At 36.3% G+C, this 71,597-nt stretch overlaps 4 protein-coding genes across 12 annotated transcripts; all 4 read left to right on the top strand.

The window, feature by feature from the left end:
- Positions 1–2,583: 2,583 nt before the first annotated feature.
- On the top strand, positions 2,584–8,221 carry LOC107726635 (osteopetrosis-associated transmembrane protein 1-like). 2 transcript variants are annotated; one of them, XR_001638288.1, is made up of 7 exons: positions 2,584–3,077; positions 3,941–4,055; positions 4,231–4,325; positions 4,416–4,526; positions 5,914–6,079; positions 6,394–6,540; positions 7,747–8,220. XR_001638288.1 is itself a non-coding variant. In XM_016536296.1 (6 exons), the coding sequence occupies exons 1-6, from the start codon at positions 2,697–2,699 to the stop codon at positions 6,447–6,449; spliced, it is 924 nt and encodes a 307-aa protein (XP_016391782.1). In that variant the 5' UTR covers positions 2,584–2,696; the 3' UTR covers positions 6,450–8,221. The 2 variants fall into 2 exon arrangements, 1 of the variants encoding a protein (XP_016391782.1); XM_016536296.1 differs by having other exon boundaries at positions 6,394–8,221.
- Positions 8,222–11,120: 2,899 nt separating this feature from the next.
- Positions 11,121–13,038, top strand: LOC107726613 (uncharacterized). The gene is made up of 4 exons (XM_016536254.1): positions 11,121–11,233; positions 11,566–11,604; positions 11,692–11,788; positions 11,883–13,038. The coding sequence occupies exons 1-4, from the start codon at positions 11,130–11,132 to the stop codon at positions 12,822–12,824; spliced, it is 1,182 nt and encodes a 393-aa protein (XP_016391740.1). The 5' UTR covers positions 11,121–11,129; the 3' UTR covers positions 12,825–13,038.
- Positions 13,039–13,642: 604 nt separating this feature from the next.
- LOC107726621 (translocation protein SEC63 homolog) lies at positions 13,643–26,355 on the top strand. 2 transcript variants are annotated; one of them, XM_016536268.1, is made up of 20 exons: positions 13,643–13,892; positions 15,288–15,387; positions 16,179–16,293; positions 16,397–16,509; positions 16,819–16,880; positions 16,991–17,049; positions 17,180–17,230; positions 17,531–17,639; positions 17,715–17,809; positions 17,919–18,051; positions 18,311–18,403; positions 20,835–20,980; positions 21,106–21,253; positions 21,346–21,428; positions 21,740–21,796; positions 21,929–22,096; positions 22,977–23,138; positions 23,224–23,424; positions 25,114–25,218; positions 25,750–26,355. In XM_016536268.1, exons 1-20 carry the CDS (start codon positions 13,769–13,771, stop codon positions 25,885–25,887), a joined length of 2,262 nt encoding a protein of 753 aa, XP_016391754.1. In that variant the 5' UTR covers positions 13,643–13,768; the 3' UTR covers positions 25,888–26,355. The 2 variants fall into 2 exon arrangements, with proteins under 2 accessions (XP_016391754.1, XP_016391753.1); XM_016536267.1 differs by having other exon boundaries at positions 21,737–21,796.
- Positions 26,356–29,968: 3,613 nt separating this feature from the next.
- LOC107726622 (sex comb on midleg-like protein 4) lies at positions 29,969–64,062 on the top strand. Of its 7 annotated transcripts, XM_016536272.1 has the most exons (10): positions 29,969–30,307; positions 35,895–36,132; positions 47,614–47,840; positions 49,571–49,697; positions 53,227–53,427; positions 54,466–54,666; positions 55,601–55,804; positions 58,826–58,971; positions 63,734–63,799; positions 63,929–64,062. In XM_016536272.1, exons 2-9 carry the CDS (start codon positions 35,931–35,933, stop codon positions 63,764–63,766), a joined length of 1,341 nt encoding a protein of 446 aa, XP_016391758.1. In that variant the 5' UTR covers positions 29,969–30,307; positions 35,895–35,930; the 3' UTR covers positions 63,767–63,799; positions 63,929–64,062. The 7 variants fall into 7 exon arrangements, with proteins under 7 accessions (XP_016391758.1, XP_016391757.1, XP_016391756.1 ...); XM_016536271.1 differs by having other exon boundaries at positions 63,734–64,062; XM_016536270.1 differs by lacking the exons at positions 63,734–63,799; positions 63,929–64,062 and adding an exon at positions 59,931–61,363.
- Positions 64,063–71,597: the final 7,535 nt, after the last annotated feature.

Genomic DNA, 71,597 nt, shown 5'->3' with positions numbered 1-71,597 from the left:
GGCTGCAGGGCTCTCTAAGCTATTTAGGGGCATCCGTTCATTGAACATTGAGAGCGCGTTTCTCCTGTCCAAGGGCTTTTCTCCTGTCCAGCTCTTCTCGGTTCACATACCTCTCAGAGGGCAGAATAGCCCAAGCCTTGATCCTCGTCAGTTGTCATCCCCAGTTCGGTTCACTTTGGCCGCTGCTAGTGGGGAAGTCAGGCCTAATCCCTGGAAGGAATCAGGGCAAAAGAAAAGCAACAATAACCAAGTCAACCGTAAAAAATGAAAGCGAAATCTCTATTATCAGCCCCAACATTTCCCAGCGATGCAGTGAAATCAGGCTGGTTTGTCATTCGAGTCAGACACCGGGGGGAGAATCTGGGGTCGCTTTGGGTTGGTAGACTCACACGACGTTTAGAGAGCAATATTTCGGCGAAAGGGGGCCTCGCATTTGCAAAATCCCCCTCACATCCCGCCATAAGCATTAAATGCAGTCTGACTTTATGTTGTATAGGCAGCGCAAAACAAGAAAAGAGGCACAGTTCTCACATAAAAGAACGCGGTTTTGGGGGATTAGGGACGTCCCAAAGGATGGAGAATAACTTCTGCATAACTTTACAGCTCCTCTCTCTCCAGGTTTAGACTACGGCTTAAAGCGCGCAGTCTTTAGTTAACCCTTAACTGGTCCCTATAGTCCGAGTCATGAATTACCAAGTCAAAGTTAAGGCACTGAAGCGCGAACAGTCAAGCTACACTGCAGAAAAAAAAACGAGACCGAATCGCATTTATTTTTTAATCTTAAAATTTTAATATGTAGTATTTGTATTTTATCAAGACAGGCCTATCAAAAATTCATTAACTGTCAATTAAGTTATTCACCAAGACAAACGATCAAAGAATCCACATTCAGTTGTGCAGCTGTTATTGGTGTTTAATCCAAAAGTTTTTATTTGAATGGCAGAATTTTGTTTTAAGATTTTAAACGCCTTAATTGGAAGAACAAAATAATTAATCTCGGGATAATGTCATCACGATCACATGCCTCATTTACCTCAGAAATCATTGTGAGGGTCAGATGACCCATGAAATCAATGTCTCTTGTAGTTCCTTGAAAACCTGCTTTTCGTTTTAAAAAGTCATTAGGATAATCTTGAGCCACGCACATTGATAATTTTCAGAATTTACGCCAAGTTATCCAGGCTCATCCCTTTGCTTAAGAGCTCTCCAGTCGATGAAGATACTTCACTTAGGCAGCCTAATTAGTGATTTTTGTCCTCTTTCAATTGCCTCTGTCTCCGTTGTGCATTCAAATGAAGTCCTTAATGCACATGGTAATTGTAGGCCTACCTGTATAAAAACCTGATTAGTTTCACAATGATCGATAATCTTTATTTCTTCCAGGACATGTGAGGTAACGTAACATATATAATATATATAAAATATTTGGGGGTATTTTCACTGCAAACGTCCTCTTGGTATCACTGTATGATTTTGTAGGTTCAATACCTCGTTCATAAACTCCCTGCTCGCAAACCAATGAATTCAGCTGCCGGGGGGAGGAGTGGAGGGATGACTTGGATCATCCAATTTAAGGCTATCACAATAACAGAGCTGCTACACTGTAGTAGTGGAGAGCTAATGCCACAATCCACGACATAAAACCTGCGAATTTACCCTCAGACATCAGCGCACGCAGTAGAATAGCCCTTAATGCGAGGCATTCTCATTCCCCCATTTCCATCAGGCTCTCATGACTGCAGAATTGCCGCGGACTGCAAGTTATCAAGAGGCACTAATTTCACATTAAAGACCATTGACTGCAGTGGCTTGATTCGAGGGTTTGCGACAATTAACACAATCAGAAACGGAGCCCAGATCGTTTACCTTGACTCCGTAATTATTTTTTGGCCGCGCGCGCTATAGCCTACACATTCACAAAATTGCACGCGGTGTCAAAAACCGAGAAGAGAGAGGATGCAGAGCGTTTTCATAAAGACACTGTCTCCAAACACACACAGAATAATGAAATACAAAAAGAATACAGTTAGAAATATATTCGACTGTTTATTAATCCCGATTTTAAACGGTTTAAATGAAGTGTTTGCGTTTATGTTGTTCACATTGACTAATAGATTCATATTGATAGGGATAAATAAAACAAATAGACTATATTCTGTGTGCATGATCAAAAACTAGAACGAAAATATACTCATTCTGCAACTTTTTAACTCCAATAAAACCGTAACAGCACCATATAGCCTATTTTCCTAACAATTGAGAATGTTATAAACGAGTAGTAAAATGTATATTTCATAAAAACAAATGGGTATCACATATATTTTACGTTAAAAAGATGGCAGAGGCATCATTGACCCTATTCAGCTCTTTCTGTAATTCTGATCAACATGCAGAAATTCAACTCTGAAATAGAAACGTAGCCTAGTTCTGATCAAATTAAACCAAATAGTTTAGTTTAAATAGTACATTGTATAGACACAAAACAACTGGAAATGGATGAAACGTGACTCAATATCCAGTTCTTTCAACTTCACTTTAGACATTACAGGTGCACCTATCAGTTGAAATCCCGTCCATCGCGAGATTACCTAACCCTAGTCATGTGACCGAGACGTAGGGAAAAGAAAGAAAACAGGAAGCTGTGTAGAGTTGCAAAACGCAGAGCGACAGTGTGTCGTATTTGGAGTGTATAAGATATGGAATTGTTAACGAGATTTACATTTGTATCAGCATGCTTATTTGCAGAGTGGGCTGTTACTTTCATTGCCGTTGCTAACTGCTCTATTTCCCCCTCAGAAATGAATGGCGATAGTGCACTAAAGCTGCCATCAGCAGTCATTCCTGTATCACAGAAGAGCACTCTGGGATCTTTCTACTCTCTCAGTCTTTCATCTACATTTCCAGAAGACTTGGAAGTCAACGAGTATTGTACTGAACTGCTTCGCATCTACGGCCAACGCTACGTGACTTTCGCGAACTGCCTCGTGACTTACGCACGACCTGTCAGAGTCTGTCAGAACTGTTACACTGGCTTCAACAGTCTGGAGGACATTTATAAAAACATATCATTTGACAAAGTAGGTGTTCATTCCAAGTCGAAATTTTTAACACCAAAGTGCCTATAAATGTTTTTGCGTGGTTTGAAGGTTGACAGAATTCCACGAGTCACATGCACTCATGTCTCGTGATTGTGTTCACTGTTTCACCAAGCCCGACTCACACTGACTGGAATATTTTAGTATGCTTAAAGAGCTATTTTTAGTTATTTTAAAATAAACCAAGTCTATTGAAATAGTTACACATCAGTATCATATTCTCATTGTACCTTAAAAAAACAAACAAACAAACAAAAAAAAACTAAAGATGTCAATACATACTGTATGCTGTACTGTATGTTTTTTGTCATTGTACAAGTTGTTGTTATAAAATGTGACCCAGGACCACAATACCAGTCATAAAGGTCAATTTTTTTTTAAATTGAGATTTATACATGCTGAAAGCTGAATAAATAAGGTTTTCATTGATGTATGGTTTGGTAGGATAGGACATTATTTGGCTGAGATACAAATATTTGAAAATCTGGAATCTGAGAGTGCAAAAAAAATCGAAATATTGAGAAAATCGCCTTTAAAGTTGTCCAAATGAAGTCCTTAGCATTGCATATTACTAATCACAAATTAAGTTTTGATATATTTAAGGTAGGAAATTTACAAAATATCTTAATGGAACATGATCTTAACTTAATATCTTATTATTTTTGGCTTAAAATAAAAATGTATAATTTTGACCCAATGTATTTTTGGCTATTGCTACAAATATACCCATGTGACTTAAGGCTGGTTTTGTTTTGTGGTCTAGGTCACAAATCAGTTATGGACTGCAGCTGTAGAAGTTAATTGCAAAATACTTTATGACTTGTGATTATGTGTTGTCCTCATAGTCTGCCCCTGGAAATGTCAGTTGCCATGACAGCCTGATGCGTTCTGATAGGTTGATGCTGCTCTATACCCTCTTCATCAAATTAGATGAGATCTGGACATCAGCAGAATGCAAGCGTAAGTAACATAGCCTGAAATTTTGTAGGTTCAATTAAAACTGACATTAGACTGCATGCTTCCCTTAAGCATGTTTCTTTCATTTTCACTCTTAACCACTTGTTGCAGTATGAGGAAATTGTGTTATTTAGTTATGATTATTTTGAGAATAATTCTAATATTCTTTGCTCGTTAGAATGTCTGAATGAAGATCAAGATGCTCTTTCCAATGATACTCTTTACTTCATGGCCACTCTGAATCAGTCACTCTCCTGCTTTGAACAATATCAGGTAAAATCAAATGGCTGATATACTGTAGATGGGTACAAGCTCAGTTAAAAGAGATTACTTGAGTTTGAGAGTATCCTGTTCTCTTAATAGAGGAACCACACTGAACTGTGTAAAGACTGCAAAACCTCATACAAAAGGTTGAACGAGGTCTATGGTAGAATGGAGAAAAACCAAATGCTCTGCATTGATTTGGAAGACGCAGTGAGTATGGACTAATATACACAAACCCTGTTATTTGATTCAAACACAGTCCTAGGTTATTATCAAATTAAGTTTTATGATGTGGAATTATGGGAGAATTGTAAAACAGCACCCTCTATAGTCCTACATCTGTGCAAACTAAAGGCTGGAAAACACAATGACTTTTGTCAAAAAAAAAAAAAATTTGCTTCAATTTGCAGTCTGGACGAGTTGACGATAGTTGCCAAAGTCAGAGCCAGTCTTCAGATTTTGGGCAGTTGGAGTTATTATGAGGGGCACAGCCTTTTTTTTAGCCTTAGACTATGATTTTATCCAGATGGAGAATATCAAACATATTTTACGAACTGTTTAGATTTGAAATTTAGCAATGCATCACTTGCTCACCAGTGGATCCACTTTAGTGAATGGGTGGCGTCAGAGGAGAGTCCAAACAGCTGGTAAAACATCACAATAATCTACAAGAAATCCACATTACTCTGTCCATCAATTAACCTCTTGTGAAGCCAAAAAGTGCATGTCCATAATACATAATAACGCTTCCTTCAGTAAAAAAGTCCATCCTCTGTTGTCCTCTTACATTAAAATTCAGCAACATATTTGTTTAGAACTGTTTTGGACTGTTTTCACTTGTGCTTGATTTGTGCATATTTCTCTCGTGATTCAGATGAGATGACTTTTTCACTGGAGAAAGCAACATTATGGATAGAGGACTCGTATTTAAGCCAATTAGTTATTAACCAAAAGTTTATTAAGTCTTAATGTTAGATTTGTTTCTTACAAAAGTGCAGCTTTTCACAGGAAATTAATTAGTGGGGCCTGGAGTAGTGTGGATTACTTTTGGGTAATTGTAATGCATTTATTAGTTGTTTTGACTCTCATTCTGACGGCACCCATTCACTTCAGAGGATCCATTGGTGACCAAGTGATGGCAAATTTTCATTTTTGGATGATCTATTCTTTTAAAAGTGGTGTAGTGTATTCCAGACTTTACAGACAGTAGGAACACCACGGTTATTGGTTTTATTTCCAGGAAATGTATTAAAATCCATTATAAAGTGTATATCTAAAATACATTTTCCTTTGGATAAAATCATAAAATCATCTCCCAAGCACATTAATGTAATGTAACACACTAATCTAACAAAAGCCATTGTTTTTTTGTTGATACAATGTATTTTAGATTTTTTGTCCACCATAATCTTAAATGTCTTATTTAGCTTCTTGTTAATTGAATTACTTTTGTTATTTCTTCTGTTTTTGCTAGATGTTGGTGTTAAAATAAATGAATAAATACATTTTTGTTGGTACATTGTGAACCAGCCGTAATGGTAGCAGATTATGATTGAACTATCAGAATTGTGGTATCATTACCTTGCTTATTTCTCAGATGAACATGACACAGCACCTGTGGAGTAAAAACTTTAGATGCTTGTTACCTCGTGAGGAGACGGTGCCTGTCATCGCAGTGTCCAGCTTCATGCTCTTCCTCCCCATCATCTTTTACTTAAGCAGCTTCCTGCACTCAGAACAAAAGAAGCGCAAGCTTATACACCGTAAGTAACTTGCCTAGCCTTGCAAATTGTCTCTTTAGAAAGTTTAAGTAAAAGGGCAAAGGTCTTTGATAGTGTTAATTGTGCATGCTTGATCCTTACTGCTTTAGATTTCATGGTCAATCACTTTCAGACAGTATTTAACCAAGCGGTCTCAAAAACTACTAATTTTAGCATCTGTCAAAACATGTAGAAGACAAAGTGTGTTTTTAATGCTCTAAGCAGGCCTCTGACTTCAATGTTAAACTGTGCATTGAATATTCTGTTGCATCTCTTGCCAGTTTAGTTCTAATCTATTCTCTCATCCTGATCCACAGCCAAAAGAGTCAAGTCTAGCAGCAGCCTAATGAATATCCAAGACAAATTCAGCTGAGTGGAGATGAGGCGAGGAGAGGAAGAGAGGGCACTGAATCTTTGGTTCACCTCTCCTGCTATAAACCAACAGGCACTTTCAGCATGAATGGGTAGGGTTCTCATCTTCTCCTGGACTCCAAGCACATCCGGGATCAAAGACTTTATGATGCTCCACAGATGCTTTATTCATTTCCTATTTAAATCTGATTTTTTTTTGCGCGATTTGTGATTTGCACTATTGATTTAAATACGCCAATTGCAAGTTTTACTGGTAATTCTACTGATTTTCTCAGAGGATCAGTGATGATTTCAATAATTACAGTGGATGCTAGTATTATATTATTGTATTTAAGGTATGAAGGAGATGTGATCCCGAAAGAGGGAAATTTATCTTGTACATTAGACTGGTTATTCTGCATTTTTACTGCACTAACAGACCATGTTACATTTTTTGTTCTTTATTTTCCTAGGTGATAACAAACTCACACACACACACAGTACATGGCAATGGTACCACTTCTGGAAGCACTCCATGTGCATTAGAGAAAGATCTTGTAACAAATACTTTATTCAGGGTCAAAGGTGTATGCAGTGAGTAGCGGAGAAAAGTAAAGGATGGAAGAGGCAACATGAAGCCTCTTTAGATGGTCCATGTGCCTGTTTACTTCACTTTTTGTTTTACAATGGATTTGCCATAGTCTTCTCCCATTGTGTGGTTCTATACTAAACTGTCAGATATTTAATGAACACACCAATTATTCTAAAAAAGACATGGAATAGGAAAGCTTAATTAATAGATCTTTCATTTTTTGTACTCAGATGTTGTTGACCATAGCATTAAGTAAAGTGTTATTTTGTATACTCTGAATGCAGTAAGGTTTATTCATAGGATATTTGCATACTTCTATAGTTGCGAAATAGTTTTCAATTCAAATAGCTTCCTCATACCTCTATTTTAATTTTGCTTAACTCCTACAGCCTTCCTTGGTGCGATTGACAGGCTTGTTGTTTTCAGGTTTACGTGGACTTTCCTTGGATTGCAAAGCACCTGTTTCCCCAGTCATTAGCAGCTAATCTAAATGTAGGATAAAGTTACTTGGCCGATTAATCGTAACAACACATCCGTTAAGCTGCATTGGCTTTTTGGTCTTATGGAGCCAAGCCATTGCCTATCACACTGCCTGTTAAGCGCATTTCACTTGATTTATCCAATCATATGATCGTACAGGAAGATATGGGGAAAAATAGCCTTTTCATTTGTGGCTCATGAGTGCAATGTCTAACAAGAATGACCGCTTTCATCCCTGCAATGCCAGATCTGTTGGTGAACGTCATTACTCCTGACCTGACTGCCAAATGTAGCAACCAGGCGAATTTTATGGCCACGTGTTCGAGGAACTGACGCAAAACCTGAAATACCTTTTGAGATGTATGACCCGAGCCTTACTTTACCTGACAAGAACCTTGGAGAGGATGAGGGGGAACTGGTGGGGGATGTGAGATTATCCTTCATCACGTTTTGCCTTGGTAAAATCGGAGCAGTGACTTTGGACCTTGAGCAGTGAGCCCATTATGAAATATCCCTGAGCCTGAAACTCAGCAGGGACTGATCCAACAAACCTTCAAATTAGCTGCTGCATTGTTTAAATGTTGCCATTAGGATTTTGGATGACTTGTCATTATAAATCATTTTTGTGTGTTGATTAATGATTGTGCTCTTTTGGAAAAACTTGCTTACTATCAAAAGTGTGATTTTATTTTCACATTTTGTAAGGCTGTAATTTTATTATGAATAATAAAGAGAACTCATTCTAAAAGTGTTTCATTTTATTGTATATTTATTTATTTTTTTATTGTATTGTTTATTTAGTATATATTGTATACAGCATGATTAGCAGTGTGAGTTCTTACCATGCTTTTTATAATAACCCCTCTGGCTTGTTTCCAAGCACCATAATCTACCCAAAGGAGCTTTAATAGGAATTGACTAAGAAAATCATTCTTTATTTATTTATTTGGAAAATGTAATTTGATTCAATGTCAGTCACTCTGCTTTTTAATTATTAAAATTCTCAATATTGCTTGAATATTGTTTGTAAGGAAAAAATATAACATTGACAGTAGTATGTATATGTCAGCATAAGTTATTTTGTTTCTTATGTGTTCAAATTAGTACAGGTTAGATAAAATATAGCAAAACATGACATTTAATCCATCATATAAGGTCAAGTATTATGTTGGGGGTAAAAAATCTCAAAGGACAAATAAACGTGGTGTTTTAGACAGCAAGAAAAAGTATGCAGTTTGTCAACTAACTGATAGATAAAATTTGTATAATAGCAATATCAAAAGAAATTTACTACGATTTTTGTATAATAGTATCTGGGATATAAATGAGATACTGTGAATTTAGGTTTACTTATCAAATTTGTATTTTTTTCTCATTCATCCCTTCATGTAATTTTTGTTTAATATCTGTAATTTGAGGTTCCTTCATCTACTCTATATAAATCTGCTCTGTCATCAATCACACATACTTTCTGCGTAACTTTGGTAGTTATGCAAACTCAATTAGCTAAAGTTGAATATGGTGCTTTGTTGAAGAAATATAGCTTTATAATTAGAGAATTCTCACTTAAGAGCCAACATGTGTTGCTGAATGAAAGGGCCCATTATGACCTCATAAGGGTCAAAGTCTGAAGATCATGGGATTATGGTATTATGATTATAGCATCACTTCATCACAGTGGTCACTTAGCACTGCTGATGGTAGAGCTCTCCATTCCAGCCTCCATTTGCTGCTGATCATTCTTAAATATTCAACCCCATTACAAAGGTCGTATGAGAGGTCAGCTGGAGGAGACATCGCAGATGCTGATTGGTGTGTCAGGAACCTAAGGTGGATGACTTCTGTGCCCCGTAGCTTCTTTTAATAAGACAACAGGATCACAGTCGGCAAGGCTTACACAGACCCAGGGGGTCTGGCAGAATAAGAGCTTTTGAATAATGGGCCATGGCATAAGGGCAGAAACATCTGACCCTGTTGGGCACCCCTGCCCTCTCATCTTTGGGTACAGTGCATGGGCCATCAGCTGGATAAGACGGCTATAAAGCCTCTTGAAGACAATAATAGAGAAGATTTGAGGGAGGCAATAGGTGGCCACTGTGCTTCGTCTTCATCATGAGCTGCATTCAGGACTATTTCTAAAATTAGTTTGGCATCTGAATAGCTCAATACACGAAAACAGAAAGCACTGGATAAAATAAATCATTTGTTTCACTAAAGGCCTATATATTAATGTCCATGATGTTACACACTCAACTCAAGATGCTAATATTTTTTTTACTCTCAAACGTTTACTAATGGTAATGTTTGTTTACTCTCTATTTCGAATTCATACTGAACAATTGTACAATTGTATATTATCTTAAACCGTCAGGTAGCAAAGAAAATAGTCCACCAAGCACGAGCAACAATATTACAGTAATATTAATAAGTTTCATTTACCTGGACGAACGGTCTATCCAGCGTCGCCATGAAAGAAAATATTTGATCGCTTGACTCCGTGAACGACCAATCAGAATCAAGTATTCCGGAGAGCCGCGTAATAAATTGTTAACATGCAAATATTCTACTTTTAGGTTTCAAATGATTAGACTAGGATCATGAAAATAAATATTTAATATTTATGGAATTTACCTTTATTTTACAATATCTATAACTGAATATCCACTGATAAGATGCTAACTGTAAAAGTAAGTTTTAAAATAGTTTTAAAATAACCATGTCACTCATTGTAAAAAGAACATTTACTTAATATATCTGGGCATGAAACAAAAGTAAATGTCACAGTCTTAATTTCCATGCAACTTGTTATAGTTGATTTTTATACAGATTTATGGCCTTATAGTGCATAATAATGTGTAAATTAAGATGAGGGGTTGTGACCTGCACAATTACACCCTGCATATTTAACTCTGTCTGATTAACGCAGGATGGTAAGAGCATCTCTCAAGTCTGAAGTAAGCAGTCTCATCACTGTAGTTCTTTGTTATTTTGTGCTTGCCATCATTCAGGTCAATGGGATTGAAGAGGAAACGGCAAAGGTTATTGAGGAGGGTTTGAGCATGATCACTTTCTCTCATATTATTCTCTCTCATATCAGCAAACACACTTGATGTTTTCTCTCTTTTGTAAATTATATGGAATTTATTAACAGTTGATCAATTGATAGTATCTACATGGAGATAAATCATACGCTAGGTTCATTGTATTACTCTGGTGCCATCTATCGATGGAATATGATTTTAAGCCACACTTTGAGTGAATAATAACAAGATGTGTTCATGCCATCATTGCTAAAAAAAGAAAGAAAAAAGAAAAGCCCATCATAAACCAGACTATGTTGGTTTGTAGGCTGGTTTTAGTGGTTTTAGCTGGTCACTCTGGGAGACCAGGATTTTGACCAGCTAAACTAGCAGAATCTGCTTGGCCAAAGACCAACTTAAACCAGATAAGACCACCTAACTATCGTAGGCTGATTTAAGATATTTTCTGCCCAAATTTGCCTGGTTTTAAAACAAGTTCCCAAGCAATATCCACTGAAGAAAATCAACCACATTTAGTGGGGAAATCCGTATATTATAAGATGGATTTGCCATAAGAGGGCGACATTGCAACAGTCTGAATCCGAAAAGCATGGCGCTGGAAACATGTATTGCGTTTTTGTTAGCAGACAGCTATGATGTTGAAGATTTCTTATTTTTCAAGAAAAATGCAACTCGCAAACGTCGGAAAGTAAGGTGAAGGAAACTGTATTCTATGTCTCTAATGTTGCTTTATTTGGCAAACAAACAACACGGCGCCTCTTTTTAATGCGCCTTTTATTTACTACAGCTTGCAACTGTTTGACTATTGGAAATATTCCTTCAGTTGTCCAGCCTGTTGAAAATCCATCTTAAACTGGTGATATTTTGAAACGTGGTTGCTGGCTGACTACCTACAATGTGCCAAAGACAGCTCGATTATAAGTTAGATCACAGCTAGCTAGAAACTAGCTAGCTAGTTTTTATTTTCCGCTGTGAAAAGCCAATAATGCAACTAATTATTTTGATATTAATTTATATTTCAATAGAATGATTCTGAAAACTGAACCAAGTGATGATTTGCAAAGGTAAGAGGATCCACACAGTATTTGATATAAGAAAGATGCTGTTTATAATGCACATATGCTTTAACATGATTTTGTTTCACATGTCAGAGAGGATGACAAAAGAGATGTTTTCAATACCGTGCTGCAAAGCTTGACAATAAGTGATTTTAAGAGTCACTTCCAGCTGACGCCATCTCAAACTGAGGTAGGCTATTTTAGTTCATGCTGGTCCTATTTTTTTGTTTCTGCTAATCTCGTTTGTGTTTTGTAAAACAGAATTGTTATTTTTGTGTTTGTAGGAGTTGGTACGGCTGCTGGCACCTTGTAAATGGACTGCCATTAGGCAAGAGGGATGGACAGTGTGGCATGCAGTACTTGCTAGCCTGTGGGCTCTTTCTACCCAAGAGTCTTACCACAGTGTGGCAAACCGTTTCCACATCACAGAGTCACTCATTTGTGATCAGCTGGATGAGTTCTGTACCCTTGTTACCAGTAACTTGGCAAATGAAATTCACTGGCCGCACGGGGAGGAAGCAGAAATGTCTGTGGTGGGGTTCCTTTCTACTGTGGGGTTACCAGATACTCTTTGTGCAGTAGGAACGTGTTTCATTCCTATTGAGAAACCTACAGATGTGTCAGATCCAGAGGTAAATAGAGACGTAGAGGGGTCGTACTCTGTAAAACTCATGGCTTTTTGCAACCACATGGGTCGCTTTACCTATGTGTCTGCAGAACACCCTAGAAATTGGCATAACTCAAGAGTCCTGTCAGCCACGGAGGTTGGCAAGGCATTGCGGGAAAACCCTGTGGCTCTGCTACATGGCAAACACATTATTGGCAATTCCACCTTCCCACTTTCAGAGCACTTTCTGACTCCATTCCCTGATTATGCAACACTAGGACAGAAAAAAGTATGTTATAACCAGAAGGTGCAGTCATCTCTTGCAGTGGCACAAGGCTCCATCCATACTCTGAGATCTTGTTTTCAGAGGCTCAGATGTCTGCAGAAGCATTCCGTTTGCCAAACCAGTTTAGCTGTGAAGACCTGCTGTATTTTATACAACATGTTCCTAGAAACGTATAATGTTCTAGTGGACTGCACTGGGGACGATGTAACCCAAAAACCTTTCCATGAACTACGCTACGGACACTCTGGAAGTCTTGGTGGAATATCTAAAAGACAAGACATTGCAGCCTCACTTGGGCGAACCACTAAAAAAAGAAAATGTATGTACAATTAGTGTTGAAAAGTAATGTTGCATATGATAATGAATACAACATGTTGACAAAATGTTCTACTTTAATTTATAAGGTGACTGTTTTGTTAATCACTGTAGTATGTATATTTTATGTACAATTATGTTGTTATATGTTGGAGTCGCCATAATGCAATGCATATGTTGAATTACAAAATCAAGAAGGACAAGTGTTTGTATAATAAAACAATATCCTCCATAAGGATCTAAAGTTTTCATCTGCTAATGATTTAAAACCAGGGTTTTCAATTAGGGGTCTGTTAACCTGTAAAACAGGATTTTCTACTATGTTTTCTATGCATTATTAATCCATTATGCAGCATGGAATTTATGTTCATTAAAGTTATAAATAACACAAAATGCTATCTAAAAAATCTGGTTACAGCTATATTGGAGTCCTTAAATTGGCTAAGAGTCTGTGTGAGGGGTCCTTAAATCTGTACAGGCTGAAAACCCCTCTTTATTTGGAAAAGAAAGAAAGAAAAACTGCGTCTAAAAGATAAGTACGAGTTGTGTGAAAACACGTACTCCCGTAGAGCGCATGCGTAGAACACGTACACTGCTAGGCGCACAGATTTTTCGTATTTCAAAACTTCGACAGCAAGCGGTGAGGCGTTAATAACGCCATACTAAAAGCCCAAGTCATGTTGAACGTGGAAATCCACTCATTCTTTATACTACTGGCAACTTGCAGTACAATAAAATAACATGCGTTTTCAAAATACCCACCGATTTTTAAACGGTCAGGACTGGCAGCCATTCTTAATAAAATAACACAAAAAGCTTTTATTTTGAAAACAATCGCTACCGTGGCAGAAAGTGTGGATGTTGGCTTCCTTCTCCAGCATATGTGACTAGTCCTACTACAGTTGAGCGACTGATAGGGCGGCAAGGCGGCAGAAAAAATCGGGGTTTAGAACCGCTGCGAAATGGCTGGACAACAGTTTCAGTACGACGACAGTGGCAACACCTTTTTCTATTTCCTCACGTCTTTTGTGGGACTAATAGTCATCCCAGCCACCTATTACCTCTGGCCCCGGGATCAGAATGCGGGTAAGGCCCCATATGCTAATACACTTACCAGCTAAGCAGCTACATGTCGCTTGATGATCAGCACTGATAACCAGATTGCCACCTCTTGTGAGGAATATTTTTTACATTGCAGTAACGCTATTTAATAAAACGAATACTAGTATACATCTAGTAATGGCATGAAGGGCTCGCCTGATTGTGGATACGTAGCATTAGCAGCTGACCCCCACTCAGTTTAACCAACAGTTACACTTAGGGATATTTCCAATATTTGTTAAATGTCAATTATGGATCATAATGCCAATACATATAAAGAATAAATGTAGGCTATATTTGAACATTGCTAGCATCAAACGCATGTTACCTACGTTAAATGTACTGGTCATCCGTTTAATATAAGCTTTTTTCGTATGTTCTCGTTTGTTTACATTGACAAATATATTGCTTTAAGACCAGCTGATCTGATTATATAATGGTCGTCATAGATCATTAATTGTGTCTTTTCTGTCATGGCATGCCACTCCCACTAATTTTTCAGCACGTGTTATGAAATGTTGCAAAGGTATCTGTTTATTTAGCTGCTCATGGTGGTATGTTCACCTTGTGAACTGCACTTTTACATGCTGTTTACATGCACTAGATCGACATGCTATTCAATTTTAAGTCAATCGAAGTTGATCGAATTCACAATAAATGAACCCATATTTGCAGACAATTTCTAGATTCTAGATTCTGCAGGCTACAATATAACAAAATGACAAATTTACTAATTTAATATTGACACAATACAAATGTTGCATTAAAATTAAACACTTAAGGAGAAATACAATATGTAAATAAATTAATATTTGTATATAAAGTGCAAATGTCTGTATTAGACAGTGCAGATTTTTCAGTGTGCGCTTTTTCAGTGTGCGCAATAACACATTCACAAGAAAGGTTAATAGGTTCTTGGTTTTTATATGCCTTTATGGCTCAATATTTTCCTACCAGACTGAAAACACAAAAGTTAAAGTTTTTTTTGTTTTGTTTTTTTGTATGTGTGTGTGTGTATATAAAACCCTTCAAATATTAATAAAGCTGGTTTTATTGCACACAAATCCATGTCTTCTGTTTATTCTGTTTTATAACAATAACATTTTGGCATACTTTGAGGCAGCTTTCGTAATCTAGCTCACAATGTAAGAGGGTCACATTCAGATAAAAATAAAAAGGTTTGCAGTACCTCACTAACTAAAAAGTAACAGTACTACCATGCTTTTTAGACATGTTAATATTATTACTTTGTATAATTTACTATCAAAAACAATTTCTATACAATGTTACAGTACTGTTGGCAGAATTTGTATGTTTGCATGGTGGTTGTGATTGTGGATGTTTTTCTTATTGTTGTCTGTTATGTGAATTAATTCACAGAGCAATTAAGGTTGAAGAGTTTACGACGAGTTCATGGAAGATGTCTGTGGTATCGCCTTCGGCTTATGAAATCACAGCAGAGCATTGTTCCAACACTAAAGTAAGTGATTATGTTTGTGTGTAATTAGTAAAAGGCGGTTTAGGGGAATTAATCTCATTTAGCTCATTGCACCTACTGTTATTTTGACACACTGCACTTGTGTCCTGTCTGTTTGCGGTTTGTGGGCATTTAGTTTTTAACATGAATAAATCGTTGTAATTTCAAAAGGTTTCTGGAGTTGTGTGTACTGTATACAGTGAGCACTGGGGAACAAAATTAATTGGACAACAGCATCGGTTTAAAATGATGTAAATTGCTAAAGTATTATTTCATTTGCTTGCTTTGCATGGTGATTATATTAAAGGATAAAAATAAACATATTTTGTATTAATTATTGTATTAAGTGCTTGGTGTTCTGAAAATAATATTTAATTTCGTTTGAATCACCAAGGGGACAGCAATGCTTTTTGGTTGTCTTGCAACAGATATCATGCTTTTTTAATTTGATTTATGAATTTTCAGAGTCAGACAAGTCAAGATCCATTTGATTGTGTTGGTCTAATTTAATTTTAAATTTGTATTATTTTTTTTTTTCATATTACTGTCGTCGAAATTGATGAAATTATTAATTCTTCCGGATGACACTGACTTCAGACACTCATCAAATCTCTGCTCCAACTATTTAAAGAACAAAGCTTGCATCAGATGTGTGGAGTATTCAGAAATACCCTGTCTTTCATGGCTTAAATCTGCTCTTTTTGCTGTTTAGTCACCATGACATATAGCAGCTGCTGTCTATTCTAATGTAAATTTTGGTTACAGACTAAAAATGTACTTCTCTGTCATCTTAGAAAAGCAGCCCTATTGTTTGGGTGGGCAGTATTTCTTTTCCTGGCCTATAAGGTGTCTAAATTAGATCGAGAGTACCAGGAGTATAACCCCTATGAGGTCCTCCACCTGGAAGCAGTAAGGACGCCTTTCTTCTTCTTCTGAGAATCTTGTTCTTTCTCTTTTTAATCTTTAATCTGCTTCTTCTCAAGATTAATATATCCTTTATGTTTTTGTTTAGGGAGCATCTATTGCTGAGATTAAGAAGCAGTACAGAGTACTGTCTCTGAAACACCATCCTGATAAAGGCGGAGATGAGGCCATGTTCATGAAGCTTGCTAAAGCTTACTCAGCGTAAGACTGTTGCCACCACCCGACTTATTTATTGTTGCCTTTCACATTTAATGTCATGTTATTTATAGCAGTTGCCAACTCATTTTTATGTGTGTGGGTTGGTGTTGGTATTGCAGTGTGTAATCATAGGTGCAGCACAATACAGTTCGTAAAAGCTTTTTATAAAAATGTCATCCACTGTGCCAGAATTAAACACTTAATCTTCTTAAAATACCCATGCAGCACCTTTCTGTTACTTGTCAATATTGCACCACATATATAATCATCCGGGTTTTAAAAATTGTTGTCCACACTCATGCCTTCTCACAGTTTAACTAATGAGGAATCACGGAATAACTGGGAGATATATGGCAACCCTGATGGCCCAAGAGGTGACCGTTTCTTTAACTTGTTAACTTATTTCTAAAGAATTGTTCTGTTAGTATCACTTATGCTGAAAATTCTTCCTTATTTCTCTGTGTTCCATTTTACTCTTGATCAGTGACGAGTTTTGGAATCGCTCTTCCTGCATGGATTGTTGACCAGAAGAATTCCATGCTGGTATGTTCACCTACTCATTTTTAACAGCTGTCAGTTAAGTTTTGACCCCATTTAAGTGTCAACTAATAATTATATAAGTGCCCCAAGAATGCAATAACTTGCAAAACCTGTTGGCTTGTGCCCTTCACAGGTGCTGCTGGTCTATGGGTTGGCTTTTATGGTTATTCTTCCTGTGGTTGTGGTAAGCTTGTCTTCTAATCAATAACTTTGACATTAGATATAATTAAAAACAGTAAGATTTTTTTTCTCTGTTTTTGAATGTAGTCTCTTATGCTGACCCAGATAATTGGGCATTTTATCGTGATTTATCGTGAAACCGGTAATCGTTCCATCCCTAATATATATATATATATACACACACATACAGGCACACACACACATACATATATATATTATAAGTATTTTGGAAACCATAGTATAGAAACCTTTTCAGTTAATTGATATTCTGATAAACCCAATAGTAATATGTGTTTTTGTTTAGGGCACATGGTGGTACCGCTCCATCCGCTACAGTGGTGATCAGATCCTTATCAACACCACACAGCTTTTCATGCACTTTATGTACAAAACGCCTACAATGAACATGAAACGTAAGTTGAAGAAAAATGTTATGACCCTATAGATCCTTTAGATTCTACAGACTAAGTCTCTTCTCTGTTTGACAGGATTGGTGATGGTGTTGACGGCAGCGTTTGAATTTGATCCTCGTAGTAACAAAGAGGCCATTATCAGACCAACAGACAACATAGAAGTTCCCCAGGTAAAATGTTCAAACATATGTATTTTGTGCCAAAGATTTAGAGTGCTTAATGAAGTGGCTAGTGGATAATTATTCAAATTTAATGCTCATGTTGTGTTCCTTTGTGCAGTTGATCCGGGAGCTGGGGAACATTAATGTGAAGAAGAAGGAGCCTCCGTTCTGCTATCCCTATAGCCTGAAGGCGCGAGTCTTATTACTTACGCACCTTGCCAGGATGGATGTTTCTGAGAACATAGAGGAGGGTATGCATTCACAGACACCTCTCAAGTGTCAATATTTAATCCTGTAGGATAATTAAACACCAACTACCTGTCTAATGCAATTCATTTAATTTATGCATTTACAAAGGCATTCAAGAAATACATTGCAAGTATGTGTGATCCCTGGGAGTTAAATCCATGACCTTGGTGTTGCTAATGCCATGCTCTGCCAGTTCAGCTACCCAAACACAATATTCATGTTATTAATGTGAATTAATTGGCTGTTTTATATCTTCTGCAGATCAAAGGTTTGTGGTGAAGAAGTGCCCTGCTTTACTACAGGAAATTATCAATGTTGGCTGTCAACTTACTATGATGGCAACCAGTAGAGGAGGTAATTAATATAATTATATAATTAATGCAAATAATATGTTTTCATTTAAAGGGGTCATATGATGCGATTTCAATTTTTCCTTTCTCTTTGGAGTGTTACAAGCTCTTGGTGCATAAAGATGATCTGTAAAGTTGCAAAGACTAAAGTCTCAAATCCAAAGAGATATTCTTTATAAAAGTTAAGAGTCAGCCACACCTACCTAAAACGGCTCGTTCTAACACACCCCCACATATCTACATCACTATGTGGAAAGATTTGCATAACGTCACCCAAATGTTCACGCAGCAACGCAACGCGTAAAAATACAGTATAAGTCATTATAATCCATAATTATGTCCCCACTGATGCAACGAATGCCTCGTTTATAATGGGTTTTCATGTTTTTGTCTCGTCGCTCCGGCCGGACACGGCATCCACAGTATGGTGAGGGGCGTAACATTTCCGTCTCATGCTTGAGGTATTCGGCCAATCACAACGCACTGGATAGCTGGCCAGTCACAGCACACCTCGCTTTTTCAGACCGATTTGTTTTGTAAAAATCGACGCGTTTCAAAAAGGCGGGGCATAGAGGAGAAACAATAATGTACAGTATGTGGAAAATAATGTGTTTCTTTAACTTTAAACCGCATAAACACATTTTATTACACCAAATACACAAAATAATGTTCTTTTTAGCAGCATCATATGACCCCTTTCATTTAATATACACTATCATTCAAAAGTTTGATCAGTATGATTTTGGGGGAGGGGAGGCGGGGGGGAATAAAATTCATCTTTTATTCAGCAAGGATACATTAAAGTGACCAAAACTGACACTAAAGACTACATTGTTACAAAAAAAAATCTAATAAATGCTATTCTTTTGAACTTACTATTTTTCAAATAATTCTGAGAAAAATGTATAATTCCCCAGAATATTAAGCATCACAACCATTTTCAACTTTGATAACAGGGCTCCAGACTAACATTTGAGAGCAGTGGCACCAGCGCCACTAAGTTCTACAGATGGTGGCGTCAGGAGCAGATTTGGTAGCGCTGGGGGTGGTGTGTGGGAGTATTAAAATATAGATCATTTAATCATAAAATTACTATTGTTTTGCAAGTGCAGTTACTAATAATATTTCATGTTCATTTCTTGTTTATTTTTCTTTTGTTTATTGTTTATACAGATTTGACAGTAAAGCACTAAGCATGAGTTAAGATGCATACAAAATGTACTTTTATTAACAACAGTAAAGCCCCGATCACACCAAGAACGATAACTATAAAGATAACTATAGCGCAAAAAATCGCGCGAATATGAACGTGGTTTTGCGCTGCTCATCAAAATTGTGTAAAATTCTGACAAAATCTGATTTCTTGATGATTTTATATTTTATAATAGTGATTTTATAATTTCAAAATATAGAGAAAAAGTAGAAATGAATGACTAATAAGCCAATAAGTGCTCCTCTGCTGCTCTCTACTGGTTACTACTCTCTACTACATTGTGATTTTATGTATTTTTTAAATTTTACATAAGTGTTTGTTTACCACAAAGTATATTTTGGTCATCCCATTAAAAATAACATTCAAACTGGATCATTTTAGAGCTTTAAAGTGCTGGAAATAGTTGTGTGAAATGCTTGAAAGTCATTGAAAAGTGCTTGAATTTCTCTCAAAAGGTTGTACAAACCCTGACATGAATGATGTAATGCATTCGCCTATTTCCATGGTTACAGTTAGCGTTCCTGACGTATGTCAGAGCTGTTTATAACAGAGAATTCTGTGCAGAATTTGAATGATTCTCACTAGATCTTGCAGCAACTTTATCATTGTGCGGCAAATTCAAACGCTTCTCACTGGATCTCGCAGCACTGTGCATCTGTGCAGTAACAGTGTCGCAAAATCAACTTTGGCTCCCGAGTAAAGCTGTTCTGAGCTCGGACTAGTTTGTTTGCGTCGCGGTGCGAGCTGATAAACGGTCCGCGCTGCGCAGCTGAAACGTAGCACGGTTTAGTTTCGTTTCGTTTGCCGTTTGATGTTTCTCAAATGCAACAGAAATGTCAGCGCTTATGAGTTGGACATCGCGGTGGTCACACCAGTGCGACCGCTCACAAAAATTAGTTGCACCGGCAGAAAAAATAGTCGCAGGCTGGAGCCCTGGATAATAAGAAATATGTCCTAAGCACCAAATCAACATATTCGAATGATTTCTAAAGGATCATGTGACACTGAAGACTGGAGTAATGACTGCTGAAAATTCAGCCTTGTCATCACAGGGGAAAATTACATTTTGTAATGTATTAAAATAGAGTCTTATTGTGTTTTTCATCATGCATTCTTGGTGAGCATAAGCGTCTTCCTTCAAAAACATTAAACTTCTTTTGAAAGGTAGTGTATAATGTGATACATGATTTAAAAAGTTTTTTGCTGATGTATGATTTTGTAGGGCTTCGGGCTCCCAGGCTGACATCTATAGAGAACTGCATGAAGTTGTCTCAGATGGTGGTTCAAGGACTGCAGGAGGCCAAATCTCCTCTGCTGCAGCTGCCCTATTTTGAAGAGGAGCACCTCCGATACTGTATGTCTAAGAAGGTACATCTTTCTCAAAGGCGTTGCAGCACACAGAAGGATCCGTTAAAACAATTGTGTTTGATACCCCAGTTGTTATGCAAAAACTGTTTTCAAATCTTCTAAATATGGCGCATCTCTCTCTTCAGTATAAGGTACGGACGTTGCAGGATCTGGTCAGTCTGAAGGACTCTGACAGGAGAAATATGCTAAGATTCCTTGGGGAGGAGAAGTATGAGGAGGTCCTGGCAGTCCTCTGGAGCTTTCCCTATATCAACATGGAAACCAAACTTCAAGGTGAGATTGTTCAGCAGCGCTTGAACACTCATACATTCAATAAAACACATTACATGTGATTTAAACTCTGTGTATGTTTCATTGCTCCATAGTGTTGGATGATGAAGATAGCAATAACATCACGGCAGGATCCATTGTCACAGTTACGGTCACCTTGACAAGGAAGAGAATGTCTGTAAGTAGTACATTTGCGAGAATATCTCATGAGCCTATCCAGGTGTTTAGTTGAGGGGTGAGGGTATAATGCTATTCAAATACAGCAGTTGATTTATAAGTTATGTATATATTATGCAAAGTAATTATAGTCATGGAATGGCACATCTTGCAGTTGCAGCATGCATCCACAAGAGGTCAATGCTGAGCTTCTTTGTTTTTTAGGTTGAGATTTTCATTACAGCAACAACACTATTACAAAAACAGTCTGTATTATTTGACTTGTTTTTATGCACAACAACATTGTACTAAATTTCTGTTTGTGTTTAGGAGATGTTTGAGAAAGAGGAGGATGCACCACTACCTGCTGAGGAAACTAATGCAGAGGAGGTAGTAATGCTTTCAAGCTACATCATGTTCATCAGACGTAATTTAATAGTGAATTCAGAATGTGTATTTACATCTTGTTATTTGCTCATTACGATGTCTAAAAGTTTATGAATATTATTTTGTACTTTGCAGCAAAGAGATACCAAAACAAACAAAACAAAAGTTTGGCAAAATAAGAATAAAGGAGCTAAAAAAGCTGCCAAGTCCAAAAAGAAGAAACTGACTAAGAAGAAACCAGTCACCCAACAGCAAGCAAAGGGAGACAAGGCCAAACAAGCCAATGGCAATGTGGCAGGAAATGTAAGGATTATTGAACTGTATATGTTCAGTCTTACACTTTTAAAGATACAAAGATTTTTTATTTATTTTTTTAAAGAAATGAATACTTTTATTCAGCAAGGTTGCATTAAATTGATCAAAAGTGATAGTAAAGACATTTACCCCCGGTTTCACAGACAAGGCTTAAGCCTAGTCCAAGACTAAAATGTAAGTCTGAGCTGTTTCAACTGTAAGAAACTTGCACTGACTGATCTGAACATATCAGTGCCTTTGTTTTGTCTCAAGATGCACACCAGTAATGTTTTTTTCTAAGGCATGTTTATAAAAAATTACTTAAATCTCCTAATTGAACTATGGCCTAATCCTGGCTTAGTCTAAGCCCTGTCTGTGAAACTAGGCCTTAAAATGTTATAAAAGATTTCCAATTCAAATAAATCCTGGAAAAAAACTATCACAGTTTCTACAAAAAAATCTGGAGCAGCACAACTCAACTCAGCACAATTTCAACTTTGAATAATAATAATAAAGTTTCTTGAGCATTAAACCAGCATATTAGAATGATTTCTGAAAAATCATGTGACACTGAAGGCTGGAGTAATGGCTGCTGAATATTTGGCTTTGCCAACAATGGAAAAATTATATTTTAAAATAGAAAAAAAAAATAGAAAACCGCTATTTTAAGTTGAAAAGATATTTCACAGTATTACGGTTTTACTCTATTTTTGATCAAATTAATGCATAAGTGCATTAATTGATTAAAAAAAATCTTTCCTCAAAATTGTGTATATTTGTCATATTCATTCATTTTTGTCAATTTTACTATGATGCACATTTTCTGCACTATAATTGACAAAATCAAAAAATCTTTCGTCCAACTCTGTGCTTTTATTTTCATTCACAGGACGTTGCTGCTGCATCAAAAGCAGAAGAGGACGATCTCTCTGATAAAGGCAGTGAATCAGACGAGGCAGAGGGAAATAAGGACTCGCCCAGCGAGAGAGATGAGGAGAGTGACAAGCAGAGTGACACTGAGGTGGACGAGATTGCTGGAGATGACGAGGAGGTGTGTGTCCTATCCCTTGGACGACTGACTGCTGATTGTAGCCATTGCAGTGCAGCTTTCCATAACCAGCATGTCTCTTCTGTAGGAATGGGAGGCACTACAACAGAGCATTCAGCGTCGTGAAAGGGCACTATTGGAGACCAAGTCTAAGGTCACACATCCTGTCTACAGCTTGTACTTCCCTGAGGAGAAGCAGGAGTGGTGGTGGCTCTACATCGCAGATAGGAAGGAACAGACGCTGGTGTCTATGCCCAGCCACGTGTGCACACTCAAAGACACAGAGGAGGTGAGGCTACAACCACCTGTTTGTGCTTTACCACACCTTTCTTTATTCGGGAAAGTTAAAAGAGGGAATAGAAAGGGTGAAACTGTGTTGCTCAGTGGTGTGAAATTTGAGTTTTTACAAGATTTCTGGGCCTGAAAGTGTCTTATAATCTTAAAGTCATGGAAATTTGTGCAAAATTTGCTTAATATTTTTATTGGACAGACAACCTTTTGTGTAAAGGTTGTGCAAAGTAAATTGTGCTTGCAAATCAAAGTGATATTTGATTTGTAAGCAGTATAATGTGAGTATTTTTTATTTGCTAATATAGTTTTTATTAAAGTTTTAAATTAATGTTTATATTTTAAATGTGTGTGTTTTAATATTACTGTTTAGGTTTCATTTATTTAATTTTTAGTTTTAGCTTTATATTTTTTCTTGAATTTCAGTTAGTAATTTTACTGCTTCAACTTAAACTTATTTCACTTACCTGCCAAGGCAACCTTTCTCATTTTTATTTAATTGAAGTTTTTATGTAATATTCATATTTCATTCAAATATTCCAAATGTTTTTAATAGTTTTAGTTTTAGTAACCCCATTTGTGAGTGAAGTGATTTGAATTTATCAAATTGGTTCACAAAATATGAATTAGTGAATCAGTCTGAATCAGAATAAAGAAATATTTTCCAGTAATCATAAATGACCGTTCATGGTAAATAATCATTTTTTATTAATGTTTTGAATCTGCTTTTATTTTTATATTTTGAGTTTGTTTTTTAATACTATTTAGGTTTAATTTACTTTTATTTCACTTTTAATTTGAGCTTTCTGCTTATCTAGTTACTAATTTTTGCTTCAATTTAAACTTATTTCACGTAGTTTCAAATGCAACCTTTCTAAGTTTTTCATGTAATATGTATTTTATTTCATTTCAGATTTATTTCAAATAGCCAAACAACCAAATGTTTAATAGTTCTAGTAGTTAACAGTTTGTGAATCAATTAATGAATTGAATTGAATTGAATGAAATCAAATTAAAATCAAACCGGTTCAATCAGTCTGAATCAGAATGATAATTACAAATGACTGGTTATTGAAAGTCAATAGTGAAATAGGGTGGAAGCCCAAAAATCTCTTTATTGTTCTTATTAGTTCATAATCATGACTATAGTTTGTGCCATTGCAGGATTGGGAGTGTACATTTCTATTTTTGGAGAGATTTTCAGTCAATTAAATTTTTTTTTTTTTACAATAGAAATACCAAGGCATTTAGAACTCGAATACATAATGACAAAAACAAATGACTAGAATTAATTGCAATATGGTGTGCTGTCATTAAAATGTAGTAAATGAAAAGATAATAGAATGAGTGAGTGTTTTACTGTGTGTGTGTGTGTGCGTGTGTGTGTGTGTGTGTGTGAGACTGGCTGAATAGTACTAGCTACACAGTCTCCTGCGCAGCAGTTTTCCCCATAGCCTGTTGCCAGGCAACCTCCATACTGCAGTCTCTGTCTGGTTACAGAGCAGCCAGACGCCTGTCATAATTCTGTCTGACACAGTGAGTGCTTCCTCTCTGTGAGGAGCATGAGAATGCAAGGATGTAAACAAAAGGGTCATAAATCACCCCATATCTCCCAATTACTCCTCCGTATTAGGTTTTGCTGAGTTGTGTAAAGTGAGCAATGATTATCTAAACTTCCTGTTTGCCTCAGGTTGAACTGAAATTCCCCGCTCCATCCAAAACCGGAAACTATCAATATTCTGTGATTCTCAGATCAGATTCATTCATGGGATTAGATCAGAACAAGCCACTCAAGGTCAGTTTTTTTTTCTGTACTGTCTTTTTTGGAAATGTGTTCTTATTTCTGTCATATTTTTTATTAAATATTTATGGAATATTTATAAAGTTTGTTTTTATAAAATATTGGGTTTTATTAAGTATTTATACATTTTATTAAATATTTATAAAATATTTTAAGATGATGCATGTTCAAAGCTTTGGAGTTGATTAGATTTTGTTTTTAATTATTTTTTAAAAGAAGTCTCTTAAGCACACCAAGGCTGCATGTATTTGATAACAAATACAGTAAATTGTAATATTGTGAAATATTATTACAATTTAAAATAACTTTTCTATTGAATGTATTTTAAAATCTAATTGATTCCTGCGATGGAAACTGATTTTTCATCAGCCATTACTCTTCAGTTTCACATGAGAAATCATTCTAATATGCTGATTTGGTGATCAAGAAAAATATGTATATTGTATACATCATATACATATATATTATTTTAATATAAATGTATTTATTTACTATAATCTTTGTGATCCTAATTTTTGGTTTCAGCTGGAGGTTCATGAGGCGAAGGCCATGATGGATAACCACCCTCAGTGGGATATCCCAGAAACCGAGGAAGAGGAGGATGACCAGGAGGACAGTGATGGCATTGAGGAATCCGAGGAAGACGAAGAAGACAACGACTAAAGCAGTCATTTCATGCAGACTTGAGCACAGCTCATACACCCATGTGCCCACTCATGCACACACACACACACACACACACACACACACACACGCTCCTACACAGCCACAAAGCCCCAGACCATTGCCGTCTTCTGGGCCGCCACATACCCGAGGCAAACAGGAGGCAAGGACGTTGACGCCCCATGTTCCTGTTCAAAACACTCATGAGTCACAAATCTGTCCTTTTAGTTCGCCAATCAAAATAAGACTTAAGGAACTGTTGGTTATCTTTCCCTGCGTTCATCCAGTCGTTATCGGTGGGCTGTCACAGTGGTTATTTGTGGGGTCCAGCTGTGTTTCAGATTCCTCTCCACTTGACGAAAAAGATATCTGACCAACCAATGCGTGGGAAAAATAAAAACCAGTGTACCACTGAAAAATCACACACCTCATGACTGTCATTTTTCAGTGTCACTGTTTATGCTTCAAGGGTGTTTTCTACCTTATCATTTTGCAGTTTTATGTAGTTTATTAGATATCAAATTTACCAGGTGTTTTCACTTTTTACAAAGCTGTGTGATGTGTAATCTGGAGTGAGCATGAACCACAAGGACGTGGATGTGCGTTTTAAGCTTGAGCAGGAATGACGGGGTGAAGGGTGTACTGCACCGCTGTGGGTTGCGTCTCAATTTGTTTCCATGGCCATGAAGTGTGGAAGGCCAATACATTTATAAATCTCACCTATCTTAACTTCTTCCGGTTTCTCGTCACAAGTGCAGGTTGTCTCAGCCTCACAAAAAAAAAGACTGCAGACATTCCACAGCCAGGTCTATGGTTTAGTCCTGATTTAACTCCTAATGTCGCTGCTGTTCAACAAATAAGCAGGTCAATATCAGACTGATTTCTTGGCGCTATGTAATAACATGGCCTATGTTTATTGAAACCCTAGGACAATTCAAGTTTTTTTTTTTTTTTTCCTCCCTGATTTATTCATCCCACTGACTTTTTAAACCGTAAACTGGAAATTTCCCCATTGTTGCTGAGTACAGTTGTTACAAGGAGACCATGTTTATAGCCTGAACATGCACAAGTGCAAGCCTTTTCTCATCAGTTACACTAATCTGTTGGCCATAGTGCAGCAAAACACAGTTGGTTTTTTTTAGGATAATGTTTTATCTGGTTTCTTTTGGAACTGAATGCCTCAATTGTAGATCATAGTTTAGCCTGATTTTATTTTTGTTGTATTTATATATAATTTTGTCTTACATTCCACTCTCATAAAATATAAACGCCTTATTCGATGTACAGATTTCCTTGTGGCCACAAATATTGCAAATGGTTTGATACAAAAACATCCGTTTGAGTGATGGGAATAACTGAGGGTCAGTTTTTATTTCTGCAGGTTTTTCTTACGTTGGTTTTCTGCATGGAGGGATGGCAACAAGGCTCAAAATTAAGGGTAGATTTTGCTTTTTTGTGGATCTGATTATTTTCGTCCCATTTAAATGTTATTTTGCACCAGTGGAAGATCTGACAGCGTATTGGAAGTGCTGATTTAGTGGTTGTGAAAATATTAGTCTGGTCTGTTCGTGGTTAAGCTGACTGATATGAAATTATTTGAAATGTAGAAGTGCATATGAAATGTAATCTCTGCATTTATGGTTAATTTTCTTTTTTTTCAAATCTTGAATTTATGACAGGAAATTGGATTTTCTGGTTTGTTCCCAATAGCTAATGTATGTATTTTATAGATACATTTTGGAAAACTGCAAATGTCATTAGAAAATCTTTTACTTATTTTTTCCCCCCTTGTGTTCATTAGCATAAACACAATGCAATCTTTACTCAGAGGGAAAGTGTCATTATCTGGCTGCATGTAATACACATTCACATCCAATTTGATCAAATTATAAGAGTTTTACAGATAAATAGACATTTTAGTATTATAGTTCCAAAAAGATTGTAGCCGCATAATTCATGCTGTGTACAGAAAGCTGTGACTGAAGTGCACAGATTATGAGAAATCATGTCTCTACATAAACACAGAGAAACTCACCGGCCAGAAAAAGGGGTGAATTGCCTAGTAAACAGTATCTGCCACTTTTGTTTACAAGAAAACTGTCATTGTAAATGGAAAATATATATTATTTGTATTTAAATAATTTCAAATAAAATAACTTTTTAAAAGATTTTCTTTTTGATTACACAAATGAATATTTCCCTCTGAAACTCCATTTTCTTTGATAAATAGACTAGACTCAGCTTTATTCTTCTGAAGGCACTCAGGGTTCCCTTTAAGAGTTTTTTTTACCCATGACATTTTCATAAACTATTTGAAGGAATATTTGCTAATGGCCTGTTAAGTATTATACAATGGAAAATTAACATTATGGCAAAGTGCTACAGAGAACATCCTGATTTTTCTATTTTGAGGGTCCCTGGTGTATAAAATCTAAATTTTGTTTCCTGCATGTTTACTGTCAGGCTAATATCTAATATACATGTTTTTTAGGTTTGCAATTTGGACATGAGTCATTTGAATTAAATAGGAAATCCAACCGTTCCAACAATATAAATATTTTGTTGAGAAGCTCTAAAAGCGTCTTATAATGTAGAATATAGATATTTTTCGTTCTCAGAGTTAATCGTATGTTCCTGATTAATTCATATTCATCCACATTTTTTGCCACTTATAATCGTTGCCGTTATAAGGAAATGAATGTATTAAACCAACAAGTCAAGTCAAGTGTAAAACTTGAAGTTAGAACTCCACGCGACACGTCAACATGTTAAAAAAGTGCAAAATAACTAGGTTCGCTGTAGTTTAGATCAGATATACAATAACTAGATTCGCTCTATCATATGAAACTAATTTTCGTGATAATATAGACTTCATGTGTGTCAATTTTTTAGCACGTAACACGTGCTGTAGGCTATGACTGACATGCTTTATATAAGTGTATTTCTGCAGGGCGAAACCAATAGCCCAGTGATCCTCAAATCTGGCTCGCGAGATCCACTTTCCTGCATAGCTTAGCTCTACCCTAATCAAACACACCTGAGTTTGCTAATCAGTGTCTTCAGGATCATTAGAAAATCACAGGTAGGTTTGTTTGATTATAGGGTTGGAGCTAAACTCTACAGGAAAGTGGATCTCTCGAGCCAGATTTGAGGATCACTGCATAGCCTATCAGTTTTCGTCCCACTGACCTTGTGGCGTCCCGAACAGGTTGCGATACATATTCAACACCCAAATCCAACACATGCGAATCTTTCTCTTTTTTTCGGGTATTCTATAGTCTTTGTTTCCCCCCCACTTCTGATTTTCAATAGCTTTGAGGACATGACCACAAGGAATGGTGATATTTTCAAATAATTTATTAATCATCTCAATGCATGAAACGACAAGAAAGGGAACGCCTTTTCATTCTAAATAAACTGTAAAATTCTTTAATCTGGAGAAAAAAATAAAATAAAAATAAATCAGATTTAACATTCAGCTTAACCAAATCACCGTGAATGGAGGTCTTAAACATACTGAGATCTTTTTTCTTTTTTTTTTACAAAAAGACGGACTAATTTATTTAATTAATTTTGAATTCATGGTAGGCTATAGGCCTACACACCTGTACAGCTGAAGACGGCTGGCTGGTAAAATTATAATTTAGCTTAGGCTACTGTAATTTAGAATAAAAATTGCATTGAATTTTATAAAAAAAAAGATCTATGTTCTCGTATGGTTTATTAAAAAACGAAATTGACGAGCCTATTTATAGTGGCCTTGTTTTATGCAATGGGATCTTACGAGAGTTCAAATAAAATTACACTGGGTCTTCTGTATTTTATTAGGCTACTCATGAGTCTGTGGACAATATAAAACAACAGTTTAAAACCCTAAGTTAAGAAACGTTGCACACTGCTTTATTAGCGAGTATAGCCGGATCGGAAACACTGTTTAAAATAGCCCGCAATCCTCCACGGAATTTCACAAACAAGCTTTTTGTGGGCTCAAGTGGGTTTGTTCCAAAACCCAAGAACCGAAGAGAGATTTCCCGCACCGTATACACACATGCAGTAGGCTATTTATGCAATAGATTTTTGGGATACAGTCGGATATCCTGTGTGGGTGTTTTACTCTAACCTACATCGTTTTGCATACCTAGGCGAAATATATAAACGTTTCACCATACGCCCCCGTGGCTTGGCATTTAATTAGATCCCCGGGGTGCGGATCATTTTGGCACCGTGTCTGCGTGCAAGCGAAACCGGCTGTTTTATTTGCTCCCGGAGCCCTGGCCGCGGTCCTCGCGCGACTTCACTTCTGCACCGGCGGCGCGGGAGGAAAATCGAGCCCGCAGTCCAGCTGCTGCAGCTGGGCTAAATTGTTCTGCACGACTCCGACAGGCGACAATCTAAGCGCTGCAGCCGCCGACAAGCAGAGGTAAATCATTTTGGCATTCGCTGCTTTTTCCAGGTGGATCTTTGCTGATGTCAGAGTCATTCGAGACGTCAAGTTCGTTGATGCAAATATGAAATGGCCACTGCGATATTGTCTGACTGGTGATTAATCAACAGATATGCTGTATTAATTGTGATAACTTACTGTTACACGTCTGTCTTTTTTTAGACGATCTTGAGATGAGATTTGCACTTATTGATATCACTCTGAGATCTACGTTGGTGCAAGTCTTTAATTAAAAAACATGATTTGAATGCCATCTTCGTTTTTTTGGTAGCTACTTTTAGACTGTGCAGCGTAGCTTGCGTATTTATTTATTTATAGTACAGTTTCCTGATTTTATGAAATATTGTATCATACAACATTATATTTTATCTTAACGGATTATTTTAATAACATCTTTGATGTTTTTATACTTTTAAATACTCTGCAGCGTAGCTTGCTTATTTATTTATTTATGTCAGTACAGTTTCCTAATTTTATTGAATATTGTATCGTAAATTCTTATATTTTATCTGAAGATCAGTTTTTGATTACACCCACAGGAAATAAATCACAGATGGCATCTTTTTAAGGTCTACATTGTTTATCCTATAGACAGCAATGAGATTAAATGGCAAAAACACCTTATGACTCCTGCTTCTCAGATTTTATTCTGTAAAAATGGCCCCAGCAATATCACATGTGAGATCTCAGCAATGTCTCTGATTTGCAGAGATTTAATATGCAATGCAAAGATTTATGATCAAATTATCTGAGCCATGTATCCACATGAATTTTAATGCTTTGTACTAAAAGTTGTCCAATTTGTGACTATTTTTATTTCTTCTAATGATTTTTGGGAAAACGTCTGAGGCAAAGTTGATACTTGAATGAAACCGTGTTCAGATCTTCATTATGTAAGAATTCTGATTTATGAAGAATCAACCTCTGATCAATAAACATTTCCTATGGGTAGGGCTGTTTATGTGTTCTAGTCCGCTGGGACAACCTATCTGCCCCACCTGTGCTTGCTTTGTTTTGCTGGCAATTTCCCTCAAATACTAAAGGACTGCAGTTCAGCCTGGGGGCGATAGTGAGATTTGTGAATAAGAATGCTGATAATAATTTTGCTTTATTGCTTTCAGCTAAGCAAACAGCTTTTTGCAGGCACAAAAAAAGTAATGTATTGTCAGGGTCGTTTATGGGCCATAATTTCTTATTCTCCATTGCACTTTACATTACATGAAACTTGCGGTCCTGATTTCTAATAGTAATAATTATTAATCCTCAAGTAATGTTTTTGGAAAAGAACAACTTCAGGGATTAAGCATGCTTGAAATGATTCCTGTGAAGGTCCTTTCCCCCCTTGACACCTACACACACACACACACACACACACAATGCAGTGGTGTGTGTATTAACAGACCCTCAGGCACTGTGTCAGAGTGAATAAGTGGATACACACATTCTTTATTATTGAACCAAATAAGCCACTAGAGATGGACTGTGTGAAAGTGTGTTTGGTTACAAGGTTAGAAAAACACACTGCAGTCACAGAGCACTTCAGGGTCATGCAAAAACAGCCCTGCCCTTTTACAGTTTATGGTATGGTTCGTGTGAGGAAATACCACTGAACGATAGATAAATAATTTTCTGTTGACCTTGTGCTGAGGCATCAGAGATATCAGCAGGATGTTGTAGAGTGCCACACATGGTACATTAAAATTCACACTCGTTCCTGGTCTGAAAATGGGCCTGAAATAAGACTTGATTGTGGAGTAATTGGCCCAAAAGTGGCTAATCTTTTTTTATTTTTTGGTAGACAGAGTGCCTTTCCAAGTGCCGATATGAGCTCTGCAATTTTCTGAAGTGTTTCTTGAGAGTATGATTACGACTGAGATTTAGCTGGGTGAAATTTCATTGAACCTGAAGGTAATTTTGATGATCCTCACCATGAACTCCCCTGTTTTTATGTCTGTTAACAAGACCTTCCTCACATGACCTCACCATTCACTATTCACATACCCTCCCTGTTTTTGATTGCGCTACTTTAAAAAAACATGAAATCGCCTCTAAGTGGCACTTTCTATCTTGCCTTGTACCCCTTGGCTCCACCTCTTACCTTTAACTGAGATATTCAAATATGTCTCCTGTTGTTGAAATACTACAGCAAAGCTAAAGGAAAGTGTATTTGAATATCTCTCGCTGAATGTCATCCAGAATGAAATTCAGTCTTCTTGTTTTGCTGACTCAGCCTAGCACAGTGACATTGATAGGCAGAGCTCTGCTTTGGGTTAGCAGAGCTCTAACCCAATTTAAGTTTTTTGTTAAGGTTTTTTTTTATTCTAGATATATAAAGGGTTTGTTAAATTCATCATAAGCTGTTTTTGTGAATTATAAATTTTTTTTGGTACTTTGTATTGAGCTCTCTATAATATTTTGTTTATGTATAGATTACACAACTGTTCAAAACGTTGGGGTTGGAAATATGTGTTATTTATATTGTTAAAATATATCTTTTATGCTTTTTTTAGGCCATTGATAGAGTCTTCATCCTATGTGTATGTCATGATTGTAAACATATATTAACTAATAAAAATTACTGAGTGCACTTTTAGTCATTTCAACATTCCAGAATGTGTGTGTGCATAGTGAATGTGAATCAAGAGAGTCAGTTTGCATTTGTCTTGGGCACAAATGAATTTTAATGTTTAAATTCTGAAAGTGTCTGTGTCTCCGATTCTGTCTTTTGCTTCTGAAGTAATTTCTCAAGGGGAGCCTAAGCCTCTCTGCGCCTACAGAGCACAAGGGCAAATACGAATAAATATGATAAAATATGGATGAATGCTAATAAAGCACTGGCCAAGTGTGGCCCTCACTAAAAGGATTATCTGGAAGGGCAGACATTATTACAGGGGCAGCTGCCGGTCTGCTGTGAGAGCAAAGCACGCAAACTTCTGCATCCAGACTGCTCATCTCAGTCTTTTTTATTATGTAATAACTAAAAAGGAAGAGGGTTCAGGTTTGAGTTTGTGATAGTGAAGCACAGCTCTCTTTTGCACTGATTTGTTGTGCTGAAGGCTAAGGAAGTTAAATTGTAAACTGGCTCTCAGGGTGTGATATGACTGGCTCATATCAGCTGGGTCCCATTACTCTCATTAAACTACATAGGAATGGTTCAGTATTAGGGAGTACTCAAACCCCCTGGTGAAATGATTTCCATAGGTCACTGTTTACAACCCTTTGTTAGACTACTACACCGTGTTTTCCTGGAGTTTACATTCAAAGACTAGCAGCCATTGATTCAGTTGAAAAATCAAACATATATTGTAGGACTATTTTGCTGTGCACTCTATATACATACTGTTAACTACTTTAAACATGCAATACAGTGTAATGCTCTATCAAATGCTGCAGTACTTTAGAAATACCTTATACATCTAGCAGCAATTTAACTTTTTCCATTAAGATGCACATTCTAATATCAAATGTTTCTCCGAGCAGGAAATCAGAACACATTAAGTTAAATTATTAAGTGTAATTTAAACCATATGAGTGAGCTTCGGAAAAGGACTAGGTTGTGAACTAGCTTGGAATATGGTTCACTTTAATCTACATTTGGATGGAAAAAATTTGTGCCATGAAATTAAATGATTGAAATGCTTAGGTTTCCTCTGAAGACTGTAAAGAAACGGCTTAAAGGATGCTTGAATTAGGATAGTTATTAAAAAACAAGACTTTTTGTCTTGTGTGGTGAAAGATCATCTATTCTCCTCCAGTCCAATTTTCCTAACAATAGCTGCACTGTTTGGCACAGTTGGCTAATTTGCATCTAATTTTTTATTATAAATTTTCTTTTGGTCAGTCGAATTCATTGCTTTTTTAAAACCAAAATTCAACATCTGATTTTCATGCTGCATATTTTGTTGCTGAAAGGAATGGAAATGGTTATTTGTGGTTATAATAGACTTAAATCTGAGAGACCTTATTATGCAGAATAGAAATAGTCAGAGTTTACAAACCTCTAGGGAGTTTTTTGTAGAATAAGTGCAGATGATACAACAAGAGGTTGTTGCTACATATATACGTTTGTGTATAGTAAAATTACAAACTTGAATTTAATGAAGGCTTCTTGTACTAAATTACTAGATTTCTAAATTGACTTCATTCCACAGGGACATATAACTTTGCAGTGGAGAAACTCATTTACATTTGTTACGTCCCTGGATGTGTTGTTATTAGTTATTTTCTGGTACAAACGTGTGTTTGATCATTTTGAAATCCACAGTTGCCTGTAGTGGTGGTGATGGTGGTGGTGTGTGTGTGTGATGTCCTGACCACTTTGGGTCATCTATACTTTGAAGATGCGTTGCATCACCACTCGGCTGAATAACAAACATGCCTACCCAGTGGTTGGGTCAGGAATGGCTGCCAAGACATATTCCTTTGCCAAATAAAGCATTGGTCTGATCGTTTATTGTGCTGACAAAGATCCCTGAGAAATTTAAGTTAATGAAAAGTTAATGAAATCATCCCTTACACTTCAAAAGGTACTTGTAGTTGCTTTTATGTGTGAAACTGGAATTCTGGTGGGTATTTAAAGCTGCTGGAATTTGTTACCCAAGTCGAAATATGGCTCAGATAAAGCTGTTACCCTACCTTACACATATGTCTATTTGGATTATTTTAAACACAAAGAATAATCAGTCATAGACTGAATAGCTATTAAATTTTACTAGTTTTTTGCTAGCCATTGTTAACATCCTTTCAGGTCACTGTCCAAGCCACCTCGATGTATCTCTTGAAGCTTGATGTTGAACGTTTCTTGACATTATTTAGTATCATTGATAGATTATTTTGTTAATTTGAAATTAGATTTTAATAATTTTTTTTTCAGTTTTCATTTTAATTTTAGTTGAAGTTTAGTAATGTTGTTTTGTTTAGAATTTTAGTAACTTTAAACAAAAATGAAAAATGTTGCTAAAATAAAAAAATTAATTATTAAAAAAATGTGGGACCCACACACACACACACATATATATATATATATAACCCTCCCAAATTTTCCCCCCAAAAGTATAAATGCATAATAAAAGAATAATTTACATTTTGTCATCATAATATAATCATTTACATTTTGTCATCATAATATACAGTATATATATATATATATATAATTATAATTATTTTTATTTTTTTTACTGTATTTTGTTTTCTCAGAGACCACCTACTTTCTGGGGGAAAATATTTAGAATGTTCTATATCCATAAAAAAATAGTTAGAATAGTAAGAATGTATCGTTTCAATTGCAAATCTTGAAAGATTTGTGAATAGATCCCTTTAAATTCCCAGTCTTAGTATAATACATTTTTAAATTGATGATGACAATAAGATGCTGCAGTCTGTTTTTTCCACTCTTCTACTCAGAAAGTGGTGGAATTGAACATTCATTGGTAATTTTGTTCTAATCTGATGTTAGACAACTTGTTACCTTAAAGAAATAATGTATGTCCCTCAGCGGTGTAGCTGAGAATTGTATGATGCACACTGCTCTAATGTTCTCAATATGTGTGTGTTTGTCTCCCAGTGTAATGTTTTGGTCGATGTGGGAGTCGCTGTGGGAATGAGACTGCGTGGCAGGGATTTGGAGGATTCCACTGTCTCCTGGATACCAAGCGTCCTGGGTGTGCAGAGCGTCAGGCTCCGCCTTCGCCTCGATCGCCGTGACGACAGGGGGAGAGGCCTTTGGCAACTGGTTGACCTGGGAGAGGAAGCGCAGAGTGGGTGTCGGATACGAGACAGGACGCCTCCTACTTGTTCTCAAAGTAAGACATAAATTCATAATAACTGCAGTTCAACAGCTGAGTTCACAGACATAAAATCCTTGATTGCTCCTGAATTGCCAAGGTGTTGTTTGAAATTCTAAGAGCTTTATGTGGATGGCTAATAGTGTTGGGCGATTTGCTCCATAGTCCTATCGTCAGCCTATGAGATCGCCGATTTATGATATTATCATGCTCATTTTTTAAATTGTTTACTTAGTTTATAGCCGGAGAGTGAACCAACTCCAGGATACGGCAGCCTAATGTTAGTGTAATCTTTTAACTACACATTATATCTTTTTAGTCAAGTAGCACATGGATGTCTTGATATTCCTCAGTTATTCAAACAGCAGCTACAGAAAACGAGCAAAGAACATTTACCTTATCAAAAAACATCATCAATGACTTCAGTCTAGCGCGAGTTTATGCAGTTTAAAAAAACACTCCCATTATAATCAGTGAAGCTGTCTCTTATACTTACATCGCACATACATCTGCACTTTTTTTATGATGAGAGAATTCGCGAGAGAGCGGAATCCAGTCAGCGAGGCGCGCACTCAACAACAAAACACCGGTGTTTCAGCGATGACTCATCTGAATGCCTCTGATTGGCCATTGCATTCATGAACTCAACGGAATCGTGTGTGATTGATTATAGCATGCAACACTGTAAAAAGAAATATGGTGGAACAAATAAGCTCTAACAGTAATTAGATAATACTAGCCTAATAATAATAATAATAATTGTCTTGATATCGTCAAAGGCATCAGGTATCTCTGACTATCATCGATACACGATACTATCGTCTATCGGTCGCAACCCTAAGCTAAGAGTTATATTAGGGTTCTTGATGCTGTTTCCTCACTTCCTGTTCATGACTGAAAATGTCAGATCTATAGACAGTGTATAAAATGCTATTTTTGCATACAGAGACCTGTTTGTATAATACTCAGGGTTTTATCATCATTAAGAGGGATTTAGATGGTTCTCCAGCTGGTGAAAAGGACCTGCAAATATATGAGAATTGAATAATTGGGCACAAGAGGAAAAAAAAACAGTATTAGAGAGGATAAGATAGACAGAAAGAAAAGAAGAGTGAGAAGATCCTCTGTTCATTATATTGGACCCTGGGATTCAGCACTGCTTGGCTCCAAAAAAGATTAATGGAGATTAATGTGTGTCGTTCTTAATTATTGCAGTCCCTATTCTCACGCTGTGTATGAAGAAAGAAAGATGCTCCTTCCAGTTTTTTTGCTTTTTGGGGGGAAATAGTATATAACACTATAATGGTCATACACATACATACACTCATTTTTGGTGCTATTTTTCATATTTTGATCACATGGTCTTTAGTATCAGGGTTCCCTTGTCTGTTGCTATGGCAACGTGCCATCTATGAAGTAAATAACTTCTTGCTGTTGTTTGTGAGGGGTAACACATCAATTAATTTTTTTTCTTTCTTCACAAAACCCCTCCTCTATGCTAGGCGTTGGCTGGAGTTGTTTTTTCTTTTTTCTTTTGTTATTTTGGTTTGAGTTAGTAGATATGTGTGTGTGGGTGCACATTGTATTGCATGTTTTGTGCATGTGTGCAATCAGTGGGAATGTTTTAGGTATAATTTCCAGTCAATGGCTGCAGGCAATTCCGGGCATGTGACTTTGAAAGAAAGAAAATTGATGATGGTTCTCTGTTTAGTTCACCTAGAGCTTTTGTTCCAGTCAAAGCAGCATTTTGTTGACATGTCAAATTGGTAGTTTAACATTAGTGTGTGTGAACATTATAAAATGCTTGTTAAACAATTAGATTTGAATCCAGTTATGCTTTAAATCTGAATGCAATGAGGTATTTAGATTACTGTATGCTGTTCTTGTCAGAAAATAGTAACAATAATGATAGATACTGTAAATAATGATAGAAAATCATTTACTTGACTCCACATGCCAATTTTTTTAATCCAAAAAATCCAAAACATTTTAAACTAAGGTAATGTGACATGTTTCAGGCTTTTGTCCATCTTCCTCTCTTTCTCATTCATTTACATAGACACATACATGAACACACACACACACACACACACAGTAGTTGTCCCTCATCTGCAGTGTTAATGGGTTTGAGATGATTGAGTTGCCACTAAAGATGAATCCATGACTTTAATTAACTTTTGATTTATTGGCTTCTGTATTCCAGGCATAATTAGAAATTAAATATAGCAATCAGCTGGATGGGTGAATGGTGCCCAGCTCTGCGCCAGACTGTCTAAATGTATTTCACAGAGTGCAGTGTCCAGGAGACAGTATATTTCACTGGTTCTCAGCTGATAGGTCATGCTTTTGTATTCTAAACAGTTTTGATGCTATGTTAGTGTTAAATCTGGGTCCTGAAGCAAAACTTGTAGAAGTGATTTGTATAGAGGCTTTGGTTTGGTGAATACTTGTATCAGGCTAGCTGGGTTTCCAGCACAGTTTCCATGAGTTTGCTCTTTGTTTGTGGTTTTGTGTCCTCTTAGTGGCCAGTACGGCTGCTCCCTAGAAACCACTGTCTCTCAGCCATGGGAGCGGATGTGATTTCTGTGATAGCAGCTAGTGCTCTGCCAGCAAGATTCTTCACAAGTCCCAAAGATAATAACCTTTCTTTCTTTCTTTTTCTTTCTTTCTTGCTTTCTTTCTAAGCTGGCTTTTATTTCTGTATTGGCAAGTGCTGTTGTCATAGCAACCCAGGTTTATTATTGATCTTGCTGATGATCCATTTGATTTTGTGTACGTCTGATGTAGTTTGAACTTTGCTGGTGCTTTTGTTTCTGTGTTCACGTAATCATCCATTTGTTGTTTTCAAAGCATGTGGCTCTTTGTTGTAAAGGGATTGTGGGTAAATAATTATGTGTGTGTATATAAATATATATACATACATACATATGTATGCTGTACATATATGTACTGTGATTGTTGCATCTGTTTATTTATTTAGAACATGTTATGCAATTTTGTTAAAGGTATGCATCCTAACTATATTTGACACATTTTATAATATTGTAATTTTATGTATCTATCAGTATATTTATTTTCATTCATTCCACTGCAAATTATGTTATGATGATCCTGAAATTGAACCATTTTGTTTCAGTTCTGTTTGTTTGTATGTATGAAGACATGCATTTATACGTGTGTGTGTGTGTGTGTGTGTGTGGTTAGACTTGAAAGACAATTGGCTTGACCTTCAGTTGACCTGGAAGCAGTTTATCACATGTGGGAGGTCAAGGACAGGTCTGTTTGATAGACGGTGTGTGTGGGGTCCTGGTATTCCCTGTGGTATGGGGACCAAATGTCCCCACAAGGTTATACCAGTACATTTTAACCTTGTGGGAACGTTTTTTGGTCCCCATGAGGAAACAGGCTTATAAATCATTCAGAAGAATCTTTTTTGAAAATCTAAAATAGCAGAAAGTTTTGTGTAAGGGGTAGATTTAGGGGTAGGGTTAGGGATAGAAAATAAAGGGAAGGGATAGAAAATATTAAAATATAAATATAAAGTATAAAAATCATTGCGTCTATGGAATGTCCCCATAAAACATGGAAACAGTGTGTGTGTGCTTTGTGGTGGTACTTTTATAGTACTTGTAGTTTTCTTGTAGCAGCAAAGTGCTGATATAGAAGGGGCTAAAATGTAATTTATTGCCTCACTGCCCAATGGTCTAACCTTTTCATACAAAGACTTTTCCTGAATCTTATTTCACTGTCCAGTTTACATAGTGGTTAATCTTTTGCTTGTGTATCTAACAACATTATCCTGGACAGAGCAAGTCAGCAGATACATGACTACACTGTCTGTACACTCGCCAGCATGTGATAGTGTGTGAGTGTGGGTGGTACACGAGCCAGACCCTGGTTGAATTCATGTAGTACCGTATTGGCCCGAATATAAGACGACCCTGATTATAAGACGACCCCCCTTTTTCCAGATGTACCTTTTGGAAAAAGGCTTTTTAAAAACCAAATCTTGTTTTTTCTCAGTAAAACACATTTTGTCTTCAATTATTTTCATATTGCATATTTTTCCTATTTTAATTTTTTGTTTTGAAAGTATGGTAAAAACTGGTAAAATGTACCAACAATCACATTTAAAAAATATGCACTTTTTGATATACCATTAAAAAAAAAAAAAAACAGGTAGTCCATCTGAATTAGGACATTTAGGCTATCCATCTAATAGTAGCCTACCAAAATCTTATTAACAGTAGAAGTTAAATCTTACTGTAGTCTTAAAATCACAAAGGGAGTTTGGTGCCATCAGGCTAACTTGACAGTCACGACTCATGCAGCTGTAAGGTTTTCTTTTTCTTTTATTTTTACTCGCGATCTTTACAACACGCATTACATTACGTATTTCATGGCACACTCGTTTTATGCGTATTTGGCGCCACCTATTGTTGTGGGTGTATTATTGACATGTCAAAGTCTAGACCCTGAATATAAGACGACCGCGTTTTTTTTCAGATGTATTTCCAAGAAAAAAACATTGTCTTATATTCGGGTCAATACGGTATATGCACTCCATGGTCAGTGAAGCTACCTTCTCAGTGATCATATGACAAGTGACTAGCACCACTACTGATGAGTTATTGTTATAGCAAAGTGAAAACTGATGAAACTAATGTGCCTTATGGCTTAGTGCTCAGAAGCATTTAGGCAGTGCTGATGTGTGCTGATGGTTCAGTGTTTGTGTTGTGGATAATAGATGAGTTCAATATTTCTTCTGGTTTGCCTTTCTATTTAATGTGGCCTGTTTGAGTTTTTGGACGTGATCTTTCATTTGGTTGATTTCTTGGATTTTATTGTGCTTTTTGTGGCATTAAAATCAGTGTTTCTGTTATTTAAATCTATATGACATAGGTGTGTCAGTGCACATGAAACACGTTGTGATTGATTTAATAGTATTCTACTTACTAAAATATAAAGTGGTGGTGGGCTTTCCATGATTCACAATAAAGAGCCTGAATTTTAATAAAAAAAGGGGCAGCGTATGATATATATAGCTCGATAATACCCCAATTATTCAGAGATATTCTTAATGTTATACACATCAGTTAAAATATTGTTCTCCAAGCTTCTATAAAAATTGTTTCAGACAATGTGATTACACACAAGCTAGGGTGTTTAAATATGGAGAAGTCCTTTGTATAAAATTTACCCAAATTAGTGTTTTCAAGAGCTGGGGACAGGCATTTGTTTATTTATTTGCCCTTAAAAATTAAATATTTTACATTATTAGTTGTTAATTACTACCCGTCAAGTGTCATTAAATTATATAACAACATCCTGTTTGAAACAAATCTGCTTGGCGTTGGGGCGGGGCAAAAGTATCAATTATTATATTATATTATTATTATATTAATTTAAACGATTATCGTCAAACAATTATTTAGACTCCGTGTATATCAAACTGTGTGTTTTCTGCGTAAAAATAAGGGTAGTTTTTGGCTTTGGACTAAAACAAAAAGCAGAAGGGCTTATTGAAAAATTGAAAAATGCAAATTCATTCTCTCTTCATTCTTTCGCTTTTCACCAGGAATATAGCCATTTCCCCGGTAACCGCAGTAAACAAACCAGCGCAGCACCTGATTTTGCAACTTGCAGCGCTCATATGTAATCAATTAAACCATAGCCTTTTGAAGTGTAAGCTATATCTCAAATTTTCATGTATATTTGTTTTTTTCACCGGAGCACCACCTGAGTCTTCTCCTCCTGTCCCATATCTACCAGTGATCCTTTCCTTCCCGTCACTCATCACTGTTGTAGGTTGCCAAGTTGAGGGGACAAATGGGTTGAAATTTGTAGGTGTCATTTGTGTGAGAAGGATATATTTCATACAAGGTCTGGCAACTGGGCAAGCTTGGACTTTTTTTTGTAAATTTTTCATATAATGAGGTTTGGACCGTACAAATTACGGGAGTTTTACCGGAGGCGAATGTAACAAACATATAAAATACGCCCAGTGGGATTTTTTTATAGAAAGATAAAAAATACGGGAGAAAAAATACGGGAAAATATTTAAACGGGATGATAGCGAGATAGAATGGTAAAATACGGGAGAATCTCGGGAAAAACGGGAGGGTTGACAGGTATGATTATAAGGTATAATTCATACTTTACTTCTGTTTCGTTTTACAATATTTTACAGTATACAATTACATGTTTTCTTTTAAAATATGTTTTTTTTACCTTATATAAATGTAGTCTAAGTGAGTAAGGGTATACCAGTTTGTTTGTTTATTTAGCGGTGTAGTTGTCTGCAGTATTTGTTTACATTATTTAAACACCGAGAAAGAACTCGAAATCGGTTTCATGCCCACATGAGAAAACGCATGCATATTTTAGGGGCCGTTCACATATCGCGTCTTTTGCGCGCTCAAGTTCGTTATTTCAAATGTAGGCGCGCGGCAGGCGCGCTCATAATGGAAGCGACGCGCACGCGCTGCGACGCGCTCATTTTTTCCAGGCGCTTCCGCGCCGCATCGAGATAAAAACATTTCAACTTTTCAGAATGCCGCAAGCGCACCGCGGGTCATGTGACAAGAACCAACCAATCAGCTTCATCCTTTCCCGTAACAACATTGAAATCTCAGTCAAGATGAAGGAACAGCTGATCATAGCTGTACAGCGATAGCCATTTTTAAATAAATTTAGTAGCAGAGCTACTACAAGCGATTTTTAGTGCTGCAAATATATTTATCCTTTGCTGAAACTTCCGCGTCTTCATGAAGCGCTGTCCATGAAGACGCGGAAGTTTCAGCAAAGTGTAAATGGATTTGCAGCACTAAAAATCGCTTGCAGTAGCTCTACTACTAAATTTATTTAAAAAATGGCTATCCCTGTACAGCTATGATCAGCTGTTCCTTCATCTTGGCTGAGCTTTCAATGTTGTTACGGGAAAGGATGAAGCTGATTGGTTGGTTCTTGTCACATGACCCGCGGTGCGGTTGCGGCATTCTGAAAAGATGAAATGTGTTTATCTCGATGCGGCGCGATCGCGCCTGGAAAAGATGAGCGCGTCGCACCGCATTGGCGTCGCGACCGCGTCGCTTCCATTATGAGCGCGCCTGCCGCGCGTCTACATTTGAAATAACGAACTTGAGCGCGCAAAAGACGCGATATGTGAACGGTCCGTTATGCGTCTTTTTTTCTGAGGATTTTTTAAGTCTATACAACGAGGATGGCGATTTGTTCTAGCTGATTTGAAAAATAGGCTACTACTCATAGCGTTTTGGGAGTCTTGGCTGCTCTAAACGCTACTGTAGTGTAAATTATTCCGCAGGCTCTGCATCAGTTTATGACTATGGCAAAGGGAGGATGTTAGGCGCCTAGTTGCCATGACGACAGAAAGGGGACGAAGTAGCGGCTGCGGAGCGCGCGGTGGTATCGCGAGCGCGCCGTGGCTCTCAGGGCTGGCGGGGCTTTCAGAAGCGGCCGGTCTGTGAAGCGACAGAGGCACGGAAGCGAGTTTGATACGTTATTCTTGACATTGCTGATAACGTTTACGCTCCAGCGCTGGGAACTCGGTGAGTGTTCATACATTTAAAATGTCTTTACGTGCCATTGATTTCGCAGTGAGATTAGGAGATAAGGAAGGAAGAGCTCGCGCAATGCAACGCTGCTCGTAAACATGAACACGCGCATGTGGAACGGTGCTCTATTTTTGACGCTCTATTTTTAATGGCTCTCTCTCTCTCTCTCTCTCTCTCTCTCTCAGGCTGCTTTCTGGACGTTTTGCGGGGGTTTCTGTCATTGGAAGTAGGATAAAATCGTGTAGATGTAGGAAAAACCATTGTGCGTGAGAAATAGATTAATGTAATTACGCATGGCCTGGCTGATGCATGGGATAGAGAGAGAGAGAGCGCGCGCAGGTGAGCGGAAATAATCTGATGTTTATAAAGTGCATATGAATATAATTTGAAATTGGGGCCATCCCTATTTGTCTTGTAAACAAATAATAATAACTAAAATAGACGATTTCTTTTATATTTCATTTATAATATATCACATGACATGTTAATTGATGTTTTGTGCAGATAACTTTTTGTATTCTTACTATTTGTCATTTAGTCTCATGAATGTTTATCTGGAAAAGCAGAAAAGTAGATTCATGTAATTTTATTATCTCTGCCTGCACAGCTGAGCTCCAAGGTGTCTATTGTCTGTACAGACTATGCACAGCGAATGCAGTTCACATATTGCATGGCATATTTATTACCCACCCTTTAAAAATGAATATGAAAGTAGCGTGTTCGGTGTATTTAGTCACAGAATCAATACAAATAATTAGAAGGTAGCATAATAATTAAAATGATCAATAATTATCCCTATTTTATTATTTTTATTATTATTATTATTATTATACTTTTAACTGTAGTTATGAGAAGTAATTCATAATATGTATTACTAATTTCTTTGTCCAAGAAATCATAATTAAATAATTATATCCTAAAATTCCACCTTAAAAGGTCCCAGGGATGAGAGTGAACGAGGACTGGGGGAGGGGGACTGACTGAGAGAGAGAGAGAGAGAGTTGGAAGAGCTGAGGATAGTGAAGATGCTTTTATGTGGCTCAGTGTCTGTTTCTTCCACAGTCTGCACAGTGTAGGCCACCTCACAGCTTCACCATCAAGAAAAACCATTGTGCGTAAGAAATAGATTAATGTAATTACGCATGGCCTGGTTGATGCATGGGAGAGAGAGAGAGCAGGCGAGTGGAAATAATCTGATGTTTAGAAAGTGCATATGAAAATAATTTGGAATTAGGGTCATCCCTATCTGTCTTGTAAACAAATAATAATAACTAAAATAGACGATTTCTTTTATATTTCATTTATAATATATCACATGACATGTTAATTGATGTTTTGTGCAGATAACTTTTTGCATTCATACTATTTGTCATTTAGTCTCATGAATGCTTTTCTTAAAAAGCAGCAAAGTAGATTCATTTCATTTTGTAATCTCACAGCTGAGCTTCAAACTGTCTATTGTCTGTGCAGACTAAAGTGAATGCACTTCATAGATTGCATGGCATATTTACTACCCAGGCTTTAAAAAAACTGAATATGAAAGTAGTGTGTTCTGTGTCAGTCACAGAATCAATACAAATAATTAGAAGGTAGCATAATAATTAAAATGATCAATAATTATCCCTATTTTATTATTTTTATTATTATTATTATTATTATACTTTTAACTGTAGTTATGAGAAGTAATTCATAATATGTATTACTAATTTCTTTGTCCAAGAAATCATAATTAAATAATTATATCCTAAAATTCCACCTTAAAAGGTCCCAGGGATGAGAGTGAACGAGGACTGGGGGAGGGGGACTGACTGAGAGAGAGAGAGAGAGAGTTGGAAGAGCTGAGGATAGTGAAGATGCTTTTATGTGGCTCAGTGTCTGTTTCTTCCACAGTCTGCACAGTGTAGGCCACCTCACAGCTTCACCATCAAGCTTTTGTTCTTCAAATAATTCATACCAGCCCAGTTTCATATGTGTAGGGTTTGTGAAGTATGTTTTTCTGGTATTTACACAATAAATATGATTGTAGTATGTAATTATGGATGGTCTGTATGTTATATTTTTTGCACATTGTTTCTATTTTTTAATTGGACTGCATTGCTGTTGTAGTACTAAGTACTCTTATCTTGTTTGTTTCACTGTGATGTTTCCAGGAACAGCTGCTAGTTTGCAGGTTGCACCGGTTGCAGTGTTTGAGCTGTGGTCATGTGTTTGAGTTGAAATCTCAGAATGAATATGTTAAAGCATTGACTGTTATTTTAATTCAAACGGTTTTTGTTTTGGTTGGTTTGATGTTTGTTTTCTGTAAATTTAAGGGTTAGTTCACCCAAAAAATGAAAATGTTGTCATTAATTACTCACCCTCATGTCGTTCCAAGCCCCTAAGACCTCCGTTCATCTTTGGAACACAAATTAAGATATTATTGATGCATTCTGAGAGCTCTCTGACCCTCCCATAGACAGCAAGGGTCCTTATACGATCAACGTCCAGAGACGTAGCAAGGAGATCGGTAAAATAATCCATGTGACATCAGGGATTCAACCGTAATATTACAAAAAACGTAACAAGGAGTTATTCATATCGGTAAAATAATCCATGTGACATCAGGGATTCAACCGTAATATTACAAAGGTACGAGAATACTTTTTGTGCACAAAAGAAAAAAAATTCTGAAGATGAACGGAGGTCTTACGGGTTTGGAACGACATGAGGGTGTGTAATTAATGACAGAATTTTCATTTTTAGGTGAACTATCCCTTTAAGGGAAAGGGAAATTCCAGGGTTCCCACTGACATAGAAAACCTGGAAATATCAGGGAATCTTAAAACTGTGATTTCTATGCCTGGAAAAGACATGGAAATGAATATCCTAATAAATAAAATGCAAAATATAATTGAAAGTTCAATAGATAATTGAAGAATAGTGCTCTTGGAAATAAAAGGATTTTCTTGCAGGACAACACACTATCCCATGCTGCATAAATACCATGGTGCTAAACTGTTTGAAAATGTGTTTCTACAGCCACTGTGCAGGTTTCTCTTTGTGAGGTTTGGTTAGCAGTGACTGAAATGCAGCTTTACACACAACTGCCCGTCTGCATGGAGAGGATCTTGAGACTCCAGTAGCTGCAAACACCTGTTTGCTGCTCAGCAGTAGCTTTTTTACAGCTGGCATTACAATACAATTCATTTGTTTTGCAGAAACTTTGGACAACTTTAAAGGCGATTTTCTCAATATTTAGATTTTTTTGCACCCTCAGATTCCAGATTTTCAAATAGTTGTATCTCGGCCAAATATTGTCCTATCCTAACAAACCGTACATCAATGGAAAGCTTTTTTATGATGTATAAATCTCTCTCTTTTTTTTTTTTTTAATGACCCTTATGACTGGTTTTGTGGTCCAGGGTCACATATGTAAAATCTTTTCTAATTTAATAATTTCTATAGTTATGCTCAGTTATACATTTTCATCAGCTAAAATTGCTATATTGTTTATTTTTATATATTTTTTTTCTTTCAGATTACTAAAATTATCCAGTAATCACGAATGACTGACGAATGAAAAATCATGGAAATTCATTGGTCTAAAGGTGTGGGAACCCAAAATTTCATACTTGACTACATATATTTCTCTGTATGCGTGTTTTAGTTAGTGGTGTGTTGAAGAGTTTTATGATGAATTTATGGTTGGATATTAAAAAGTTGTGTTTTTTTCTTGGTTTTTGTTTATAACTTATAAATATCCAATTAGTAGACACATGTACTCCTTATACAATTCAATGTATTTGTAAAGTAAAATCTCCAACACATGATGCAGAATGACAATTTTACTATAAATCAAGAAAAACATGCTACCTAATGTATTAAAATGATTAAATATCTATGTAAATACAGTTTAACATTCTGTCATTGTGTTTTTCTCTCTCAGGTCTGATGAGTATTCCTGCTGCTGCATCAGTTCAGTCAGGGGGTGGAGAGATGCAATCACCTGGGGCCATTAGCCCCTCCTTCTTCCCGCCCCCAAGTGGAAAAGTTCCAGGTCGCAAGAGGGGTCGCCCACCCCTAAAGAGGCACCCAGAATATCAGAGTCGCTACCCAGAATCCCTCCCACCCATTAAAGTGCCTAAGAAGAGAGGGAGGAAGCCTGGCTTTAAGGTCAGTAAATATCAGTGGTTGTGTGTCTGTTTAAATACACGCATGCATGCGTAGGCCACAAAGATAAGGCCTTTTCACTGTTCTAACGTGTCTACTAAATGCATAAATGTCATCAAGTGGTGCATTTGAGTGCATAATGGTGCGTATGTAACACTTATGATGCTTTAGCTAGAGGAACAGAGTAATGCTTTGTAGGTAGGCCCATCTGATGTTGACTGTACAAGAGAAGGAGGTGATAGGGTGGTTGTTCTTTGACTGATGTATCTGCAGTCTGCTGCTGCTGAGTTATTTTTAGCCATGTGCCTGAGCACAAGCCTCATAATGTCACTGCTGCTGATTTAAAGAGCAACACACTAACACAATGTGTGTGCATGTTAGCAGATTTGCAGTAGACACAGTGCAAATACATTCTTGCTTAACCTAAACCTGATGGTTATTGCTTTCTATAGCAGTGTTAGGGACAGTTTATCTTCCAAAACACATATTTTACATCATTTTACGATTACTTAATAGGGTTATTTCCTGTCTATCAGGAAATTGTTAACACATTCTCTGTAAAAAGGGTTAAATAGGGCTTTTGGACAAGGGGAACCCCAAAATGTGGTGCCCTAGGCAAGATATGGTCCAGTCTCACGTATCTTGCTTTTGAAGTGAGCCGTCCCGAGTTCAAAAACTTTTAAATAAACCAAGCAAATTAATTGATGTACAGTCAAACCAAAATTTATTCAGACACCTTCAACATTTCTCACATTATTACAGTTTATTTGCTATTGTTTAGAAAATGGTAATAAAATATGACAAGAACTCAGAGTTAAACTGTGTCAGAACAAATTCATCTTGATAATGTCAGATAACTTTGATAGAAAGGTATGTAATGAATTAGGTTGAATAGCTGTCAGCTGTTAAATTTAAGTACACAATTAGATAATACCAATTTAGGTCAACCAATTACCAAGCAATGCTAAATTTTGTTCAGTCTGTGGTGTAAAAAGGTCACATTAGCAATTAAAGAAAAAACACTTAAGCAAAACATGGTCAGGTCAAAACAATTTTTGGTCCCAAATTTTTTATCAATTTTACTGGTAGTCCACTGTATGAAGAATTTTTGTGTATAATATGTCACAGTTTAATATATTTTGCTATGCTCACTTACATAAATTAACTATAGTGTCCTGCACCCACTAGTAAAAAAATATATCAAAAATTATATCTGGTGTCTGAATAATTTTTGGTTTGACTGTATAGCAGAAACGGTGGTATTTGGCTGCATTTTAATTTGTGATTTTATTGTATTGGAGTGTGACTCACTAAATAGAGAACAAATAGAGACGTCCGTCTGGATTGTTCCTGCTCAGTTTAACATAGCATGTCATTTTTAAAAAGAAAACATTAATATCTAGATATCTGAGCCTTGTGTTCTTTAACTCATAATAGTCTTTTGTGTGTTGCATTAGATGTTTTATTATATATATGATTAGGACAATACATGTTTAAAAAAAATATATTTTACTGCCTTTAAAGACGTATAGATGTATATTACTGTAATAATAATAACAATAATATGATATTAAATATACATTGGGATGTTTTTTATTATAATATAAAAATCTCATAATATATATGTTACATTTATGTTTTATAAATATCTAAATATTATCATATAAAATGTTATTATTAATAACAATAATAATAAATATAATGTGTGTGTGTGTGTGTGTGTGTGTTTTTAGCTGAAGTCTCGCTTGATGACACCCCTAGCCATCTCTCCTCCCAGCAGCACCCCGGAGCCAGACATGAGTTCAATTCCCCAGGACGCTGCTACTATCCCCCACTCAGCCACCCCACAGGTCCTCACAGGTAACAAACACACACAAACTTCGGCAGACTGCCAGTTTTACTATTTGCAGTGTTGCTGTGCCAATCCCAGAAACTAGTAACCTGCTCTTACTATTAAGGGAATAATAAAATGTGAGCATTAGAGGAATCACTGTCCTCAGAGGAGTCACATTATGACTCAGTGCCATCTCATTCTCTTCTTAGTGGCCAGTAGGGACTGTAAATCTACCCATATATCGGAGTTATGATAACTGTTATTTTATCAAGATGATATGACGGGATGTGTGTTCCTGGGGGGGCGGGTTATTTAGGACAACAGTATCTATGAGGATGTATTGCCTATAAAAACAGTAATATTGTGAAATGTTATTCCAATTTAATAACTGATTTCTAATTTAAAATGTAATTTATTCCTTGAGGCAAAGCTAAATTTTCAGCTATTTCTCAAGTTTCCAGTGCCACATGACCCTTCAGAAATCAATCTAGTATGCTCATTTGATGCTCAAGAAACATTTCTTATTATTATCAATGTTGAACAACAGTTGTTCAGCTTAATATTTTTGTGAAAAACATTTTTTCAGGATTCTTTGAAAAGTTCTTAGAAAGATTAAAAATCTTTTGTAACAATTCAGCTTCTGTCATTTTTGATTAATTTAAAGCTGCAGTCTGTCACTTTTTTGTGTTCAAAATTTACAAAATTTATATAATAAGCGAGTACACCATGAATCCATTTTCCAAACCGTGTTTTTGGCTTGTCCTGAATCACTACGGTACACCTATAATAAGTGTTTATATTCGGACTATTTTAGACTGGTTCGGGTAGGTACCGCTGCGGAGTAGCCCAGTACCTCCGTGATTCGTCATAGACATAAACAGAGAGAAGTAGCTCCGGCTACAATGTTCTTCCGCAAGACTCACGCAGTTCTGTTTATTTACCAAAAGTTTCGGACTGCAGCTTTAATGAAAAAATTGTGACCTGAAAATTGTGAACGGTAATGCATATTTAATTAATGATATAGTCCACTTAAACTGCTGATCCATGCACCTAAATATTAGGCATTCAAATATTGTTGTGCCAGTTGTGATGAGACTTCAATCCATTGATCTGTCAATCCAAACTCAGTCTGTGTGAATGTAGCCAGTAATGATTTCATGGCACAGACACACTCCATCTTTGAGGTCAGGACCCAGTGGTCTACACGGGCTGCCCATCCAATTGGCAATAACATCCATCACTAGAAGGAGAGGGAACAGAGAGAAAAGAGTAGTTGCATCTCTTATTTTAAAGGTTAATAGGTGTGAGAGTCTCAAGGGACATTATTGAGGGACCTGACTGCTCTTGCCTTGGAGGCATTATCATCCAATTTATCTCTTTATTACAGTGGAGAGATCAATTCTGTTCTGCTGCATTGTCTATATAGTGGAATAAAAATATTATTTAAATAATAAAAGCTTAGAATAAATTCACATCCTAACTACAGCTTGTGTGATTTAAATTCTGCCTTTCAAAATGAGTGGAGGCTGCATCCCAATGCACCTGTCTGGTTCTCCATTAGGTCTACTTTAAACATGAGAAGATGTGACGGTACGGCTGAACTCAATCCTGAGTTCTCAAAGCTTAATCCCTTTGCTGTAGGGAGCAGTTGCCGAACAAGAGGCTTTTGTCTGCCTACCAGGTTTCTAGACTTTAATTCTTTGTACAGCAGAAGAGTCATGCTCTCTTTTAGTCCCTTTAGTATATTTCAAAAACCATATCATTTTGTCCAGATTCATGCTGATGCTTTCATATGTTTGACATCAGCAGTTCTTTGAAGACAGAAATTTGACAAAACATCTCAATGCTCACAAACCTGTGTTCCAGTATGTGTGTAAACTGTGGGACTGTTGTGGGGGTCGCCAAGGGACTTGTTGCGGCTGCTGGTGGAGGTCATGACCTTGATGACCATTGTTAATAGCTTTTGAGCTTGAAAACGTGTTTGCTTGTGCTTGTTAAATTATATTGCCTTTCCTGAGTGTGCAACATTTTCATCAACATCAGTGTCTGTAAGTCTACATGTCTGGCATGTCAGTAATCTTGCTATCAGTTATCTATTTTAAAGCTTTGTGTGTCATATCAGTCCTCCCACACTCAATGTTCATTGGCTTTATCCTGTTTCACATTCTTAAACACACGCACAGGCTACTTTTGCGATTATTTTAGCCCATAGGCGGCACGGGGTGTGTGTGTGTGTGTGTCTGACTCCTGGTCATGGCGCTTCTAGATGACAGACGACGGAGGAAATCCCTCAGCATGGCAATCTGTCAGATTAAAGCATCCGCATGCTGCAGACGAGCGAGGGAAGTCAGTGGGGACAGATTGTGTGGGAGGATTTGGGAGGGGGGCAAGTGATTGGTGGATTCCTACACAGGCTGTTTTCTCTCTTTTTCTGGCTCTATTTTTGTTTCTGTGGTAATGCATACAAAACCTCTTGTTTTTTGTTAAGATGACTCGCTCATGCTTGTATTTTTCCTCGTTTGTAAGCCACTTGAGATAAATGAATACATGGAAATGGTTCCTATTGAGGGGAGGGTTAGTTTTATTTAGGGTAATCAAAAATCTATTGCTTGCGGTTGGCTCATAAAACCACAGATGATTTTTGGGTATGATTTGCAGCATGTGATATAGTATAAAGACATTACCTCAAGAAGAGCAGCAAGATTTATTTGTATTATGCTTTGTATTTCTAAGTGTGTGAATTTAGTATTTTAATTATACTTTTAAATCAGGTTTAGTTTTGATGAATTATTCCTTTTTCAGGTAAACAACTATTTAAATACACAGGATAAAACACTGTTCATAATGCAAGAAACCTAAGCTGTCACCAGAGCCGAGATTTTATTTTCATGTCTTTTCTCCTTTGCCTCCCACCCTTTCTTTTATTGCTTGTCTCTTGGGTCCCATGATAAGGACATGATATCTTCTTGTATATGAAATGCAGTTCTCCTTTCCTGACCTCTGGAAATTATCTGTAAAAGTGGTCTCAAATATTTGAAGATTCCTTGACAAATATTTGAGTCAATGGATTTAAAAGTAAAATCTCAGACATGTACTGTGTATGTGTGTTGCACAATTACATAGGCATTGTCTTTATAGCTCATTAATTAATTTTGGATTATTGTGGTGACATGTTATTTATTTGTGCTATTAATTTACTGTGCTTTTAAAGTTACTTATTGCTACAGTTACACAAACACTTAAGGATACATCACCAGCTAACCAAATGAACTCATTTTCAAAACTCTCAAAAGCAAGATCAAAGCTAATTACCCTGCATAGCATTGCAATTAACTGTGGTGTTTAACTTTGCTTTTTTTGTTTCTCTAAGGTAATCAGACAATGACTTGAATGTGAACTGATAAAAAGATATGCCATTACAGCAGTTTTATATCATGCTTATTTCATTATAAATGCAGATATTGCTAATTCTACACAGTGACTGTAAGAAATATCTTTCTTTCTGTTCATCTCTCTCTTTTTCTCCATCTCTAAAATCTCTCCATCTTATTACAGTGTGTATCTACGTGAATAAGCATGTGAACACGGGTCCTAACCTGGACAGGCAGAAGGTGCTGCAGCTGCCCGATCACCTGGGTCCTGCCAGGCCCTCTGTGGTGCTGCAGCAGGCAGTACAGGGCTGCATTGACAGCGCGTTTCAGCAGAAAGCCGTCTTCACCCTGCTTACTGAGGGCTACGGGGGAGAAAAGATCTCAGGTTAATTTGCATGCCAACACAAATGCGTGTCTTCATTCTGATTATTGTTCTGCATTCTGATGTTCATCCTTTATATGCACTGTTCAAAAGCTTGAGGCTGGTAAGATAAAAAAAATTTTTTTTATTTAATTGCAGCTTTTATTCTGCAAGGATGCATTAAATTGATCGAAAGTGATGGTAAAGTCATTTTATAATGTTACAAAAGATTTCTATTTCAAATAAATAGTGTTAATTTGAACTTTCTATTCATCAAAAAATCCTGAAAAAATTAATCATCGTTTCTACAAAAATATTCATCAGCACAAGAGTTCATACAACATTTCAACAACATTTAATTATATTAATTGATTATATTAAGAAACGTTTCTTGAGTATAAAATCAGCATATTAGAATTCTAAATGATCATGTGACTCTGAAGTCTGGAGTAATGGAAAATTCAGCTTTGCCATCATAGGAATAAATTACATTTTAAAATGTATTAAAATATGTTGTTTGCTTTTTTATTGTTTTTTTTTTACTATATTTTTATCAAATAAATTCAGCCTTGGTGAGCATAGGAGATTTATTTCAAAAACAATTTGCACAATTTTAATTATGTGATTGATAGGTATATTGTCCAGAGCAGATTAATCTGTCAATGTTTGGCCATTTTGAGGTTATCATCAATAATAACTACACCCACTTGAACGATTATCAGATAATATTACCATCATCTATATTAACTGATAATGCACAATTTCTGTTTTCATGCTTCAAAGTAAATATTTATTTATAAATGTATTCGTATTTTATATTAAGTTCAAAATTTAACAAATTATTACAAATTAATTTAAACAACTGTAGTACGTATTTAAAATGTTGCATATATTAAAAGATATTCGCATTTGCATCGGCCACTCTGATGCAATACTGAATGTAACGTCTAATATGTATAACGCAGACTCTGTGAAATAAAGTGTTGCTGCTTAAGTATTAACACAATTTCCAACAATGTGCAATTTACTTGAATTTAAACACTCTTTGTTTCTCTTCCTCAGCCACCTTTGATGGTAAGCAGCATTTGTTGAGTTTGCCAGTGGTCAACAGCGTGGGCTACGTCCTACGCTTCCTCAAGAAGTTGTGCCGAAGCCTGTTGTGTGAGAACCTCTTCAGTGACCAGCCTATCGCCCCTTCATCGTCTCCCTCCTCCTCTTCTTCATTCCACGCTGAAAAGCACTCAGACGGACAGCCCAAGTCAAGTGCGTGCTCATCAAGCTTTTACGTGACCTCTGTTCTTCTACCCTTTAATAGAGCTGTATTTACATCTGTCCCTATACAATCGACACAGCATAACTTAGATTTTATATATTAGACTGTTTTTTGTCTTTTTGGTTTTGGATGTTTTGTAATTTGGCAATTTTATTGCATCTGCACTCTTTTCTGTTGCTGTCAAATTTGCCCTTCTGAAAATGCAGAGGAGGCCTTTAGTGCAAGCTGAGCTTTTTAAGTGGCAGTGAAAGGTTGAGTGCCTTAGTGAGTGGCCTGTGGTTTGAGTGTTTAAATTCTGTTGGCTCCCTCTTTCTCTCTCTCTCTCTCTCTCTCTCTCATTCCTGACTGAATGTGGTTTTGGAGCTCTAGAGATTAGACCGTTAACTTCAGTATAACACTGAATCTTGCCACACAGCTACACAGGCAAAGGTTCTGTCATGACTCAATCCCATGTCAATGGTTAACGTGGTTAAGAGAGGAAAACCTACTTTCGAAGGTGCCTATATACACTTTATGTATATTAGTGTTTCCTGCAGACAGCTGTGTTTGCTGCGGCAGAAACCACTGTCTACCCCATAATTTGACCTACATAAACTACATTTAAAAAATACTACAACTACATAAAAATACTATTTTGGTTATATATAGTAATTCTTTCTTTAATTTACTTTTTCATTTAATTGATTTTATATATTTATTGAACAACCTGATTAATGATATCATTAATGATATTTAATGTTTTTAAAATGTTTGTTTTGAGTGAAAAAATAAATATAAAGATGTGTTTTCTTACCATTCATTCATTGTGCATGTATGTGTAAAATTTGGTTGCAGGACCATGCAGGGCAATCTGCACTCAAGAAAGCAATAATTAGCCTTTGCATGCATTATTTTCCCTAAATTGTATTTCTTTTTGTGCAGCAGACTCAATGGTGGACGATTACCATGGCGATTCAATGGACCCAAAGCGCTATTCGGTTGACCCCAGTGACTCTGCCTATGGTGCAATGTCCTCACCGTACACAGCGAGTAAACCTGCGTACGGTTTTCGTTCTGCCACTGCCTACTCTGGAGGTGTGTGCAGGCAGGCAGCCAGTCCCAGCACATTCCAGGAAGGAAACAGAAGTGGTAAGAGAGGAAATGTCCACTTATTCACAGAAGCAGCAATAGTGTTTCCACACTACTTTAAAACTATGTTTTTAGATGAGAAGATGCTCACTATATGTGAGAAGACATCAAGAAAGAATCAAAATACTGAAAACTAAATGGTATATGTAGGCCCTATGATTTCCGCGATGTGGAAAATTTACGTTATCCAGTCATAGAAATGGAATTTATTGTATAAGCGTGGAATGTCATGGAATTTGCCAAATTGTGGATGAATAAATCAAAAGTAGGTCAGTACACTTAAATCAAAAAACGATATGGACTAGTATTTATGAATATTAAGCCGCAAAATACTATTTAAATGCTCGCTGTGTTTTCAGACTCAATGAGTACATGATCACATGAATAATCTCTAGAACTGCTCTGAGAGTACTTCATGAGCATTTCTTCTGAGAAAAACTATTGTCATATCATATAAACAGAGAAATTTAAAGGTCTTCACAACAACCCATCAAAATAAAAGTTTGGTTTAAATTGTGACAGAAATATATTACTTAATGTAATGATAGTACTACTACTAACAAAATTAAAACATTATTTTAAGGAATATTTACTAGAAAAATGATTTACCAGAATTCATTTACCAGAAAAATGTAAATACAGTATTTCTGAAAAAAAAAAAAAAAAGGTTTTAATAAAATCAATTATTTAGAGATGCTTTTGATTATTCAGATTTAATGAACAATTAAAATGGAATCCAGAAAATTACTGGAAAACACAGAATTTGGCAAAAATAAAACTATATTTCAGAAAAAAAATAAAACGTATTTCATAAGGCTTTAAAAATGTAATTTCTGTTCAACTTTAAATAAATTGCTGTTAAATTGTGTAAGTTTCATGATTTAAATTAATTAGACATGCTTTTTGATTAATACATTTTAATTTAACCATTAAAACAGAGTCTAGAAAAATTAAAACAGAAAAAAACAGAACCCAGAAAATTTTAAATAGAAAAAAACTGAATTTGGAAAAAATTTTTAAGGAATTTGGGGGGAAAAAACGGATTTCATAGGGCCCTATATATACACTGTACCAGTGGTTCTCAACCAATTATATTACCGGGAAACTTCAGCAAACTTCCAAGGGGGCCTCAAGATGACTTAAAGGGTTAGTTCACCCAAAAATGAAAATTAGCCTGTATTTAACTCACCCTCGAGGCATCCTATGTGTATATGATAGTGTTGGGCGATATGCTCAATTTTCATATCGTCCTATCGTTTCCTCAGTTATTCAAAAAGCAGCTACAGAAAACAAGCAAAGAACATTACATTACCAAAGAACGTCATCACAAACTCAGTCTAGCGCGAGTTTATGCACTTTAAAAACACTCCCGTTAAAATCAGTGAATATACACTGTATGATGAATAAATTTCTTATACTTACATTGCATGTACATCTGCACTTTGTTGTTAATGAGGAGAGAATTGGCCATTGCATTCATAAGCTCAGCATAATCGTGTGTGATTGGTTAGAACGCGCAATACTGTAAAAACGCAGAAAAAGAAATATAATGCAACAAATAAGCCCTAATATTAATTAGATAGTATTACTAGCCTGATAATAATAATAATAATTGTCTTGCTATCATCAAAGGCATCAGCCACACGTGATATCTGTCTATCGTCGATACACGATACTATCGTCTATCGGCACAACCCTAGTATATGACTTTTTTCTTTCAGACGAATCCAGTCGGAGTTATATTAAAAATTGTCCTGGCTATTCCAAGCTCTATCATTGCAGTCAGCAGGTGTTGCAGTTGAACAGTCCACAAGTCGTCAAATAAAGCGCGCATTCATAATAAAACGTGCCTCACACGGCTCCGGGGGGATGAATAAAGGCCTCCTGTAGTGAATCCATGCGTTTTTGTAAGAAAAATATCCATATTTCAAACGTAATAAACACTTTTCTCACTGACTGTCATACGCGGAAGCCGTTCCGGCGGATGACGTAGTACGTCGACTTTGCGTGATTAGTGACGAATGCGGAGAGAGAACAAAACAAAATGCCGGTCACGAATTAGAAGCACAAACCGAGGATTTGTAAAGAAAAATGTCGGAGGATTTCGATATAGACCAAGAGGAGACTGGTTTTCCTTTGCTAAAGTAAGGAAACGTTGCCTCCTTTGCTCCTATAAACAAACTCGCGAGACTATTATTTCTCAGAGGCGTGCTGCACATACGTGCTGCGTCATCTGCCGGAACGCCTTCCGCGTTTAACAGGTACCGGAAGTGAGAGAAAAGTGTTTATTACATTTGTAATATGGATATTTTTCTTACAAAAACGCATGGATTCACTACAGGAGGCCTTTATTCACCCCCTGGAGCCGTGTGAGGCACATTTTATTACAGGTGCGCGCGCTTTATTTGACGACTTGTGGACTGTTCAACTGCAACACCCGCTGACTGCAATGATAGAGCTTGGAATAGCCAGGACCATTTTTAATATAACTCCGACTGGATTCGTCTGAAAGAAGAAAGTCACATACACCTAGGATGCTTCGAGGGTGAGTAAAACACAGGCTAATTTTCATTTTTGGGTGAACTAACCCTTTAAGAAACTTTCAGATTTTTTGTGGTTTTATATAATGTTATTTTAATTAATTGTTTGTCTTAAAAGAGCCTGGATTCTCACATTTATGGAAAATTATATACAAGGAAGTCTTATTTTAAAAGTGTGATTTCTAGAGCAGAAAATGTTTTTCTAATTATGCCAAGCTCTAAAATATTTTATTGGGTATAAATTGAGCGACACATTTAAAAAAAAAATCTTCAAACTAACTGAATTGAGTCATGGGCTCTTCTTTTGTGGACAATGGAGGGCCTTGGATTCGATAAGGTTGGGAACCACTGGTATATACTGATTAACAACTAACTTCTCAGTATTTTTACCCTCTCAACTTGGAAATGAAATTGCCCAAAATTTTATGGCAACTAAGAATAAAATCCTTACCATCTCTGAACCTGATTTCTCTTTATCTAGCCTACAGTCCATCCCCAGAGGGAGGGGAGGCAAAGCCCCCACCCAGTAAGGATCCCTCCAGGTGGAGCGTGGATGAGGTGGTGTGGTTTATCAAGGATGCAGACCCTCAAGCGCTGGGCCCTCACGTGGATCTCTTCAGAAAACATGTGAGTTTGATTGACACATTTATTTACTAGTGGCAAACAAACACCATGTGTTGAACATTTCGTCAGATAAGAAATCTCTGTGTGGGTAACAGTTCAGTTTCGAGTTAGAAAACCCTGCATATGATCAACTGTGTGTTTTCACAACTCACGCTTTCAGAAGCAATTCAGGTTCACATAATTGTTGAAATAACAACCTGAGCTGAATGTTACATGAGACTTTTTTGCACATTGCTTATTTAGATTAGAACAAAAACAAAGTACAATTTAACACTTATGAAATTAAACTTACTCTTCCATCCAGGGCTGCACACTTAGCCGAATTGAAATTGGAATCGTGTGCATTATTAAAGTGCAAAAGCCTGTGATTTAATTAAACGTGGAAATGAGTCCATCTCAGTAGGTGCTTGGAGTATGGTGGGTATGTGTGAATTGTAATTGGAAAGCACTGCAGGTTCACTTTAGCTTCACATTTATGTAATTCGCCACATGTTTGCTACAAGTGAAGAAATAGAGGGAGAGATGAATATGATTATCCAGGTGGAATGTGCAGTTTAAGTTGGATTATAAATATTATACAAGCATGTTGGCTTGACAGAGTAAATTATCCTAGAGCTTTCAAGCCATGACCACCAAACTTAGATCAGATGCAACATGCTATCAATGTGCTAAACATGTTAGCCTTCAAACTTTTAAAAGCTTTTAAAAGTTATTTTAAACTTTCAGACATTAAAATTGGTCTTCAAACTTATCTAGTTAATATTTGTAGCATTACTGCTTCACAGCAAAGTTCTTTACTATGTTGTTTTTAAGCTCTACTTCCACTCTGCGCCGCTCACATAATTTAGTTTCTATTATCACAGTACTGTTAAAATAATTATCATTTTTGGACCAGATTTTTGACATCTTCACTAGCAGTATTGTAAAACATTCTGTTGTGCACATTGTGATTACTTCTTCAGGAGATTGATGGGGATGCTCTTCTTCTCCTGAAAAGTGACATGATCATGAAGTACCTGGGACTCAAACTGGGCCCAGCTCTCAAGCTCTGCTACCACATCGACAAGCTAAAACAGAACAAATACTGACCTGTCTCTGCACCCTATAAACACACAGATGGATCCACTCACAGTATTTACTGTCATACTCATTTGTTGTAGTACAGGATTTTGTCCCCCCGCCCCCCCACACACTCTGGTCATTTAAGGACAAGTACCAGACCTTTTTTTTTTTTACTTGCCTGGTTCGTCTGCCTGTATATTGGGACATTTTACTGACCAGAACATTTCCTTGTTCTAATTTTAAGTCTACAAGCGTTTTATTGATTACTTGATACTGAACACTGCTCTAATCAAATGGCAAGTCATCTCAGCTGCTTTCTGGGATTTGAGTTATTTGTCCTCAAGCCAGAGTTATGCAGATGAGTTATAAGTGTAAATCTTGCTTTTTCAAATGCGTCATAACAAACATATTAAGTCGCAGACAAATGAGCTCCAATTTTTTCAGAGCCATGGACTCTGTCTAAATCCCTGTGAACTTCCGCCACCTGCTGGTGAAGTGGAGTCACTGCAGCTCTGTGATATTTACTACCATTGTAACCAGGAACCATTTATTTTTTTTTTTTTTTTTTTTTGAGAGCTACTTCAAAGGCCGTTAACCTGGGAGATCAGTAACAAACAGAATTCAGCATTGTGCTTTTGACTGAACAGATACAGTACGCACAGTTTTGGCAGGGTACAACTATGAACAGTTCCTTTTTGCAACCAGCAAATAACAGGCACAAATGCAACTTTCCTCGGCAATGGACCATTCACGTCATCTTTGGAAAGCCTCCTTGGCAGCCTAAATCAGAACTAAACAGGATACACTACTAGGCAGTTAAAAATGGTGCATTACAAACCTAGTAATGCATACCAGGTGCTGTTTCTCAACAAGCAAGTCAAGTTAATTAAAACAACTATACTGGTACAGTACATTTCTTACTGTGGACCAAATACACTGAGAGGTCTCATTAGTCCCAAAATTTCTTGTTTTTCCCTCTTTTCTTATTCTACACAAATGTCAGCTTATGATTTTCTTAGAAAATGCGAAGCACTTTACAATAATGTTCAGTTCATTCAGTGCATTGGGTATCATGAACTAACAATGAGCTATACTTTTACAGCATTTATTAATCTAGGTTAATGATAATTACTACATATACTACTGTTTATATGTTTGGGGTCCGTAAGAAAGAAAGTAAATTATTATTTTTTTCAGCAAAGATGCATTTAATTGATCAAAACTAACAGTAAAAACTAATTGATATGAAATCTTAATCATCATACTAAATTGATTTCTGAAGGATCATGTGACACTGAAGATGAGTAATGATGCTGAAAATTCAACTTTGACATCACAGGAATAAATTTAAAATGTATTAAAACAAAGCAGTTATTTTAAATTCTAATAATATTTCACAATATAACTGTTTTTACTGTATTTGTGATCAGATAAATGCAGCCTTGCTCAGCATGAGAATTTCAAAAACATTTTAAAAATCTCACTCTTCAAGGGCAACTTTTTAATGGTAGTTTACACTTTTTTTAATATTTCAAGTTGCATGAATTAGTATTACGGTGTTATAAACAAATATAAATTAACAATGCACAATAGAATATTTATAAATTACCATTATCCCAGATTAATAAATGCTGTAAAAATGTTAGTTTACATACCTAATGAATTAACAAATGTAAACAAATTGAACTTTACTTTAGTGTTGCAACAAAATGTATGACATGTTTCAACCTATTTTTTAAATGTAACATTTGACTTTGATGTGGGTTAGACATGAATTTTCTTTCATAACTGTACAGTGTATATGTGAACAGAAGCTGAGGTGCTTTTCTGACCATATGTTGCTGTCAAACACCATGGAAATGCGCGAAAGAGTCATCCTGAGGCATTTCAGGTAATTGTTATTATTATTTGTATTATTAGTATTTTTTTATTGAGCAAAAAATGGCATTCAGAATCACTGTATTCCTTTTCAGACAGGTGAACTTAAGGGATCGTTCATGCAAAATTAATATCTTGTCATCATTTATGTCATTCATGTCCCTCATGCCGTTCCAATACTTATAGTGAAATTCAGTTCTGTTCGACAGGAAAGCTTATGAACGACGTGAGGGTGAGTAAATGATGACGGATTTGCCATTTTTAAAGGAACACTCCACAATTTTTGAAAATAGGCTCATTTTCCAACTCCTCTAGAGTTAAACAGTTGAGTTTTACCGTTTTCGAATCAATTCAGCCGATCTCCGGGTCTGGTGGTAGCACTTTTAGCTGTAGCTTAGCATAGATCATTGAATCTGATTAGACCGTTAGGTCTGATTAGGTGCAGCAGGCGCAATGTAATCAGATTCAATGATCTATGCTAAGCTACAGCTAAAAGTGCTACCGCCAGACCCAGAGATCGGCTGAATGGATTCGAAAACGGTAAAACTCAACTGTTTAACTCTAGGGGAGTTGGAAAATGAGCCTATTTTCAAAAATAGTGGAGTGTTCCTTTAAGTGAACTATCCCTTTAAGTCTGCCTTGATGATGTCATACATATCCAAAAATGGATTACACCGAAGTGTACAACTTTTCTGTATCCGCAATCATGTGTAAATATAATAATTTATGTGATAATCATAGATGAAATCTACCATTTATTAAGTTAAAAAATGAATTAAGTACAGTTTAGATCCAATCATCCGATGAACACATCCAGCTTTAACATGTAATCAGCTATCAACTTTGCTGCGCTAGACTTCATTGTTGTACAATCTGCCTCTTAAAGCGACTGCTATGCTAAACTGAGCATCTGTACAGAATCGTTGTTTATCATTTTGCAACAGGGAGGCTCTTGAGTTGCTTTTTTCCTTTTCATGTAGCATCAGTTGTCCTGGGTAATAGCTTTCTCAATGAAAAAATGTAGGCACCAGTAAGAAATAAAGGGAAATAATCAGTGAGCTCTTAAATCTGGTGCCAAGAGGTCAGGGTTCTTTATGAGTAAATCTACTGATTTGAAAAGTAGTGTTAATTTTTTCATAAACAGTCTTTGGAAAAAGTTGGAAATATTAAAGCCCAGGTTTTGGGCTTTAATCAAGTGATGGTTTTAACACAGAGGCCCAAGATTATAGAAATTAATTACCCATGTGTTATGTTCAAACTCTTGTATTAGCTTTAAAAGCAGTTTTAAAAAAAAATAATTTCCACTCATGTACTCAAACAGTGGGAATATCTTGTTAGTTTTAAAAGCCCTTTAACTGAGTAATTGTAGCACTGAGCTTTTAAATATGTTTCTAAGCACTCTGTTCTTTGGCTGCACTTAACTTGACCTCACGCAAATATTCTGCTGACATTGACTGGGTCTGATGTCCCTGGCTAGATATTGCCAACATTTGTGACAGGAATATGAGTGGGCTTTTAGGGATAATCTTTTCTTCAGTTCATCATTTTGTGTGTGCATATGTCAGGTTTGTGTTCGCCTCCGCACCATGTCACTTCCTTGTCATTTTTTATATAATGAAAAATGTAAGTGTACATTTATGAATGCTGCTCTTGATGATAGTCCCATGTAAGATTGTTTAAATTTGTCAGCTCACAAAAGAGTTTTAATGGGAAAAGGGGGACTACAACACGGACCATTCATGTTGGTGCTATAATATGACTGTGTATTTAACAAATAATGATTTTATGCATATGATTTTATGGTTGGTTTGCTTTATTTCTTCAGATAGGCTTCAGTCTTGTGAACTCTCGTGACTGACGACAGGCTCTGCGTTGCGTGTCTGTTTGTGAGGTTAATATAGAGCATTATGAAAGAGTCAGAATAAAGCATTATGAACACCCTATACTGAACTCTAACTGTATTTGTAGTTCTATATATGGCTATATCACTATATCGCTGTTTGTATTTCCTGTATTTCAGCTCTTGTGCAGACAGACACAACTCATTGCAAACCAGAACATGCATACAAAAGTTGCACCATGTTCAAGGCCATTCTTAAACTTTTCAAATAAAGTCTTTTCTGCATTCTGTGAGAATGTAGAATGTTCTAACACCTCCCAAACTTCAGACTTCTAGTCTTGTTTTGCAGAGCAACATGGCTGTTGTGCCGATTTTCAGACCAATTCGCTTAAACAAAAAAGTAAGTAAATGTAAAATAATAAATTCACCAATCAGACATGCATAAATAGATGTTTAAAACTGTATGTATTTGTTTTAATAATTGTTTTAAATATCTTTAATAGATGTTTTAAAAATAGATATTTAAAATGAATTGGACAAATAAACACTGAACACAAAAGTTTTAAAAAAATGTAAATAATACATCAAAATTATCAATCAAATTGGTATAAATTGATATTTAAAATGGTATAATTTGAAAAAGTATTTTATTGAATACACTGTGGCACTCCTAGTCCTCCATATGAAGACACTTAAGTTAAAAAATTGGGAATATTTATGCTACCTGTCTTGTTGTGTTGTGCTGACTGTCTTCTACATACAGGTGGCACTGTTGTGTCTTAAATGTGCTGTATGTAAAAACAGCCCAACACAATATGGGCTAATAAATCATACTTCACTCTCTCGCCTCCATGAATAAATCGGCGAGTTAGACAAAACACCCCTGGTGTATTTAAAAACTAAACTTGTTACTAAAAAAAGTATCAGCCCAATGGTTAATATGTGTGGTGGTGAACTGCAATTATTTAGCATTGAATTTAATTCCATTCAAACCTGATGATAAGCTTTCAGCCACATTGATTCATTCATTCATTCATTGACAGGACAGTATATAGTAGATGGGAAAGTTGATATTCAGCACTTGTTTTCATGGCAGGGAGTGTTTAACCTGAGTGCCAGTAATATAGAGGATGCACATCATGAGCGTGCTCTATTGTTATGTTTTCACTTTTATTTTTTATTATTGTCTGTTTATTTTGAGGCTGTTATTTTGATGGCATCAAAGAACACCCACGCACAAGAAAAAGATTAAGAAAAATCAGACAGGTCAGGCTCGCGCTATTCCTTTTGAAACTGGAGTGTTCTCAGAATACAGATGCAACTGAAATGAATTTCATCATGTCTCTTTATTTCTCTCTGATTTACTTTCTCTTGTGACAATTACAAAAGGACATGCAACAATGTGACATGAAAAAAAAGAAAGGTTCTGGGCGGAGGGAGAAAAGCTGGGATGTACAAAAATGATGGTTGTGATTTGCCTAAATGCTTAGAGATCTGTATGTATGTATGCACACATATGTTTCCTCTCACCAGAGCTTGGCTTTTTGTTTTGGTGATTACATGCATCAAGGAACAAATGACAGAAACATAACTATATCGAGACGTGATTACAGAGAAGATGACAGGCGAGGCGAGTGAGAAGGGGGCAGGGGAACTTCTGTGTCAGTTCCTTCAGATTTGGCATGAAACTGTGCTGTCTGTTAGGCTGAAGTGAAGATGTTTGACTGGCAGACTGACGGCCGCATGGTTTGCGTCTTGAACGTTAACATTACATTACAGCTGCTTCAGGCCTGATAGATGCATCAACTCCCACACATGCACATGTCTCGTCTGGTTGAGCAGGAGAGCAAAATCTCTCACCGTTGGTATATATGACCAGAGAGCTGAAGGAGCTGGGTCTGCAGTTTTAGAAGGATAACATGGATGTTTGATAGTGTTAAAGATACTTATGGCAGCTTGATAAGGTACACTTTCACAAAAAAAGTGCAAAAATTGTATAGCTTGTCACTAGGGATGTATCCTCAAAGATAAACTTTGTACCAAATCTGCCACTAAAGGGTACATATGAATATCTAATGCACAATATTAAATGGGCAGTTGTTCACCCATAAATGTTTCATTCTTCATTCACATGTCATGCAAAACCTGTATTATTTTCTTTCTTCTTCTGTGGAAAGAATATTGTTTGAAGTTTTAAAATGTTTATAGTTCAACTTTAAGTTTAATTAAAGTTAAACTCCTTTCCCCCTGCATTTGTACTTCATCAGAACACAGTTTAGATGAAGGATCAGACTAGCCAAATATTAAGATAACTTTACCGCATACCTCAAAAATTATTTTTAATCAGTATTTTTTTGTTTACCAGTAAAATATCTAAACATCCTTTAAAAAACATAAATTTACTTTGTAGAAAGTTGTAGAAACATATTCTTATATATCTAATATATTCTATATATCTTTATTATATTGTATCCCTTATATTTTATGATTTATAACCCTTACTATATTTTGATAGATTGGCTTGAAATTTGCCAACTTTTTTAAAAGTTAGATTTATTTAATTTAATTTTTTGTTTTATTTTTATTTTTTAAGTCTTAATTTATTATGCAACTTTGCCTCTAAAATGCATCTTTTTCTAAGAATTTTTGTATGTTTTTACTGGTAAGGCAAAAATAATGATTAATGATTATGGCGCTAATAAAGGTTTCTGAAATTAAATTATGGTTGTAATTCCTGGCAATTTATTAATGATAAAATGATTACAAATTGTTAAATAGGATGTTTCACAGGGTTCAGTACAGAGTGGACGGGCCCCGGGGCCTCTGGTCATCAGAGGTCTCCCAAGTGGGAAAAAAAGCCATTGCAGATGTAAAACATAAGACAAATATTTAAAAAGTACTTTAAATGTTTAGAAATGACTGTAAGGGCAATAGAGGTATTTTGCTTTGTCACCAAGATTATTATACTGATAACACTCGTAAATGCATGTTATAGTTTGGATAAGAATGTTTCAAATGTATTTGTATACAGAAGATATTGGCTACAATACGTTACGAAGATCATAGCAGTGTTTCACTTCAGTCTCACTAGCTGCAATGGGACTGAAACCATGTCTATCAGAGCAACAGTCATTAACATATGATGTTGCCATCATTTCATCAAACAGATATGACATTTTAATACCATCTCTATAGAGGGGAAAGATTCAGCTGTGGGTTGTCATTATGTATATACTCTGACTGTAAGCCACAGAGCAGCAGTTCAATAATGAAGTCTGCCGAGGAATGTCCTACTACTGAGTGATAGTGCTGAAATCCTCCTGGAGACCGAGCAATGATCACACCGACAGCTTAGGTGAGATTCCGCATCTCCAGCTTAATTGAAATGCCAAAAAAAGAGCTGTTCTACATGTGTGAGAATGACAGGTACAATTTTTCAGCCCCCAGTTTTTGCCTCTGCGTCTGTGGGAGCGATGCTCAGTGGTTGTGTGGCTGAGGTAGGCCTCACTCTATTCCCAACAGCCGATCCCTGGTCTGGGAGTTTGGGATCTATGGATGAAATAACCTCTCTGAATTAGTATTCTTGTTCTGTGGTCTGGGAGTTACTTAAAGGAAATTTACATTTGAGCTTAAAACACTGTGTTGGCTGTCAGCTTTTCAGCTTCAGATTTACATATGAAAAAGAGGACATAATCAGAAAGGATGGTGTGCACTGCTGGGAAATTGTGTTAGATGTGTGGTGCATGGTAGTTTTCAGAAAGGTTGAGCCTGTCAAATTTTTTAGATAAATTGTGAAGTTAATCTGCATGTTACTTTTTTTTTTTTGAGTTTAGCACAAGGATTTTGTGTGAATCTAGACTGGTTGTTCCTTGCGCCACTGTTCAATTCAAGTTTTTTCAATTCAAGTTTATTTGTATAGCGCTTTTCACGATACAAATCGTTGCAAAGCATCTTTACAGCAAATTAAGTTTCTACAATATTTAGTGATAGCTTATGTGTCTGAACCCCGAACGTTATCAGGAAGGCTATTCCAGAGTTTGGGAGCCAAATGCGAAAAAGCTCTACCTCCTTTAGTGGACTTTGCTATCCTAGGTACTACCAAAGTCCAGAGTTTTGCGACCTTAGGGAGCGTGATGGATTGTAGCGTGGTAGAAGACTAGTTAGGTACGCAGGAGCTAGCCCATTAAGGGCCTTATAGGCAAGTAATAATATTTTGTAACTGATACGGAACTTAATAGGTAGCCAGTGCAGAGACTGTAAAATTGGGGTAATATGATCATATTTTCTTGACCTGGTAAGGACTCTAGCCGCTGCATTTTGGACTACCTGTAGCTTGTTTATTGAAGATGCAGGACAACCACCTAGCAGTGCATTACAATAGTCCAGTCTAGAGGTCATGAATGCATGAACTAGCTTTTCTGCATCAGAAACAGGTAACATGTTTCGTATCTTGGCAATGTTTCTAAGATGGAAGAATGCCGTTTTTGTAACATGGGAAATTTTCAAAAAGACAAGTTGTTATCTAATATAACACCCAGATTTTTGACTGTAGAGGAAGTAACAGTACATCCGTCTAGTTGCAAATTGTAATCCAAGAGATTCTGTGTACTGTCTTTTGGTCCAATAAGTAATATCTCTGTCTTATCCGAATTTAATAGGAGAAAATTATTGGTCATCCAATCTTTTACATTTTTAACACACTCTGTTAGCTTAGATAATTTAGAAGTTTCATCTGGTCTTGTTGAGATATATAGTTGAGTATCATCAGCATAACAGTGGAAACTAATCCCGTATTTTCTAATAATATTACCTAGGGGCAACATGTATATTGAAAATAGAGGACCTAGGACAGATCCTTGTGGCACTCCATATTTTACTGGTGATAACTGAGATGACTCCCCATTTAAATGAACAAAATGGTAGCGATCGGACAGGTAGGATCTAAACCATCTTAAAGCCTGCCCTTGAATACCTGTATAGTTTTGTAATCGATCTATGAGTATGTCATGATCTATAGTGTCGAACGCAGCACTAAGATCAAGTAAAACTAGCAATGAGATGCAGCCTTGGTCTGACGCAAGAAGCGCAAGAAGCCATTTGTAATTTTAACAAGTGCAGTTTCTGTTGCTATGGTGGGGCCTGAAACCTGACTGAAATTCTACATAGAGATCATTTTTTTGCAGGAAGGAGCACAATAGCAGCACCGTCACTGTCTGACGGTTTCATTATTATTTTTTCTTTAAATGGAATTATAAAATGTAAAGTCCTGGTCTTGGATGCTTATTCCAGATGTGTTCGAATCCATTCCACAATAAAATCCTAGTTTCATTTGAGTCTTTTCATAGACATCTCAAGGTTACATTGTTTTCTAAGTAATGCCAATATTTCACCTAGATATTCATTTTATACCATCTTTCCCACTGCACTTATACTTCAGTACAAAGTTTAGATAAAAGATCGGACTTGACAAATTACAACATAAGAATCTTACAGCATACACTGCAAAAATATTTATAATCAGTATTACTATCATGTTTTCCAGTAAAATATCGAAACATTTACTTTGTGAGAAAGATTTTAGAATACATTGAATCTTTAATTCAAGATGTATTTTCTGAAAACAAGTCTAATTATCTTATGTAATTTTCCTTCTCAAGTAAATGTATTTTTTTCTAAAGATGTTAATATATTTTTACTGGAAATCAAGGCATAAATAATTATTGATCATTACATTACGAAAGCTTCTTCATAATTAAATTAAGAGAATAATTCCTTTTTATAATAATTTTATATTATTGATAAAATGATTACACAAATATTTAAAAATGATGTTCCATTGGGTTCAGTTTTCATTTCAGTTTGATTTACTTTACCCTTGTTTAAAAATTATGACACACACACACACACACACACACACGCACACACACTGTATGCCAAGACCTCCTCAACATCCTCCTCAGGTCATATTAAATCATAACTGGCCAACACCTTCAGTATTATACTAGTTTGATATAAAACACACAATTAAAGTAAAATTTCAAGTCTTTGACTTAAATGGTCTGACTTGTGCAAGTAGTTTTCCAGATACACACTTTACCTTAATCAGAATTACAAGAAATATGATCCCATTGTCCAAATGAATTCCATTTTATGCATTATAAAACTTCAAAAAGTACAGTTTAGCCAATAACGGCTTTTTATTTCTATTTAAGGGGTAAATGGTTTCCTACAGTTCTAGCACTTTAATGCCAAGAGTCTTGTAACTTTTTTCCATATGTCTATGTTATGAGGTGTAAAATAGGTTGGCATGGGAGAAAGAAAGTTACACTGCTGCAAGAGAACAAAATAATTGAACATTAATTTCCATTAATATAATTTATAATTTATGTTTGTACCCTTACAGAAACTCTCTCCTGAGTTAACAACCATAAGCTGAGATGCAAATTGTAATATATTGCAAAAGAATGTAGACACCTGAATACCATACCCATATTTGCTTGTTGAATATTTAATGTCAAAACCATGGGCACGAAGAAGAAAGTTGGTCCTCCATTTGCTGCTATAATAGCTTCCAGTTTCACATGGCTTGGCATTTACTTCTTTTCAGACACAAGAGCATCTCTAAAGTCGGGCATTGATGTTCGTTGATGGGGTTTGGTTCACAGTCACTGCTCCAATTCATCCCAAAGATGTTCAGTGAGGTTTAGATGTGGTCTTCCAGACCTGACCCAGTAAACTATTTCTTTATGACCCCGCTTTGTGCACAGAAAAATAGAAACGGTCCCCATTCTACTATAAATGTACGCACACACCTGAGAGGATCTGAGTAATCCCATGCTACCAAATAGCCATTTGATGAGAAAATGTCTGGAGGAAGGAAGAATGCAGGTATATTTGGCTGCTCGTGAAGTGTGCGCCTTTGTGTGCTTGAGAGAGAAGCCAGTGGGCCAACAGGGCTTGTTTAAATGTCTTTTAGCACAGTGGACGGTGGCAAAGTGAGGTTAGAATTCAGCCTTTCTACAGATTTGTGCTGCTGGACAGAAAAAGTGCCTTGACAGCTTAAAAGGCCCTTGATACGCAAGCTGTGAAAAATGTGCTAGGCTGGCATACAGCAGCTTGTAATGTGTGCTGTCTAGTATGAGCACTCACCATAACATAACACCTTTCCCAATGCAGTAAGTCTAACCCTAAAGCTGTAATCAGCTATGAATGATAGTGGTATCATTTTTAAGACTGAAGCATTTAGAACAGACTGGTAAAACTGTTTAGAGCTATAACCAGTTTGGTCTGAAATTGCAGCCTTTTAACTTCAGTTCAAAAGTTTGGGGTCTGTAAGAATTTTTAATGTTTTTGAAAAAAGTCTCCCTTGCTCAACAAGGCTACATCAAAAATACAGTAAAAACTGTGTGAAATAGTATTACAATTTAAAATATCGTTTTCTATTTTAAAACTTTTTTTTATTCCAGTGATATCGAAGATGAAGTTTCAGCAGCCTCTACCTTCAGAAATCATTCTAATATGCTGCTGATTTGGTGCAGAATGTCTTAATATTATCAGTGTTGAAAACAGTTGTGCTGTTTAAAATGTTTGTGGAAATCATGATACATTTTGTTCTGGATAATTTGATGAACAGAAAGTTCGTATTATGTTGTATATGTTGTAAAAATATATAAACCACTTTGCAGACTGCAGAATCTTTATTCATTCTTACCAATAATAAGATTAAAAAAAACGTATTTTCTATTCAATGGTTGGACTTTCCTGTTGTTTTATAATGAAAAAGTTTCTCTTCATTTGTATTCGTTAAATCCTAATGAAGACTTGGTGTGCCAAAACACATTGATTTAAT

The sequence above is a fragment of the Sinocyclocheilus rhinocerous genome, unplaced genomic scaffold (assembly GCF_001515625.1).
Source record: "Sinocyclocheilus rhinocerous isolate Xijiao unplaced genomic scaffold, SAMN03320098_v1.1 scaffold1538, whole genome shotgun sequence".
Lineage (NCBI taxonomy): Eukaryota > Metazoa > Chordata > Actinopteri > Cypriniformes > Cyprinidae > Sinocyclocheilus > Sinocyclocheilus rhinocerous.
Note: the sequence above shows the minus strand (reverse complement) of the source record. Positions and strands in the feature narration are given on the sequence as shown.

What these genes read in the sequence shown, in the direction of transcription:
- LOC107726622 (XM_016536270.1), top strand. Translation starts at nt 35,931, where the DNA reads ATGAGACTGCGTGGCAGGGATTTGGAGGATTCCACTGTCTCCTGGATA. An exon ending in CCAGGAAGGAAACAGAAGTG is followed by an intron (nt 55,805 to 58,825) that starts GTAAGAGAGGAA and finishes CTCTTTATCTAG; the next exon opens with CCTACAGTCCATCCCCAGAG. An exon ending in TGGATCTCTTCAGAAAACAT is followed by an intron (nt 58,972 to 59,930) that starts GTGAGTTTGATT and finishes TTACTTCTTCAG; the next exon opens with GAGATTGATGGGGATGCTCT.
- LOC107726635 (XM_016536296.1), top strand. Translation starts at nt 2,697, where the DNA reads ATGGAATTGTTAACGAGATTTACATTTGTATCAGCATGCTTATTTGCA. An exon ending in AAAACATATCATTTGACAAA is followed by an intron (nt 3,078 to 3,940) that starts GTAGGTGTTCAT and finishes TTGTCCTCATAG; the next exon opens with TCTGCCCCTGGAAATGTCAG. An exon ending in CCTGCTTTGAACAATATCAG is followed by an intron (nt 4,326 to 4,415) that starts GTAAAATCAAAT and finishes TTCTCTTAATAG; the next exon opens with AGGAACCACACTGAACTGTG.
- LOC107726613 (XM_016536254.1), top strand. Translation starts at nt 11,130, where the DNA reads ATGGCGCTGGAAACATGTATTGCGTTTTTGTTAGCAGACAGCTATGAT. An exon ending in CGCAAACGTCGGAAAGTAAG is followed by an intron (nt 11,234 to 11,565) that starts GTGAAGGAAACT and finishes ATATTTCAATAG; the next exon opens with AATGATTCTGAAAACTGAAC. An exon ending in TGACGCCATCTCAAACTGAG is followed by an intron (nt 11,789 to 11,882) that starts GTAGGCTATTTT and finishes TTGTGTTTGTAG; the next exon opens with GAGTTGGTACGGCTGCTGGC.
- LOC107726621 (XM_016536267.1), top strand. Translation starts at nt 13,769, where the DNA reads ATGGCTGGACAACAGTTTCAGTACGACGACAGTGGCAACACCTTTTTC. An exon ending in CACTCAAAGACACAGAGGAG is followed by an intron (nt 23,425 to 25,113) that starts GTGAGGCTACAA and finishes TGTTTGCCTCAG; the next exon opens with GTTGAACTGAAATTCCCCGC. An exon ending in ATCAGAACAAGCCACTCAAG is followed by an intron (nt 25,219 to 25,749) that starts GTCAGTTTTTTT and finishes TTTTGGTTTCAG; the next exon opens with CTGGAGGTTCATGAGGCGAA.